Source organism: Budorcas taxicolor, chromosome 6 (genome assembly GCF_023091745.1).
Source record: "Budorcas taxicolor isolate Tak-1 chromosome 6, Takin1.1, whole genome shotgun sequence".
Classification (NCBI taxonomy): Eukaryota; Metazoa; Chordata; class Mammalia; order Artiodactyla; family Bovidae; genus Budorcas; species Budorcas taxicolor.
In genome coordinates, this window is record NC_068915.1 from 37470291 (window position 1) to 37542379 (window position 72089).

At 40.0% G+C, this 72089-nt stretch overlaps 1 protein-coding gene and 1 pseudogene across 1 annotated transcript; both read right to left on the reverse strand.

The window, feature by feature from the left end:
• Positions 1–8897: 8897 nt before the first annotated feature.
• On the reverse strand, positions 8898–19437 carry IBSP (integrin binding sialoprotein). The gene is made up of 6 exons (XM_052642053.1): positions 19384–19437; positions 19239–19289; positions 19066–19143; positions 14948–15013; positions 9952–10125; positions 8898–9383 (listed from the first exon to the last, which is right to left on the reverse strand). The coding sequence occupies exons 1-6, from the start codon at positions 19435–19437 to the stop codon at positions 8898–8900; spliced, it is 909 nt and encodes a 302-aa protein (XP_052498013.1).
• Positions 19438–36730: 17293 nt separating this feature from the next.
• Positions 36731–37507, reverse strand: LOC128049744 (triosephosphate isomerase-like; annotated as a pseudogene).
• Between the last annotated feature and the right edge of the window lie 34582 nt (positions 37508–72089).

A 72089-nucleotide genomic window follows, 5' to 3' on the forward strand; every position in this document is an offset into this window, starting at 1 on the left:
CACAGGGAACTCTATTCAATATTCTGTAATGGCATGTATGTGAAAATAATCTTTTGAAAAAACAGTGGATATATGTACATGTATAGCTGCTTCACTTTGCTGTACACCTGAAACTAATAAAATGTTGTGAATCAACTATACTCCAATAAAAAAATTTTAGAAAGAGAGATAAGACAAATTCTGCACACACTGATGGAGGGCTTATCTTCCTGGATCCTGGGAGTTATAAAATACAGGAAGGAAAGCCTCCTGAAATAAAGCAGAATACAAAAGAATGAAATTTGTATGGAACTTTCATTCTTAGAACAACAAATCAAGTTAATGAGTTTCTAACCCATTGAGTATTTTATTTTTTAATTTTTTTTAATTTTTTTTTTTTTTACTTTATTTTACTTTACAATACTGTATTGGTTTTGCCATACATTGACATGAATCCACCACGGGTGTACATGCGTTCCCAAACATGAACCCCCCTCCCATCTCCCTCCCCATAACATCTCTCTGGGTCATCCCTGTACACCAGCCCCCAGCATGCTGTATCCTGCATTGGACATAGACTGGCAATTCGATTCTTACATGATAGTATACATGTTTCAATGCCATTCTCCCGAATCATCCCACCCTCTCCCTCTCCCTCTGAGTCCAAAAGTCCGCTATACACATCTGTGTCTTTTTTGCTGTCTTGCATACAGGGTCATCATTGCCATCTTTCTAAATTCCAATATATATGTGTTAGTATACTGTATTGGTGTTTTTCTTTCTTTCTCATTGAGTATTTTAAAGATCTAAGGGGAGAAAGTATTTATAAGTACTTGTATTTGGATAAACAAAAGTGATTGTTTCATGGTTTCCTTTTGATCAACGGTGATTCTTTTTTTAAAGTGAAATTCACATTTCTCGACATTAGACTATCCCTTTCAGAAGAGTGTATTTGTATTTTTCTGCTTTTTTATATCTTTGTTATTTCTTCTCTTTATCATTCAGAGAGGTTCACTTTACCTAGAGATGGATTGGGTTTTGTTTTGTTTTGTTTTGTCTTTTTTAATAAGAGGAGTCCAAATGGAAAGAAAGTCAACATTTGGTTTTTCAGTTCTGAAATAGGCTCTTGAAACTTTCAGCAGAAGCAGTCATTTGGAAAGCTAAAGCTATAGTTTTGCAATGTGAAAATCTTTTTAAGAGAGGAAAGGGTGATAGAAAATCAACAGGGCCAACCATGAAATAGGCAGGGTATAGACTTTATGTTTCAATAATAAATTGGAAAGTCCAAGAGGGATATGGGAGAAGGCAGTGGCAACCCACTGCAGTACTCTTGCCTGGAAAATCCCATGGACGGAGGAGCCTGGGCGGCTGCAGTCCATGGGGTTGTGAAGAGTTGGACACAATGGAGCAACTTCACTTTCACTTTTCACTTTCATGCATTGGAGAAGGAAATGGCAACCCATTCCAGTGTTCTTGCCTGGAAAATCCCAGGGACGGCAGAGCCTGATGGGCTGCCGTCTATGGGGCTGCAGAGAGTCAGACACGACTGAAGCGACTTAGCAGCAGCAGCAGCCAAGAGGGATATTCAGTGCTCAGATTAAATATGGCTTGTCTTAGCTGCCAGCTGGGGAGGGTATTGGTTGAGGCATCATGATGGAGGAGGTAAGAGGGATTTGAAGTGAGGAGACAGGCCCTGGAGTGACCACAGAGAGAGGGCCAAAGTCATCTCTCAGAAGCAGTTATCTTGTGGCTATGCTAATATCCAGACCAACCACCCCTGAAGTGTGGCATGTGCTGGGAGGCCAATTAGCATCTCATTGCCTGGTGAGAGCCCACATGTTTCCATGAATTGTCTCGCAGAAGTAGCCCTCTTTCATGCCCTAGGACTTTTCTTAGTCCATCCAGACTCCCTTTGCTTATGTGGCCAGCCTTCTTTAAATGGTCCAGGACACTCCTAAGCCTCCCAAACTTTAGTTTTTAGAAGAAGCGTTTAGAGGAGCAGCTCTCTGACAACTTTGCACATCTCCATGTAAACCATATGGGCAAGAACTGAGTGCAGTCCAGCATTAGTCTGGGCAAAGTGCCTTGTGATTTCTCCTGGAGCAAGAAGGGATGAGCAGCCAGCTGAGGAGATGTTCTAGGCAGACCCCTTCTCTGTCTTACGGGAGATAACCACAGGGTCATTTCTCATCCACATCCCTAGTGTCAGTTGAGTATAGGACTTTCAATTTTATCCCCACCTGCCTCGCCTTAGGGTTTAGTTGCAGACCTCAGCATAAGTCTTTCTGCTTGGCTGGGCTTCCCTGGTGGCTCAATGGTAAAGAACCCACCGGCCAAAGCAGGAGACATGGGTTCAATCCCTGAGGTGGGAGGATCCCCTGGAGAGGGAAATAGCAACCCACTCCAGTATGCTTGCCCATGTACAGAGGAGCCTGGTGGGTTACAGTCCATGGGCTTTTGGGGTCCCAAAAGAGACATGACTTAGAAACTGAATAACAATCTCCTTGGCTAGAGGTGAGAGCTGGTCGGTCATCAGCAGAATGACCCAGGACCTGTGCTGTCTGTCGTCTGGCCTCTCTGGTTCAGGGTCTCCGATGGGACCAGGGATGCAGGGAGAGGACCTCATGCTGACCCTGCTCTTGCTCTTGTGTAAACTGCTTGACTCCACCAGAGCTCAGTCTCCCTACTGGCTGAATCTGTGGAATTTCAGTGACCAAACCCAACAGCTGCAGTTAGGTCTTCAGGGCCCTGTTAGAATCACACTGCCATGTGGGGATGCTTGACTGCTCAAAAGGAACAAGGTATTGCCCTATTTTGGCAACAGCATGAAAGGAAATTTTCCTTGCTTACAAGCAGTTGCTGTTCTCAAAGTGATTTTTTTTTTGATCACCTGAGCACGACATGAAAGCTGTGAAGTTTTATCTTATTAACTCTGAAGAGCAAAGGAGTAAAACATTGTCATGGTTGTTACACATGCTCTTATCGAAAGCTTCCTCTTCTGATTCCCAGATAGATTCCTTATCTTAACAGGGTATCCGTTTTGTATGAAGAAAGAAGCTCTGAGAGGTACCCAGGGCATGAATCCTGGACCAGTCTCCTTTCCTCCACTTACCAGTCCTATTGTCTCAGGCAAGTTACTAAAGATCTCTGTAACTCAGTGTGCTTACCTGTGAAATGGAGTTGACTTCCAGTAACTGTAAGAATTAAGTGAAGTAATATATGTAACATTCATCCTAAAGGAATATATGTAACAGTCCATATATAAAGTAATATATGTAACAGTCCATCCTAAAGGAGATCAGTCCTGGGTGTTCATTGGAAGGACTGATGTTGAAGATGAAACTCCAGTACTTTGGTCACTTGATGCAAAGAGCTGACTCATTTGAAAAGACCCTGATGTTGGGAAAGATTGAAAGCAGGAGGAGAAGGGGATGACAGAGGATGAGATGGTTGGATGGCATCACCAACTCGATAGACATGGGTTTGGTTGGACTCTGGTAGTTGGTGATGGACAGGGAGGCCTGGTGCGCTTCGGTTCATGGGGTTGCAAAGAGTTGAACACGACTGAGTGACTGAACTGAACTGAACTGAATATATGTAACATACTTAGAAACCAACTGACACTTAACAAGTGTCTAATAAACACTACTTATTATATTAATGAAAATTGTGTTTCTTAAACCTTAAGGTGCATGGGAATCACCTGCCCACCTCCACCGCCCCCGTTTCTGATTTAATAGATCTTGAATGGAGTTCCAGACTTTGCACTTCTAACACGGTCTCTGGTGATACTGATACTGCTGTTCTGATGGCTACACTTTGAGAACTACTGGGTTAGGATGTAACTTTCTGAAAAAAAATTATAGAAACCTGTTAGCAAAGTGGCTTAAAAAAAATAGAAGTTAATTTCTAGGGGTTGAGTGTCCAGGACTTGTATCATGCTCCTTAAAGCCAGACCTTTTCTACCTTGTGACCTCATCATCCAAAGACTATCACAGATGGCTCACCACCATGGTTGAATTCCAGCCATAGGAGGGAGAAATGGGAGGAAGAGAAAGAGGATAACATCTGAGGGAGACAACCAAGAGCTTGTGCACATTTAACTGCACCAGAACTTAAATCAAATGGACACATCTAGCTCCAAGGGAAGTGGAAGAGATTAGAATTTATTCTGTAACCACCAGCTTAGCTAAAAATCCCCAGAGTTCAGAGAAATAAGGGTGAACAGACACTGACTGGCACCTAGGATCTCAGTCACAGCTACAGACTGCTTTCTACCATTAAACAAGGATAAAAGAATTTTCTATGTGTAGGAGAGTATAAATATCCAACTTCATTACCACCACCACCCCATATAAGCATAACTTATTTCACTTTTTATTTTTTCTCCATTCAAAGTAGTCATTTGATTCACTCTTGGGGGAAAGATTATCTTTCTCTGGGAAAAATTAAAATGTTCCTCTTCTTTTTTTAATAATTTGGGTCAGGTTTCTTCCAGGTGAGCGTTCAATAGATACTATGAGGAATTACAGAAAATAGGGCTTCTGGTAGGGAAGATCAAAGGGAATTTGGAGCAAGAGGCCAAGGAGGCTTGCTAGCTAGAATGGCAGGAAGAGATTGGAACTCTGACATGGAAGTAGGAAAAGTATTTCAAGAGGGTGCTTCCATGCACAAGATATTACAGGATACAGAGCAGAGAGCAGCTATGAAGGGCATTAGGGTTTGCCATGGTGATCTAGTCACTAAGTCATGTCTGACTCTTTTGACCCCATGGACTGTAGCCCACCAGGCTCCTCTGTCCATGGGATTCCCTAGGCAAGAACATTGGAGTGGGTTGCCATTTCCTTCTCCAGGGGATCTTCCCAACCCAGGGATTGAACCCAGGTCTCCTCCTGCATTGCAGGCAGATTCTTTACTGACTGAGCCACTAGGAAAGCCTACAAGTGTTCAGGGACTGTGTTAAATCATAGCCCTCACCAGCCCACCTCCTAGTCTTCATCCAAGAACTTCATTGTCTCCATGGACCCTGGATAGTTGGTGGTACACAGGCCTTTCTATCTGATTACCCATTTGTGCTAGTTTCTGGATTCAGTTTTAATGTTTCCTCTGCTACGACTGCATACTCCAAGTGAAGGCCTTGCCACAGTGCTCCTTTAAAAATTATGCTGCAAGTCTGAAGGAGATTCCTAGATGCTTGAGCAATGGTGGAGAACAGTCACCATTCTGCACTCAGGACTTGAATCCTTGAGATAGAATAGTGGACACCCATATTACATGTCAAAAGCAAAGCAAACAAACAAACATAAAAGAAAAGATTAACCGATTTTTGTATATAACAATGAACTAGACTGCATGGACAGTGTTAGTCGCTCAGTCATGTCTGACTCTTTGCGACCCCATGGACTATAGCCCGCCAGGCTTCTCTGTCCATGGAATTCTCCAGGCAAGAATACTGGAGTGGATTGTCAGTCCCTTCTCCAGAGGAACTTCGCAACCGAGGGATCAAGCCCTGGTCTCCTGCCTCGCAGGCAGATTCTTTACCATTTGAGCTACAGGGAAGTCTTATATAACAATGAATAACTTCAAAATATGAATAAAGTTCAGAGATTTCAGCAGTCCTTTCCAGATCTAAGGTTTGATGATTCTATGATATATTGATTTGGTTTATGACAATGTCACAAATAAATAGGAAAAATTACCTGTAGTGAAAGTGAAGTCACTCAGTCGTGTCCAACTCTCTGTGACCCATGGACTGTAGCCCACCAAGCTCCTCCGTCCATGGGATTCTCCAGGCAAGAATACTGGAGTGGGTTGCCATTTCCTTCTCCAGGGGATCTTTCCAACCCAGGGATCAAACCCAGGTCTCCCACATTGCAGGCAGATGCTTTAACCTCTGCACCACCAAGGAAGCCCTCAAATGCAAGAATCCAAGTACTAACATCAAAGATCTCAAGGGAGGAAAGGAAGCCAGGTTGAAAGAAGAAGGGGTAGGACGTGGGGGGGGGGGGGCGAAAGGGGTGGCCTTACAGACATCTCCTGCCACCTACAGATGCCCAGGCGTTATGGGACTTTTCCCTGGGCCTCCAGAGAAGGGAGGACTGGAACTCAGCCCTACCAGAAATCAGACCAGACCAGAACCAGAATTCGAGTTCTCTGCCAAGAGGAGGTGAGCAGTCTCCAGTCCTCAGCTCAGGCTGAGGGCCCTTTGACCAGATTCCTGCGTCCAGGACTGGGGGACTAGAAAAACAGGGAAGGAAAGGAAGAGTTAAGGAGAGGAAAGGGAGGGGGGAGGGGAGAGAGGTCAATAAAGTCTCTTGTTCCTTACCAATTGGGGCACTCTGGCCAGTTGTCCACGTCAGGAGGAGACCAGGGACAAAAGGGTCCCAGTTGCAGCCGCTGGGTCTGGTCCATTGGCAGGCAAGCTGGCCCCCGAGTACCCCGAGTGGTCAGGATGTCAGTCTCAGCAAAGAAGAATCCCACCAGAGTCGCCATTTGTTGCAGGAAGAGGGACCCGTTCCAGGGCCTGAAACTGGGCTCTTCTCTAACACTCGGAAATGAATTGTCCAAGGAGACACATGTGCTGACAAAGCAAGAGATTTTATTGGCAGAGGGCACCCGGGTGAAGAGCAGTAGGGTAAGGAAACCCAGGAGAACCGCTCCTATATCACCTAATAAATATTTATCACACTATTCCCAAGGCATCCATCTAATCAAAAGTTTTTGCTTACAAAGATTTATTAGGACAAGAAAAAAAATGTTCTATGAATTCTCAAAAGGCAATTTTTATGGTCAGGTAATTCTATTACAATCAGATACATCTAAGTGTTAAGATACAGAAAAGAAAGGACTGGAGAGGAGAGAGCTTATGATGATCTGGGTATCTCACAATGTATTGGATTCTCAACAGCAATCCAGTGTACACAGGAAACAGTGTACTCGGCAGAGTACACTCCATATGTAGAAGGTGAGGGAACAAAGACTAAGGAAGGAAGCTCTTGATGTCACCATCATTCGAGCCTACCTAACTCCAGGTTTCATGCATTTTGCACAATACCAAACAGCCTATATAGAAAGGCATACCAAAAATATCAGAGGATCTTTGTTTTGGAAATGTTCTTTAGGGCTCAAGTCATAAAATGTAGCTGGTTCTAAAAAATTTGTGATAGAGAACAAGGCTTATTTGTTCAACAAACCCTCATCATTAAAGATTTTCTGCCCACTCATGGCTTAACATCCATTCCTAATGAATACATACTAATGAATATAGCATTCCTGATGAACATAGGCTAACCATTAGGTTAAGAAACAGATCCTAAAGCTAGGCTATCTATGTCTTAACTTCAGTCTTGCCATAATGATCTGGTACTAGCTGCTTAACCTCTTTGTTCCTCAGCCCCTTTGTCAATAATATTGGCAATGACAGTAAAACCTACCTGATTTTGTGAGAATTTACTGAGTTAGCAATAAATGATATTATGGGAATCATTGGGAAAATTTGAATATGGACTGTATATTAGAAAATATTAGCATATCTATGTTGAATTTCTTGAGAATGAGAATGATATGGCAGCTATATAGGAGAATTCCTTGTTCTAATACTAAATGCTAAAGTATTTCAGGGTGAAGCATTATGATTCCATGATGTCTTCAATCACTCTTTAATGGTTTGGCAAAGTATATATGTATGTGTGAAGCCTGACATGCTGCAGTCCATGGGGTCGCAAATAGTCGAACAAAACTGAGTGACTGAACAACAACAAAAATATATACACATGTGAAGATAGGCACACAGAAATAGAGATAAATGTGGCAAAATGTTAACCATTGGTGAATCTAGATGCTCATGTACTAGTTACCCAACCTTTCTGAAGCTTGCTTTTTTTAATAATAAAAAGTTAGGAGATGATGCGTTGATGTATGTGTAAGAGTTTTCTACCTCATCGCACCCCTACCCTACCTAAAAGCAAATCAAATAGGTATGGGGTTGCCAGAATAACACAGGACATTCAATTAAACTTAAATTTCAAATAATAAATCACTCATTTAGTACAAATATGTCCCAAATAGTTCACAAAGGCCAAATATTGCATGGCACATACTTATACTAATGAGTTACTCATTATTTATCTGAAATTCAAATTTAGGTATCCTACATTTTTATTTATAAAATCTGGCAAGTCCAATAAAAGCTGTTTATCTTGATATATATGGCTGACCCTGCCCACAAACATGTCAAAATCTTAGTCAAGTTCATTTATCCATGAGAAAATGTCTATAGTCTTTCTGAGTTTTAAACCATAGCAAAAATAAACTTTTGTCCTTTAGCTGAATTGTCCTCCCTCTGGTCTCACCTTTTTCCATCCTGAATCTCTCATTTTTCTTCATAATTATAACACATCTGAAGGGTTGCATATTTATTTGTGATAAAATCCATAGATACAATATACATACAGGTCACATAAAAATACATGACAGTGATAATTAAACCTAATATACAGTGACAGATAGTGTGATTAAAGAACTGCACATTTATTGTATACAGTGTCACTAATGTTAGTGAATCTAATCTCTTCTAAGAAGCAGCTCTTGCACAGAATATGTTTTAGCAGTTAGTGGAAACACATTAAAATTACTATTTATAGGACTACAACCTCAAAATACTTAGTCACACATTATCTCATGCATTGGTTTACCACTTGATGAATGGCCCTGATTTACGACCTTTCAATAACATAGTAGGGAAAAGCAATAAGAAGCCCATTACTTGCAGAAACAATTATAGAAAACCACTTTGGAACAGTAGCACCATTCCATATTATAAAATGCACATTTGTTATATTGCACCTTCCTGAGTTGAACTTTGAAAACGGTAGCCACACAACATCCCAGAAGGGGTGAACTCATCCCAGTCTGGGCCTTCACTGGTGGCTGTAGTAATCTTGACCATCATAGCTGTCATAGCCACGCCCTTTATAGTAGCTATACTCATCCTCATAGGCTCGATAACTGTCCCCACGAGGATCTCCATTCTCACTTTCATAGATTTCATACCCATTGTCATACTCGTTGGTGCCTGTTTGTTCATACTCCCCAGGGGTGGTGGTTTTCCCAAACGGTGGTGGGGTGGTCCCATAGACCTCCTGGGGTGGGGTTGTAGATTTAAACCCGCCATTTGGAGAAGTAGTGGTCTCCCCAGCCACTGTGATTCCTTCTGTACTTTCTTCTTCGCCTTCTTCCTCTCCGTTATCCCCACCACTGCTGCCATGGCCATTGTCTGCCTCTGTGCTGTTGCTGCTGGTGCCATTTATGCCTTGCTCATTATCATCCACTTCTGCCTCTTCTTCTTCCTCTTCTTCTTCATCACTCTCATCCTCTTTTGTAGCCTTCTTTCCTGTAGCCCCAGCCTATAAGGAAGAGTTCGAAAGAATCCAAATCTAGGTGTGAAAAACATAAAACTTAAGGCCATTGTTTCATCCAACACAAGCTTTCTGTACTGACATCTTTGTACTACATGTAATTTTGAATTGAAAACAGTTTAACTTACAAAAGAACTGGTGGAGGTTTTAAATCCAGAATGAATACCTCTGTCATTGGATGCTGATGGAGAAAAAGCCACTTGATAAGTCTTTTCTGTGGGAGATGCTTCCTATAACTTTGCTGCCCACTTTCTCTGCCTTGGAGACCTCTTCCCAGAAATGCAATGGCATCTCTCAGCACTTTTTATCCATTGCTAAGACGCTTGGCCTTAGTCTTCTGTGACAATGTTGAAAAGTCAGTGTAAGAACATGGGAAGAGATCTTGCCTGGGAAAAGATCTCTCCTTATTTATTTGTAAACAGGGATATTGCACCTGCTCTTACTTTTTCATCAAGTTAATGAGGAAAATATAAAATACTGTAGGTATAGTGTCAGGATAACCTCGGACTTCAGTAAAGAAAGGAAAGCAGACTGAACATTTTGGAGGAATTGTTACCTTCTTGGGAAGCCGGATGGCAGCTAGACCTATGTGTCCAGTTCCAGGTGTAATCTCCTCTCCATAGCCAAGTGTGGTAGTGGAAAGGGTGCTGTTCTCAGCCTCTGATTCTTCGTCTTCATTTTCATCAGAATCTTCATTCCCTCCATTGTTTCCTTCTTCATTTGAAGTCTCCTGTTGAAAATGTCCAGAGCAAGAAAAAATTGTTTTAGCTGAAAGTTGACTCAAGATTTGTTGGAGTCATGAACCATTATTGGGAAAATAACAATGGCTGATGGTTTCCCTCAGCCATCTGGTTGCCCAGTGTTGACACCTCTGCTTCCTCTTATGCCAGTTGCAGTTCTCACTGCTTGGAATTCAAAGTATTTTCACCCTATTTACCTCACAATGGTGTGTTTTAGATATTTCTGTATTCTACTTAATCAATTCAAAATATTTATGTAATAATTACAGCACATCTGACTATATGGTATCATACCATATATAGCTTAGGCTCTTGAAGTCTTATTAATAACTACAATGACATAACAGTACATTAATTATTGTATTTGCTGACAAATAAGCTGAGAAATTTAGACTTATTTTCTTATTCCCTAGAGCAGCTTTGTAAGGTAAGATTATTACTTACACTCTTTAGAAAAGGAAAGTGAGCTGAGATAAATTAAATAATTAACGAAAGTCTTATGGTGAATGATGAAAGTATATCTTTCTAACTAAAAGAAAAATTGAGCCCTTTTGTTGTACCATGATGATTTTTTGATGAGGAGGAGGATTTATGTGAATTGCCCACACTAAATCTAGGATGTTTTTATTTTAAGGAATTTGTTTAAATATAGAACCTCCTCTCTTCAAACAAGTTAATTGCATGTCTTCTGTACTATAAGAAAAAAGAAGTGAATGTATTTCATTTACTTTCAAGAGTATTTAAAGAAAAAGAAATACATTAAATTCAAACTCCATCTGCTAACATATAAGCCAGTTCTGAGCTATGTGCAGTATTCAAAAGATTCCATGATTTTTCTGTGAAATGAAGAAACTGAACACTCCAATGAATTCTTACTGATGTATTATGTTATTGTAGGAAGATGTTTTCTAAAAATCACTACTCCTCCATGAATATTTTTATCATCTTCAGTATTTTACTGTTTTGTCTTTACTCCATGTTGTTAGGCAATAAACTGTTGACTGAGTTAATCTCCCAAAGTAATTCATAGCTAGTATTGAAAGTCAGGAATTCATACACAGAGAATTTATTTAGTTTAAATGAATACTAGAAAAGTGAATTTATTTCAATGCATTTTAAAATAGATTATATGTTAGGATAATTTTAACTAGGCGTCTTATATTTTAAGACTTCAAAACAAACAAACAAAAGCCACATTTAGCTTTTCTTATTACTGAAACAAACTATGTCTGTTTCAAAGATATGTAAATTTTACTGTTTCAGTGAACGCTTGGGACTACTAGAGTCCACCTCAAAACAGTCTCCAAGCTAAGTTTGTCAAATATTCCACAAACATCATACTGTTTATTTACTTTTTCATGTTTATATGCTTTAGTCCAAGAGACTAAACCTTTTAGGGAAGAAAGAGGAAAGCTCTTTTGGGTAGGAAAATATATGATTGGGTCCTTCACGCTTGTTTCACAAATGAAAAAACTGAGGTCCAGTGGGACAAATGACTAGCATGAGGTCAAAGACATGGCAGGTCATTAGCAGCAGGGTTGTGACCACAGACCCAGACTCCCAATTCGCAGGATTCTCTATTTTCTCCTACAACACACTTTCTTTTTCTGGTACTTTATTGAAGGTTGTCCTGCTGCAATGACTTAAAAAGGAAAGTAGGTCAAACTTTTAATGGATGGATGTGTGTTAGTGGCTCTGTTTTCAACTCATGTTCAACTCTTTGCAACCCCATGGACTATAGCCTGCCAGGCTCCTCTGCCCATGGAATTCTCCAGGCAAGAATATTGGAGTAGATAGCCATTCCCTTCTCCAGAGGCTCTTCCTGACCCAGGGATCAAACCCAGGTCTCCTGCATTGCAGATGAATTCTTTGCCATCGGAGCCACCAGGGAAGCCCTAGGCCTCAAATATCTTTTTGAATAGAAAAATTAGCAGTCATTTGTCCTTGAGTGTGTTATTAACCCACCAGAATGACTAAAATGACTGAAAGAAACATGTGCGGATGAGAATGTAGAGTTGATGGGATGCTCCTATATGGATAGTGGGAGTTTATATTAGTATCTCAGCTGTGGGAAGCTATTGGTGACGTCTTCTCAGGGTGAATATATGCAGACCTTTCAACATACACATTTCATGTCTAGGTAAAGTGGCCGCCAGAAATGAATGCATGTGTTCACCAGAAGGAGTACTAGAACATTCACAGCAGCACTCTTTGGTCACAGGCCAAATCTGAAAACTCCTTAACTGCCCATCAACAGGTTAGCACATTGTGATACACAGACATGATGAAATACTGATATTGAGAACAAATGGTTTACGACTACAGAATCATATGAGTCAGTCTCTGAAGCTGAGAGTGAGAGAGACTACATGTAAAAGAGTATATGCTGCATGATTCCATACATATATGTGTGTATATGAATGAAACACAGAGCCAAAAACAATCTTTCTGACAAGAGTCATCCTAGCATTTGCCCTTGGTGGGGGCTGGTTAATGAATGGAATGGAATGCAATGCATGTGCTGCTTTTTCTATAGGTTCTGGGTAATACTTACAGTGTTTGATTTCTGAAATTTCAATCATCTACAAACTTATGATAATTGTGTTATGTATATTGAAAGTGAAAGTCGCTCAGTTGTGTCTGACTCTGTGACACCATGGACTGTATAGTCCATGGAATTCTCCAGGCCAGAATACTGGAGTGGGTAGCCTTTCCCTTCTCCATGGGATCTTCTCAACCCAGGGATCAAACCCAGGTCTCTAACATGGCAGTCCGATTCTTTACCAGCTGAGCCACAACGGAAGCCAATGTGTCAATAAAACTTTTAAATATGAGACTGGATAATTTAGGAGAGGGGGAAAAAATGTATGATCATCAAGTAGAAAATAGGCCCAAGCACCTGTTCCTGGGAATACAATTCCTGGGGACTCTGTATTTAACCTAAATTGCCAATGAAATTTTAGAGAAGAGATGGGGAAAAAAGAAGTTCTAAATTCTCTTCAGGATGAAAGACTAGAAGTTTTATTCACATCGCTTTCCATTATCACTTTGAATGAATGGTCTTTGGAGCATTTATTCCTCTGAAGTTCTAAAACCAAGCCACCAAATATTGACTTGGCACTAAATATGTACAAGAAACTGAGCTGGGCAGCGTGAAGAGATGCAAAAGAGATTACAACACTGTTCATCCTCAAAGCAGGGGCTGTAACCTGTGGTCTCAAGTGTCCTGGATCACGGGGAGTTTGCAGAGAAGTTCTGAGAGGACTAGAAATGTTCACAGACTGTTGGGAAAATTTGAGTAGGTGAGATTTCGTCAGAGTCCTGAAGGACTCTTGATCTTCCTCCATCCCCAAACACCATTACAACAAATGAACAACCATTGCCAAAAGGTATGCAATCCAATTGGGAAATCTAGTTGGTAAGGCAATTTTACAGTCACTGTACCGCAAACAGCTGTAGTTAAATGGATTACCCTAGCTTAGTTCTTGTGTAAGATTAGTATGTGGAACTCCAGGCAATGGGTGGCATTTTTACTGGTAATGGCTTGACATTCTTGTAAGGTCTTCCTTTAAAAGCTATTGGGTTTAAATTATGGTACTGAAAATGTTATTTTATGGTTTAAAAAATTAAACTAATTATTTGTCACTTTTAAAGTTCCCACACCACTTTGTTTTCAGGATAGTAGACATTTATCCATGATCCATTTTGGACTGTCATTGTCCCTTCATAAATAGCACCTAAGAATACCTGAATTTAGAAGGTTCTCATACCGGTGGATAGCTATAATTGACTATCCAGGAAAATGTACCTAAATAGTAGTTTGCATGGGCAAGGATGTCAGCTGTAAACATGTTAGTACAATTTCCAGATTATGTAGATGAATTTTAGCCATGAACTACACTAATTTGTAGTACTGTATAGGAAGATATTTCTACATCTTGAGTATTTGCATTTCTGCAAGGACATGAATTTTATTATTAGACAAAAAGACATATGAAATTCCAATTAAAAAGAACAACCCTACTGTGTGAGTCAAGAAAGGCAGATGAGGCACTTCCCTGGTGGTCCAGTGGTTAAGAATCTGCCTGCCATTTCAGGGGACACAGGTTCCATCCCTGGTCTGGGAGGATTCCACGTGCCACAGGGCAACTAAGCCCATGGGCCACAACCACTGAGCCTGCTCGCCGCAACAAGAGAAGCCACCGCAAGGAGAAACCCGAGCACTGCAACTGGAGTAGCCCCACTCACGACTAGAGAAAGCCTGCACACAGCAACAAAGATTGAGCACAACCATAAATAAATAAACATTAAAAAAAAAAGGCAGATGAATCACAGTAACACCGTAGAGAATCTAACTTTCTTATACTACCCACTCATCAAATTGAATTTTTAAAGTTCGGTCCTTATAAACTTCGTGCAATACATAAAACAAGTATTGCACTAAGTTTAGGATTATTAGGTATTTATCTTTTACCATCACCCTCTGTCCATCTATAAATGTAAATAATGCTTTCTTCCTTTTTTCAGAATCAACATTTCTTCCACTTAAAATGGAGATACTTTTGTATTCATGTACCACTTACAGATAACTTTAACCCCAAACTGTAATAGTGTTTTAAACAGATCGTTTTAGTTCATTTTAATTTGAATAATACCCCCCTTCTCCAAAATAGAAGACTGAGGGCAGTTGGTAAGCTGGCAATGGCTATTTGCTGAGTCTAAGTTACAGGAAACTAGTTTCCTATTTATTTATTTTGTGCTGCCTGGTTTGTTATGGGAAAAAAAAAAAAAAAGACTGCAGAAATTCCTTACCTCTTCTTCCTCCTCCTCTTCTGAGCTATCACCATTTCCATTTTCTTCAGATGAGTCACTACTGCTCTAAAAAATATGTATACATGAATTCATACACATATGAATATATGTACATCTATATTTATTTACTTAGAACAGTTCTCAGCTACTGTGAGAAAGATATGAGGCGACTAGACATATACAAAATGAGGTTAGAGGAAAAGGGGAATTTTACAGCGACCAAGATATGCTTTGAAATACTCCATTTTTAACTTCAAAAGTATTAACAATATGTTGAAACATTTTGTATGTAAAAACTAGAGCAAAGAAGGGCAGAATGACTTAGCTCTGAGAGAATGAGAGGATTATCTAGTCTAATTTTTTTATTTCACAGAGAAGGAATCTGAAGCTCACAATGGCTGAATTCTCCCACCAGTTAAGGCAAATCTTAAGCTATAACATAGATATCGTTGTTTCATTTTCTTTATAGAATATGAATGAAATGATAATTAGACTTATTACAAAATATAAGTTGTTGTGTGCTAAGTCGCTTCAGTCATGTCCGACTCTGTGCGACCCTGTGGACTGTAGCCCGCCAGGTTCCTCTGTCCATGGGATTCTCCAGGCAAGAATACTGGAGCGGGTAGCCACGCCCTCCTTCAGGAGCTCTTCCCAACCTAGGTATCTAACCAGTGTCTCCTTTTCTCCTGCACTGCAGGCAAGTTCTTTATCAGTAGCACCACCTGGATGATTTTCTTAAATGAAGTGCTCTCCTGGTGAATTTAAATTAGACTTTGACTTGAAATTAAATTTGCATATAATTTTAGTACCTTTTAATCTAATTAAAGCCATTCCTAAATTGAAGTGTGTGTGCTATAAAACTTTATGAGAGAAAAATTCATACAAGAGATATAAGTTATATAAGAAGAAAAATTAATTTACCTATTTAGGAAATTTATGAGTACCATTTCTCTAGAATGCTCAATATTGAATGAGAATAAATTAAACCAAGCAATCTATATAAAAATAAAAGTTAATGAGCTTTGCTATGTTTTTAAAAATATTTTTGTATTTATGTATTTATTTATAAACAAATATTTATGTATATTTACAGTTCTTAGTCGTGGCATGTAGGGCCTAGTTCCCTGACCAGGGATTGAACGCAGGCCTCCTGCATTGGGAGTCCAGTCTTAGCCACTAGGCCACCAGAGAAGTCCCAACTTTGCTACTTTTTAAAAGGAAATGCTAATCCCAATTGAATTTTCCTTCTTTTTCCGCAACCACTATTTCTCCTTGGTATAAGTAAAAACCCAACATAAGATTCTATCATCTTCTGCCCTGCAAGTTTATCTTTGATTCTGGTGACTTGTGAAGTACGGTGGGTCTTAGAAAACATAGCTATAGAAGAACCTTAGGGTGAGAGATTAGTTGAGGGAATATTTATGTCCCAGTACTGCTCAGGTCTCTGCCTGTTGGGCTCATTCTTCAGGTGGCCACGCCATACACCCAAGGAAAGGAATGCTTCTCCCCTTGAGCCAAGAATAACCTTGGGTGGAAAAGAGAACAATTAGACTGACTCTTCCACTGCCATGACCTTAATGGCTGTGCTTTCCCCTAGCCCAGAGGTGAAAAAAGCATAAGGTTCTATTGAAACTATTTCTATTTGTTAGTTAAATTATATATAGAGAGAACAGCTTATTTGTGTAGCATATTTTGTCTCAGCAGGAGTGTTTTTTTAATGTAATTAAGATTTATTCAATTTTCATACAACAGCAGGATAAAAATTCTATTCAAGTTCCCATAGACTATAAACCAGGAAACTCTGAAACTTATCCAGGGACATAAAACAAGGTACAAAAATTTCAAGGTACAAAAATTTCAAAGGTGTTGAAATCATACTCAGTGGGAGTGTTTCCATCATTTTACAAGCTTCCTCACCCCTAGCTTCCATTCTACTTCAACTACATCACTCTTCAATTAGTATTTAAGGACAATTTAAAAACTGCTTGAAATGCCTTGAAGCCTCAGCATTTTTTTAATTTTCCTTTCTTTCAGTGAGGCCTTATTACCAAGTTGTACTAAGTCCTACAGATCCTTCTGGAAGTCTTTCATATACTCCTTCCAAACTCTATCCTTACTGGATTTATTCAATGCCAGAAGACACATTCCAGGTGTTGTACTGATAATCAGAATTATAGCAAGAGAAGAAGTTGGAAATAGGGGCAGTTTTTCCACGTCAAGTACTGTGATAACTGAGATGAGTCTGATAAAAGAAATATAAGATAAAGTCCTTGCTGTCTAAGAGTTCACACACTAATCAAACCTTTTAATCATAAAAAAAAGTTTCCTCAATTAAAAATGCTTAGGGTATTAACCTTATTTATACTTCCATTTCTATAGCCAAGCAGATAAACTGCATATTGGTATTTTGAAAATGATTATATATAAACAAAGATTCCACCTGAATAGAACATGAATTTCGAAGTCAATGAAGCTAAATGATTTGGGGGGTGATAATCTGGGTACTAAATACTTAATAGACTTAAGAAAATGAATAATTAAGAGCTATGGAAGCATATAAATAGACATGCAAGGAGAAACATCTTGGAAATCAAACTTTGTAAAGTGGAACAGTAAGTAGATCATCGATACTAGCTCAGACTGTTAGATTGTGAGATATATTTTATTGGATTCTATTTTACTTAATTAATTTAGTTTTTCTTTTTTAAAAAATTTTTGTTGGAGTATAGTTGATTTACAATGTTGTGTTATGAATTCCATTTTAAAACAACTCTCTTATTTACAAATTCTACATTGCTTGAGATAGACCTTACTGCATATAGTCTGTAGCAATTTTGAATATTAAAGATCTGCTTAAAAATCTATGAAGTTTGGGTCTATCAATAAGGAAAAATATAACCTTTCCTAATATCTTTTCAGTGTGGACATTTGAATTGGACCACATGTATATATCTGTAAAAATTTCTAGATAGGAATATCTCTAAGTATATGATATTTTAGAAAAGTTGAGGAAGTGGTCCAAAATTTGAATATATTATCATTTAGTTTAAGAAAGACAACGAAATTTCAAATGAGCACTGTTATTTATGGGCAAACCAAAGAATGGAAGGCAATTCTGAAAACCCACAATGCTTGTATCAACCATGCTCATATTTCTGCGGCTACACACATTCCCCATAATTATTATGGTGCTAGAAATACTTTAAAATGATCATTTCCTATCATTGTATGAGTTAGAAATGGGTTAGCTCAACATATGGCAGGATGTTATGCCAAGCCACTGTGCTGAGGCATAGTTTTCGGTGTCCTGACTGCTTTTAGTGTCTCAGAAGTCCTGGGTCAGATGGTGCATAATTGGTGCCCTGAACCCAAACTGTATAGTAATAAAAATAGCACAATGCTGGTTTGTTGTCTATTTAAAATCAGCACCACACCCTCTAGTTTTCAGAACCCTCTTCACAGGTAGTAACCCAGTATAAACAGACTCTTATTTTTAGTGGTTAGTTATTTTTTGTATGTTTACAAATTTTAAGAATGTTTTGTTTTTCATACAAGTTTTTTAGTTCACTTCATGAATTTCTCTCTTTCCTTTGCATTCTTGAGCCATTCTTATTCTAGTGAATTACACAGGTCAAAGGTTAAGAAAATCTTCAGCAAACCATAGATTATCAGGAATTTTGTAATGGTCTTTGTTGTTTATGAATTCATTTCCCCCTAAATTAAAGGACTACATTATTGGATATGAAACAGCTATATGACAGTATTGAATCTACAATAAAATGGCAGTTCGTGGCTGCATCACTGACTTAAATGTCAACAACTGATAAAATTGTCCACTTTGTCAGTGAATTAGTCAAAACACCTGAACTCGATCTTCCATGGTGTGTGCTTTCATTATATCTTTCTAGACTGGCCCCAAATGAGTTTATTCTGTGTGCGTGTATAGCTCTGCTTTATAAGAAAACTTGGGAATAAACTTTATTATATTAAAAACAGACTGCTTTAGCAAGTGGTCCTTCTGGCTGAATTTCAGTGAGAGTTGAATTTAGGTGTTTTGTAGTTAAATTCAATCCCTTTTCAATTATAAGGAGTGAGAAAAAATTAATTTTTATACTTACTTGAACTGCAAATCGTTTTAGAGCAGGATAAAAGTAGGCATGCTTATAAAGATAGTATCGGGGCCTGTACTTAAATACCTGCATGAACACAATAAATGATATATTCATATTTCATGTACAATAAATCTAGAGTAAGTGTAGTCAAACCAAGGAATTATGCTAAAATTAATTACCCCATTTTCTTCAGAATCCTCTAATTTGGCTCTTCGATGCAAATTTTTCATCTGTTTAAAAGAGCAATCAATTACTATATATTCTCTCTTTAATATCAAAAGACAAAAAATGGAAATAACTATAGGTTTTTAGTAAAGAACTTACGGAAAGAGCACAGGCCATTCCCAAAATGCTGAGCAAAATTAAAACCGTCTTCATTTTGGTGATTGCTTCTGGAATTAATGAAGTGGTTAAGTTAATGAGTAAAACTAAGAATGTACCTTTTCTTCACATACTTCACATACTAGGGGATGTATTTAATTTTCATTTTTTGTCCAATTAAAGTTTTGACTAGGACCAAATTTCTGCTTTTGTTTTAAAATTGTTCCTTCTATGTAAGTGGTAGAAGATAGACTTTATCCATCTATTTGAATAATCATGAGTTCCATATTTGTTTTTAACCTATCTGATCTGACTTGTAAATGAATATCCATTTCATCACTGACAGAGTTTGAGTGTTTAGTGTGTTTCACATTGGGGTGAGGAGGCCTTATAATACCATTAACATGGAACGCCAACTGGTGTAGTTATGTGACCTGTTTGTTTTGTTTATAATTAAAAACTAAGGGAAAATTTGAATACATTTTAATGATTACATTTATGCCAGTTATCCTACAGGCTCTTTCCAGCATCTATATAGTTTTTAAACTAAAAGTTTGTTTGTACTATGAAGACTAAGAGCCATTTTTCCATGGCTATCTTAGAATACTTGAATTTTTATGTGTGTGAAAAATCCATGATATGTGAAATATCATTCTCACAACGTGTAGCACCCTAACATCCATGTTTAAGGAAAAATCTATGAGAAAAGTTATCAGAGTTCATCTTGGGATATCAGAGGCAAATTTCCTCAAATTACATTGTTCTCCAGTTCCATTTAAGCTTATAATCACTGGTGTGATTGTTATGGAATGGACGTGGGCCTTTCCAGGGTCAGGGTGATAGTCATGTCGATTCTATGGAGGAATAGAAGATGCAACTCTCAGAATAGGAGTAGTTTTGTAAGCAGTCATGGGGTTTGCAGCCTTGCAAAGATCTCAGTTCCACACAGATTTCTCACAGGCAAAGGAGAGCAATCATGAAGTCCTATCCTAATTTTATTCTGTTTGATAAAAATCCTAATTTAATAAAAGTTGAACAAACTTTGCTGAAAGCCACCAACACACTTAACTGAGAGAGATCTCCTCCAGAGTGACAGCTTTGGCAATGTTTAAGAGCAGTATGTAATGGTGATCAGAATTTCCCCATAAATACACTGGGATAAGTAATATTTAAAAGGTATGAAATCCATGTCATATACTATATCTGAAAATAGATTCTACATTTTATCATCACTGGTCATGATTTATCACATCCTTATTGAGTATCTGAAGCTAAAATAAACATTACACAGGGGAAGGGTAGAGGCCTGGAAAAGCTGTCTTGCGTCCTCTGTCACCTGTCTTTGTGATGGAGTGGGTCTTTGATTTTGTTGCTTGTTAACTTGCTCACAGTCCTGTCTACTTTAGTTCTTGATGGCCACATGAGAATAAAGAGACTTTCCCCTGAAGGGGACTTGTCTGTTTAAGAAGATTTCATTGCTATTGAGGTTCTCTGAATAAGACTTTGAATTTGGCCATTCTTGATGGAGCCCACCAACAAACAGGAAGATTACTGCTCTGTAGCTTTATGAAAAGAGTTGGAATAATCACAATATCTTAAAGAGCTAAAAATGTAAATACATAGAACTGTAGAAAGATTTTGGAGTATAAAATTTCTCATAACAAACCTTAAAAACAGCTAGATGAAAATACAACAGGAATAATATAAAAAGAACCAAGTGACTCACCTAGGCAGCAATCGGCTGCCTACATAAATCTCATTTTATTTACTTTGTGATTCATCAAGAGCAAAAGACCTCTATAGTGCCCACTACTAACCCAGACAACAATTCAAAAAATTTTAAAGGATTGTTTTGATAATCTAATTGCAAGTTTTTATTGGGAAGAGTATGATAAACTAACAGCATCATCTATTTCCCTAGTACTATGCATTTTTCCATTTGGATTTTAGAGCTATAAGATGTTAACACTTTGAAACCAAATAAATATTTTGGAAAATATTGTTTATAACTGAAGTACAGACTAGGCAACTGATGGAGAAATCAACATACAACGAGGCACATTTATAAATGCAAAATAGAATTCCAGTTAGGTTACCTTGAATGCATTAGAATGAGTAAAAACAGTTATCTGTAAGGTACAGAGATAGAAAGTAGAAAGCATAATTTTCTGGTTAATGTATATAATAGTAAGAGCTTATTTACAAGCATAGGTTAATAAACTTAGCCTTTTCAAAAGAATCTAAAACCTGAGGTACTAGTTTAATGATAAACAAGTGTTAGATTACATAGCAATTCTCTACAATGTGTTAATATCTATATTTAAATAGAATGTTCAAAACCATGCCCAGAGATGTGAAATGCAGAGTGTCTGATTTATAAGACAATGAAGTTGTTATATTAAACCTTACCTTTTGCAGTCCTGGAGTGAGAAGGCAGGCTCCCAGGAGTGAGTAACACAGATTGAATACTCTCTCTGCTCTCTCACTCACTTATTCACTTGCTCTTGTGGGCTATAAACTCTTTTTTGCCTTCCCACAGCCAATCACTGTCATGGCCAAAGTGATGTCAGAATGTGGATTCTCACCAGAAAACTCCCGAAATTCCACACTTTTTCAAGACACAAGCTCAGTTGAATAAACATGAACTGTGGTTCTAGTGCCAAGAGGTTTGCATTGTGGAATTTAATTGAAGGTTAAGATGAAGATGAATAGTTTGAGTTCTGAATATATATAAAAATATACTGGATTTGAATTAAAATAAATAGCAAGAGATTTAACTATTTAAAATTTTCATAATTATACAAATTTTCACTATGTTGAAAGGAAGGAAAACTTACTGTAATCAGATACAATCCTACATGATTAGTTTAGTTAAAAAAAAAGAAAAAGAAACTGAATAATAAAAGATCGGAACTAATAAGCAATTAATACTCTAAAATCAATTATTTTATATATTCAAATAGTGACTCATAAATTTGGTACAATTAAATGTCAGAATTTATAGACTATATTTCCTGAGATATATTGCTGAGTATAAAATTTATACTAAGTTTTTGAGAGTCCTGCTACTGAGAAGCAGGTTGCACTTTTCAGTCTGTAAAATAAACCACTTTAGACTATCTACTTATATGGTCTTTTTCCGTTGTATAAGAATGTCACCTCAGTGTATTTTCCTGGGCTTCTGTATACCTCTTTTCTGTTCATTTTCACATTTAATTTTTTTCCCATGGGTATAGAAAACAATGATTAGAGCTAGCAAGGGTGAGCTGTTGTTATAGAAATGATTCATGGAAACCAAACACACAAGAAACTGATTGATAAACTAAAGTACTGAACTTTTTAATTTGCAAAGAGAAACTTAGCTTAATAGCTTGCATATTCTGCTTGTCCAGTCATTAAACCTTCCTCTGACTGTGAAGTCTACCTGAGAAACCAAAAATCAATAAATACTAGTTTTAAGCATATGTGCCAGTCACCCTGTTAGAGGCTTTGGATAAATTGTCTTTGGTTTTAGAAAAGTTGTTTAAAAGATATAGACTCATAGTAAAGACAATTGGATAAGCTCTAAAAATTCAACTTAACCTCATCTTAGTTCAATTTGCCAAACTTTAAATCACTAAACTGTCCACCGACCCAGGACAATGGAAAGCAAATGTTCCAGGAAAGAGAGCCAAAAACAAGACAGATCCTGTCTTCGTCTTTAAAAATTTTAGAATCTGCCTCCATTGCGGGAGACACAGATTCAATCCCTGGGTCAGGAAGATCCCCTGGAGGAGGAAATGGCAACCCACTCCAGTATTCTTGCTTGGAAAATCCCATGGACATAGGAGCCTGGTGGGCTACAGTCCACGGGGTCACAGAGTCGGACATGACTGAGCAACTGAGCATGCATGCTCGTGTAGATGGATCTGGGGCAGAGCAGTCAAAATATATACAAGGTTTAGAGGTGCTATGAATGTATGGTGTTTTAATTCTAAATGACAAATGAGCAATGGAGCCAGGCTGTGACATCAGAATAGGAATTTACTATACATAGATAAGATGTTATCAAGAAGGAAGAGAAAAAACATTCTTGGGAATGAGTTTAAAGGATATGGAAACATACGGAAAACATACCAACAGCATCTAGTATTCACTGAGTTCTCTCATGCTAGTTCTTCATTTGTGCAATTTTGCTTATCCTTCTCACACAGAAAACAATTCTATAAGATTATTCCCATCTACAGGTGAGGCAAATGAGGCCCAGGGATGGTAAGTATGCCTGGGGTAGATGGCTAATAAATGGGGGAATCTGGAAAAGGTTAGTTTTCATTCCAATCCCAAAGAAAGGCAATGCCAAAGAATGCTCAAACTACCACACAGTTGCACTCATCTCACATGCTAGTAAAGTAATGCTCAAAATTCTCCAAGCCAGGCTTCAGCAATACGTGAACTGTGAACTTCCTGATGTTCAAGCTGGTTTTAGAAAAGGCAGAGGAACCAGAGATCAAATTGCCAACATCTGCTGGATCATGGAAAAAGCAAGAGAGTTCCAGAAAAACATCTATTTCTACTTCATTGACTATGCCAAAGCCTTTGACTGTGTGGATCACAATAAACTGTGGAAAATTCTGAAAGAGATGGGAATACCAGACCACCTGACCTGCCTCTTGAGAAATCTGTATGCAGGCCAGGAAGCAACAATTAGAACTGGACATGAAACAACAGACTGGTTTCAAATAGGAAAAGGAGTACGTCAAGGCTATATATTGTCACCCTGCTTATTTAACTTCTATGCAGAGTACATCATGAGAAACGCTGGGCTAGAAGAAAGACAAGCTGGAATCAAGATTGCCGGGAGAAATATCAGTAACCTCAGATATGCAGATGACACTACCCTTATGGCAGAAAGTGAAGAGGAATTAAAAAGCCTCTTGATGAAAGTGAAAGAGGAGAGTGAAAAAGTTGGCTTAAAGCTCAACATTCAGAAAACGAAGATCATGGCATCTGGTCCCATCACTTCATGGGAAATAGATGGGGAAACAGTGGAAACAGTGTCAGACTTTATTTTTGGGGGGGCTCCAAAATCACTGCAGATGGTGATTGCAGCCATAAAATTAAAAGACGCTTACTCCTTGGAAGAAAAGTTATGACCAACCTAGAGAGCATATTGAAAAACAGAGACATTACTTGCCGACTAAGGTCCGTCTAGTCAAGGCTATGGTTTTTCCTGTGGTCATGTATGGATGTGAGAGTTGGACTGTGAAGAAGGCTGAGTGCCAAAGAATTGATGCTTTTGAACTGTGGTGTTGGAGAAGACTCTTGAGAATCCCTTGGACTGCAAGGAGATCCAACCAGTCCATTCTGCAGGAGATCAACCCTGGGATTTCTTTGGAAGGAATGATGCTAAAGCTGAAACTCCAGTACTTTGGCCACCTCATGCAAAGAGTTGACTCATCGGAAAAGACTCTGATGTTGGGAGGGATTGGGGGCAGGGGAAGGGGACGACAGAGGATGAGATGGCTGGATGGCATCACAGACTCGATGGATGTGAGTCTGAGTGAACTCTGGGAGATAGTGATGGACAGGGAGGCCTGGCATGCTGTGATTCATGGGGTTGTAAAGAGTCGGACATGACAGCGACTGAACTGAAGGACCAAAGTTAAGTCCAGTTCTAGAGTCTACTTTTAATCGCTATGTATTCTTGCTGGCACGTTGAAAAAACTTCAGTGATTCAATAGATTGCAATATAGTGAGTGGATGTAGGGACAGATGAGTTTGGTCAGATAGGCAAAGGCCAGATGAGGGAAGGGGCTTAGGCTGCACTAAGGGGTACAGACTCCACTGTGGAAATGAGAGAATCCCAAAAGATTAAAGTAGAAAAACAATATATTTAGAATTGAAGTTTGGAAAAATCTTTTGTTGATAAGGCAGAGGTGGATTGAGGGAAGCGAGATTGTTGTGGAGGGGGGTACCTTCAAGAAGATATTTTAGTGGTCCATAAAAGCAACAGTAAAGGTCTAAACTAAAGCAGTAGCTGTGGGGAATGGAAAGAATGGAGCAAAGAAAAGTGATGTTAAATAGATAAAAGTAATAGGACTCAGTAGAAGTAAGAGAAGTGGAGAAGATTAGGATGATTTCTGGATTTAGGGCTTGGGTAACTTTGAGAATTGGTACAGCCACATCTCATGCAATTCCTAGCAGAGTTAATTGGTACAATATAATCACTCAGTAAGTTGTTAATAGTATCAGTTCCGTTCAGTTCAGTCGCTCAGTCATGTCCGACTCTTTGCAACCCCATGAATCGCAGCATGCCAGGCCTCCCTGTCCATCACCAACTCCTGGAGTTCACTCAGACTCACGTCCATCGAGTCAGTGATGCCATCTGGCCATCTCATCCTCTGTCGTCCCCTTCTCCTCCTGCTCCCAGTCCCTCCCAGCATCAGAGTCTTTTCCAATGAGTCAACTCTTCGCATGAGGTGGCCAAAGTACTGGAGTTTCAGCTTTAGCATCATTCCTTCCAAAGAAATCCCAGGGCCGATCTCCTTCAGAATGGACTGGTTGGATCTCCTTGCAGTCCAAGGGACTCTCAAGAGTCTTCTCCAACACCAAAGTTCAAAAGCATCAATTCTTCGGTGCTCAGCCTTCTTCACAGTCCAACTCTCAACATCCATACATGACTACTGGAAAAACCATAGCCTTGACTAGACAGACCTTAGTCGGCAAAGTAATGTCTCTGCTTTTCAATATGCTATCTAGGTTGATCATAGCTTTCCTTCCAAGGAGTAAGTGTCTTTTAATTTCATGGCTGCAGTCACCATCTGCAGTGATTTTGGAGCCCCCAAAAATAAAGTCTGACACTGTTTCCACTGTTTCCTCATCTATTTCCTATGAAGTGATGGGACCAGATGCCATGATCTTCATTTTCTGAATGTTGAGCTTATAAGATACAATAAAAGGGGTTGAGAACTGAGAATCAAAAGACTGAAAGTTTCTTCTACCAACATGTGTACCACTTAACCTCAAGAAGACTTCAATTTAAGCCATCTTTTAAAAATAAGGGAATTTTCACACCGAAAAAGAACTAACCATCAATCAGTTGGACCATCATTCCTCCGTCACCTGTGGAGGATTCTTCCCCATTAGTAGGACTTGAACCTGATGAGATCTCCGTATCTAGAGAAATTATAGGAAACAGATGACTATTTAAAATGACATCATTGGGATGCATTCAGCAAAGTTCAGAAAGTGGGAAAGGTTATCAAACATATTACCTGGCTTCTGTCTTATTAGCAGGAGAAGCTGAAAAAAAGAGAGAAGGGAAACTATAGATTAAAAAGATTTCAGAGACATTTCTAGAGAAATTATGAAACAGAGAAATGTTGACAGCTAATTGACCCGGCGCACTAAGCGCTGGCGGCTGCGACCTGGCGCACTAAGCGCCGCCGAGAGGAGTTACCCCACGTCCGAGATCAGGGGCAGCGGCTGAGAGTGCCAGGCTGCAACCGCGCAGGAATGGCGAGAGGAGCTACCCAAGTCCGAAGTCAGGGGCGGCAGCCGGGAGGAGCTACCCTGCATCCGAAGTCAGGGGCGGCGGCCGAGAGGAGCTACTCCAAGTCCAAGTTCAGTGGCGGCCGGGAGGAGACATCCCGCGTCGGAGGTCAGGGGCAGCCAGGAGAAGCCACCTTGCGCCCGAGGCCAGGGGCGGTGGCCCTGAGGAGCCACCCCTCGCCCGAGGCCAGGGGCGGTGGCCGGAAGGAGCAACCCGAGGAGCAGTGCCTGTGTGGGCAGAGGAGGGCCTAAAGGAGCCATCCCACATTGAAGGTCAGGAGGGGCAGTGGTAAGGAGATACCCCTCATCAAAGGTAAGGAGCAAAGGCTATGCTTTGCTGGAGCAGCCATGAAGAGATACCCCACGCCCAAGGTAAAAGAAACCCAAGTAAGATGGTAGGTGTTGCAAGAGGGCATCAGAGGGCAGACACACTGAAACCATACTCACAGAAAACTAGTCAATCAAATCACACTAGGACCACAGCCTTATCTAACTCAATGAAACCAAGCCATGCCCATGGGGCAACCCAAGGGGCAGCTCATGATGGAGAGGTCTGACAGAATGTGGTCCACTGGAGAAGGGCATGGCAAACCACTTCAGTATTCTTGCCTCGAGAACCCCATGAACAGTATGAAAAGGCAAAATGATAGGATACTGAAAGAGGAACTCCCCACGTCAGTAGGTGCCCAATATGCTACTGGAGATCAGTGGAGAAATAACTCCAGAAAGAATGAAGGGATGGAGCCAAAGCAAAAACAATACCCAGCTGTGGATGTGACTGGTGATAGAAGCAAGATCCAATGCTGTAAAGAGCAATATTGCATAGGAACCTGGAAGGTCAGGTCCATGAATCAAGGCAAATTGAAAGTGGTCAAACAGGAGATGGCAAGAGTGAACATCGACATTCTAGGAATCAGCAAACTAAAATGGACTGGAATGGATGAATTTAACTCAGATGACCATTATATCTACTACTGCGGGCAGAAATCCCTCAGAAGAAATGGAGTAGCCATCATGGTCAACAAAAGAGTCCGAAATGCAGTACTTGGATGCAATCTCAAAAACAACAGAATGATCTCTGTTCGTCTCCAAGACAAACCATTCACTATCACAGTTATCCAAGTCTGTGCCCCAACCAGTAATGCTGAAGAAGCTGAGTTGAACGATTCTATGAAGACCTACAAGACCTTTTAGAACTAACACCCAAAAGAGATGTCCTTTTCATTATAGGGGACTGGAATGCAAAAGTAGAAAGTCAAGAACACCTGGAGTAACAGGCAAATTTGGCCTTGGAATGCAGAATGAAGCAGGGAAGAGACTAATATAGTTTTGCCAAGAAATTGCACTGGCCATAGCAAACACCCTCTTCCAATAACACAAGAGAAGACTACACATGGACATCACCAGATGGTCAACACCGAAATCAGATTGATTATATTCTTTGCAGCCAAAGATGGAGAAACTCTATACAGTCAACAAAAACAAGACCAGGAGCTGACTGTGGCTCAGAACATGAACTCCTTATTACCAAATTCAGGCTTAAATTGAAGAAAGTAGGGAAAACCGCTAAACCATTCAGGTATGACCTAAATCAAATCCCTTATGATTATACAGTGGAAGTGAGAAATAGATTTAAGGGCCTAAATCTGATAGATAGAGTGCCTGATGAACTATGGAATGAGGTTTGTGACATTGTACAGGAGACAGGGATCAAGACCATCCCCATGGAAAAGAAATGCAAAAAAGCAAAATGGCTGTCTGGGGAGGCCTTACAAATAGCTGTGAAAAGAAGAGAGGTGAAAAGCAAAGGAGAAAAGGAAAGATATAAGCATCTGAATGCAGAGTTCCAGAGAATAGCAAGAAGAGATAAGAAAGCCTTCTTCAGAGATCAATGTAAAGAAATAGAGGAAAACAACAGAATGGGAAAGACTAGAGATCTCTTCAAGAAAATTAGAGATACCAAGAGAACATTTCATGCAAAGATGGGCTCGATAAAGGACAGAAATGGTCTGGACCTAACACAAGCAGAAGATATTAAGAAGAGGTGGCAAGAATACACGGAAGAACTGTACAAAAAAGATCTTCATGACCCAGATAATCACGATGGTGTGTTCACTAATCTAGAGCCAGACATCTTGGAATGTGAAGTCAAGTGGGCCTTAGAAAGCATCGCTACAAACAAAGCTAGTGGAGGTGATGGAATTCCAGTTGAGCTATTTCAAATCCTGAAAGATGATGCTGTGAAAGTGCTGCACTCAATATGCCAGCAAATTTGGAAAACTCAGCAGTGGCCACAGGACTGGAAAAGGTCAGTTTTCATTCCAATCCCAAAGAAAGGCAATGCCAAAGAATGCTCAAACTACCGCACAATTGCACTCATCTCACATGCTAGTAAAGTAATGCTCAAAATTCTTCAAGCCAGGCTTCAGCAATACATGAGCTGTGAACTTCCTGATGTTCAAGCTGATTTTAGAAAAGGCAGAGGAACCAGAGATCAAATTGCCAACATCCGCTGGATCATGGAAAAAGCAAGAGAGTTCCAGAAAAACATCTATTTCTACTTTATTGACTATGCCAAAGCCTTTGACTGTGTGGATCACAATAAACTGTGAAAAATTCTGAAAGAGATGGGAAAACCAGACCACCTGACCTGCCTCTTGAGAAATCTGTATGCAGGTCAGGAAGCAGCAGTTAGAACTGGACATGGAACAACAGACTGGTTCCAAATAGGAAAAGGAGAATGTCAATGCTGTATATCATCACCCTGCTTATTTAACTTCTATGCAGAGTACATCATGAGAAACTCTGGGCTAGAAGAAAGACAAGCTGGAATAAAGATTGCCGGGAGAAATATCAATAACCTCAGATATGCAGATGACACCACCCTTATGGCAGAAAATGAAGAGGAGCTAAAAAGCCTCTTGATGAAAGTGGAGAGTGGAAAAGTTGGCTTAAAGCTCAACATTCAGAAAATGAAGATCTTGGCATCCAGTCCCATCACTTCATGGGAAATAGATGGGGAAACAGTGGAAACAGTGTGAGACTTTATTTTTGGGGGCTCCAAAATCACTGCAGATGGTGACTGCAGCCATGAAATTAAAAGACGCGTACCTCTTGGAAGAAAAATTATGACCAGCCTAGATAGTATATTAAAAAGCAGAGACATTACTTTACCAACAAAGGTCCATCTGGTCAAGGCTATGGTTTTTCCTGTGGTCATGTATGGATGTCAGAATTGGACTGTGAAGAAGGCTGAGTGCCGAAGAATTGATGCTTTTGAACTGTGGTGTTGGAGAAGACCCTTGAGAATCCCTTGGACTGCAAGGAGATCCAACCAGTCCATTCTGAAGGAGATCAGCCCTGGGATTTCTTTGGAAGGAATGATGCTAAAGCTGAAACTCCAGTACTTTGGCCACCTCATGCGAAGAGTCGACTCATCGGAAAAGACTCTGATGCTGGGAGGGATTGGGCGCAGGAGGAGAAGGGGACGACTGAGGATGAGATGGCCAGATGGCATCACTGACTCGATGGACGTGAGTCTGAGTGAACTCCGGGAGTTGGTGATGGACAGGGAGGCCTGGCGTGCTGCAGTTCATAGGGTCGCAAAGAGTTGGACACGACTGAGCAACTGAACTGAATTGAACTGAATTGCATATTTTATGGTAATAAAAAATTATTGTTAAGTTTTATGTATAATGATATTATTAACATGACTGAGCGACTGAACTGAACTGAATTATGTTTTTAAAAGAAGTCTCATCTTTTAGAGATTCAATCTTAAAATATTCATGGATGAAACAGATATCATGAGGTGGGGAAATAAGATGAAACAAGCTTTGCCATAAATTTATAATCATCAAATTGGTGATAAGTCAGTGGAGATTCATTATCCTATGCTCTTCACTTTTGTATATGTTTGTAGAGGTCTGTACATAGTTATTTTTTAATGAAAATGATTGAACTAAGTGATCTTTAAGACTTTTCCTGTTTCCAATATTCTGTAATCTCTTATTTTCCACAAATTATTTAAGCTTGATATATCCTTTCCAGGAAGCCTCTAATCTAAATTGGCTGCATTTTTCGTGCATGCTAGCTGGAACATTCTGAGGAGTGGTGCTAGAAAAAAAATCACAGATCCTTACTGCTTTTTTTTTTTTTTTTAATCATGGCTGATGCAACAAAACTTTTTGTTGAAATCTCACTATCATAATGCTCTTCTTTATTTAAACAGGTTGTTATGAACTGATTCTCTTATGCCATATGAATATACATTCATCTCATTGATGCCACAGCTGAGTTGCACTGTGTGATGAGTCGTTTCTGGAAAAACCCCCACATTTTTTGTGATGTACACTTCTTTCTTACCTGCCGTGTTTACTCAGGTATCAGATCTTATTAATATTTCCTCCACAGTTTCTTTGAAATCCATCTTCCCTCTTTTCTTATCGCTTCTGCCTTTCTTCAAGTTCTCATTACTTCTCTCCAGGTTATAGTAGTAATATTAGAGGAGAATATTACTGTGGCCTATTTCCCTGTCCCCAGACTTCTGTGACCACAAGATTTAGAATCAGAGATTGAGCTGAAGTCCTGGTGTTTCTTGCTAGTTTTTTACCTTGGATTAAACTCTCTCAGTCTAAAAACTCTCCCCCCACAACTTTTCTTTCCAACGTTGTTTATTACTTCTTGCCTGCTAGAATATAGAGTTCAAGATGCTCTATATTGACTTATAAATAGCCAAGTCTAAGAAGTAGATGGCCACCTGATGCAGAGCTTACTCGTTGGAAAAGTCCGTAATGCTGGAGAAGACTGAGGACAGGAGGAGAAGAGGGCAACAGAGGATGAGATGGTTGGATGGCATCACTGACTCAATGGCCATGAGTTTGAACAAGCTCCAGGAGATAATGAGGGACAGGGAAGCCTGGGGTGCTGCAGTTCATGGGGTCACAAAGAGTCGGATACAACATAGTGACTGAACAACAGCAACAACAAAGAAGAAGATAGATATTCTAAAACATAGTTTCATGTGAAGTCTCTTTGCAGCTCTTGATTGAATTCTTAATAACCTAGAATTTTCTTGAAGAAATGTCAAAGTTTTGTCTTCTCTATCAGAAAAATGCTAAAAATTCTGGGTGTGCCAACATTCTGGTTATTACTAAACCCTTCAACTGTTCCTTCCATATCTCCCTCATCCACTCTTTCTCTCTGAAACCAAAAGTAGTATGTAGTTTGGACATCATCCCTCACATCTACAGTGTTCTTCTATGAGCCATCTCCCCATCAGCCTGGCTGCTCTTTGATACTTCATCATTAGACCCTTTTCTACCCAATCTAAGGTGTCATACCCCTTTAACCTTTTTATTGCCAGTATGCAATAAAATTTTTGCCCTCCAACCAGGCTTACCTGTTCAACTTTTGCCTAATTTTTCCATCAGTATCTCTCTGAACTTTTATGTAATCAATCAATTGCTATCACTTATTGAATTATAAGCTTGGGTGGTGGGAGCCACTAGAGATACATTTATTTCGATTAACGTTTATAATCCAATCAAGTTCTCCCTCCCCTCTTCCCTTCCAGGCCTCTCCTGTTTATGTGAAAGTCAAGTAATACTTTTCCTAACCACACTCAATTTCCCAGAAAACTTCCACATATTCCACAGCCAGGAAAAACAAAGACCAAACTGTACCTAATATAAATTCCTACTTAAGAGCCATCATATTCTCTTGTGTGGTACTGGTGGTGGTGATGTGTATCCGTGTCATCTGTTTTTTATTGTGAGATTCTAGAGGGCAAGGACTATATCTATTTAAACTGCTGTTTACAGAGTCAGGAAAACCACATCTATGGTTATTTACATGAGACTGGACGTTTTCATATCTTCTGACATCAGGTGAACAATAATAAGATGTATCAATGAATTCCTTGTCTTTTCTAAAGGAGAAGGCAAATATGTTAGCACACAGTGCTATTAGCAGACAGTAAACTAAGTAAACTAAGAATACTTATAGATTGTTTTCTGTGTTGTGGTTCCCGTCTCCAAGGGAAAGTTTCTGAATTTATCTCCTTCCAAATTTTGAATAAAAAAGATTTGGAAAGAGATAAAGGAATGAAAGTTAAATCTGGTTGGATCTCTCTACAGCCTTCCCTGGGAGTTTATCTCTCTGGTTTACCACTTACTTCTGCCTATTGGCTGTCTTTCACTGGAATTTAATTTTTGAGTTTCTTTCATAAAACAAAGAAACAAAACCCCCCTTCATCCATAATATTCCCACCTAGCTAGCTACTCATATATTTTTCTCTTCCTCTTCACAGACAAGTTTCTTAAGAGATACCAGTATTTAAGGATATAACTGCTTCACCTTCAGCTCATTTCTCAGCCCATAGCAGTGTGGCCTCTGTCCCCATAATTCTGTAGAAACTTAGCTCATAAATATTACCAATGACTTCATTCTGGTTAACCAATGAGTTCTTGCTGGTTAATTGTAGTGAGCACTTTTCAGTCACTTTCCTAGGTAGCATCTGTAGCGGCTGATGCTGCTGACTGTTTCCTCCTCTTTCAAAAGTTCTACGTCTCTCCCGCATACATGGTACTGCATTTCCGGTTTCCTCTTTCCTCCCCACCTGCTATTTGACAACTGCTCTCACGCGCTCCTCTTTTCTAGCTGTCTTTTAAATGTTGATATTACCAGGGTTCTCTTCTTGTCCATCTCTTCACATTCTCCAGAGTCTTTCTGGATGCGCTTTTTCATTCCTGTTGTTTCACTTATCCACCTGCTGGGTTTTTTTTTTTTAATTCAAATTTTCCTCTTGCCTTCAGGGTCATACATATCAAACTTATAATGGAAATATCCCCTTGGAAGTTCCCAGATTATCTCAAATTCCCAGATGCCCTTCTGGATTTTTTTCCAATTGCTCATACTAGAAATTTGATATCATCCTTGTAGTGTCTGTCCTTTACCCCTCCTACCCCACTGTGGTCCTGTTAATTCCACACCCCTTAAATCTTACTTCCATTCACCTTCACTACAACTGTCATCTTACTTGACCACTGTTGTCTCACATGGGCTACTATAAGAATCTCTTTATTTTTCAAACCATGGCCAAAATAAACTATCTAAAGTGATTTTCAGTAATATATTTTCAACATCTGCTTAAAATCCTCCATGACTCTAGGATCCTCAGGATAAACTTTAAACTTCTCAGAGTCGCATAGAAAACACTTTGTGATTGATTTTTACAAATGACTCCAGTCCTGCTCCTTTAATTTCCTGTCTCACACTAAGCTCAAGCCATGCTATGGTATTTCATTTCCTTCCTTTTTACCATGTCTCTTTCTCTAGGCTCTGACACATGCTGTCTTTGTCTGTCTAACTCTGACCGGTCATTCAGGGCTCAGTTCTGAAGTCACATCCTTTAGGAAACCTGTCCTGGTTCCTAGCCTCACTTTGGTTAGGTTGGCATCCCTTCTATGTTTCCAAAGCATTCCTGTGATAGTAATGACCCTTCTCTATCAGGGCTGATTGCTTATCTCTCATGACCTCTGAATAGGTTAGGCGTTTTTGAGAACAGGATCAAGGTCTTATTTACCATTCATTATATCTCCAACCAGTCATCACAGTGCCTGATGCAGGACATTTATTTAATAAATATTCTTGAAATAATGGCTGACTGACTAAGAATGAAGACTGAAAGGCCATCTATCACAGTGTTTCTCAACTTATTTTTTCCATTATTGTCCAATAAGAAGAAAAAATTAATCTAATATAATATCTCCCTGATTGTGTGTGCTCAGTCGCTTCAGCAAAGACTCACCCAGGCATCAAACCCAGGTCTCCTGCATCTCCTTCACTGCAGGCAGATTCCTTACCACTGAGCCACCAGGGAAGCCCATCTTCCTAAAGAGAGAAATTAAATACTAAGGAATCATAGAATTGAACTTTGAAAGGCTGTGGACCATTGTAATATCTAAGAGAATGGGGAAGGGAACCGATAATGATTTCCAGAGTGCTGTCATGTCTATACCTATTTATATCAGCCATAGTAAGGAAAGAACACTCTTTTCTATATGTGGACAGACTGAAGGATTATTTTGATCTCACTTTTTAGTTAATAATTTTCTTATACCTTCTTTGTGTTTTGAGCTGGAGGCAAATTTTTACTTACCAATGATAAGGTTTTGTGCTATTACTTGACTATTCAATTACTCCGTGAAAAACCTGAATGTTTACTTTGTGAAATTAAAACACCTAGTATATTTATCAAACCAGCACATTCTTCAGTGAAAATACCAAAATACTAGAAATACCAAATATGAAAACACCAAAATACGAGAAATGTGTTCTCAGAAATCATTTCAGGGATTGCACAATTGACAAATATAGTCTTAGTTACTAGCTAGGGTTATATTTTTGGTATTCCTTAGGTTTTCCACTGACTTGGACCTTCTGAAATGACCTGCAATAATGACAGTTTGTGATTCCACATAAAACAAATCACTGCCAGTCTTTAGTTGTGGTCTTGTGTTGTAATTTTGTATGATATGGCTCATTCTGTTGCATCAGCCGTAAAAGTTACAACACTGCTGAGGCCAGCTGTTCACATAGTGGACATTTACTGGATTTAGTTTGGTATGTTCTGCTTGAATGTGTCCAGTGTAGATTCCTCGGGATACCCATGGTCCAATGCATTCCAAGCAAGTTTCTCCATTTTGGAAGAGTAATCTTTATGTGTATGTCTCATTTTCTTCCAGCTGATTTTTTATCCTTGTATCTGGGCTTTCATCTAGATCCTCTGCCCTAAAAATTTTTAGTTTTAGGGTTTTTTCTTTTCCTTTTGCTATTTTCTAGTTAATTCACTGTTTTTCTCTGCTCCCAAATAACTCTCTGTGTTGCTGTCATGGTACTACACCTATAGAAAGAGCTTATTAGATATAGGGTGACAAACTGAATGACTGATTTTCTCATACTCATTACTATGGACAAAGTCTTCCTACTATAACAGAATTTGGTATGCAAGTTCTTAATCCTATACACTACTCTAAGGAATAGATTAGCAGTTATTTTAATTAATTTTATTCCTTTATTATTACTATTATTTTGCTGCATCAGGTCTTAATTGCAGCATGTGGGCTCTTCTCTGTAGCACGTGGGCTTCTCTCTAGTTGTGGCCTACGGGCTTAGTTGCCCAGTGGCATGTGGGATCTTAGTTCTCTGATCAGGGTTTGAACCATTTCCTGCATTAAAAGGCAGATTCTTAACCACTGGACTGCCAGGGAAGTCCCACAAAATATTAGTTATCTAGATTCAAAATTTTAATGCTTAAGAAAAACATTTCTTAAAGACATTTTATTTATTTATTTTTTCAGTGCCAGGCATTTATTCCCCCACACGCAGGACTGCTCAGACCACAGGCATTGGCACCGTGGGAGGGAGCAGCACCCTGGCCTGAGCTGAGGACAAGGCTTTCTCTCAGCCCTTGGCCTCATGGCGGGAGACGGGACAGGACCGGTTCTCTCCTGTCTTCACTGGGGACTAAGGGGACCCACGAGCAAACCACCCTCCCACCTCTCAACCAAGAAGGAGCCACCTTGGTGACAGGTTTAGTTCCAACGGGTACAGTAAGTGGAGGCGGGATGGTTCTGGTCCTAACCACGACAAGGTAGGGTGTAGACGGTAAAAGAAGAGGTGCTTTGGATTCGGCCACGAGAGGGGTCAGACGACGCCACGAGAAGCGTGTGTGGAGGTCGAGGGGCAGTACAGTTACTGGGCTTCTGAGCTACCTAGTCCCTGGCTCGGTAGGAAGGGTAGCGGAGATGGACAGGGTTTATTGTTTGGCATTGATGATGTCAAGGAACTCAGGCTTGAGGGAAGTACTGCCCACAAGGAAGCCATCCACATCAGGCTGGCTTGCCAGCTCCTTGCAGGTTGCCCCCGTCACAGAACCCCCATAAGTGATGTGAGCGCTCTGAGCCACTGCATCAGAGACGTTGGACTTAAGCCATCCCCGGAGCTTTTCGTGTACTTCCTGGGCCTGTTGGGGTGTTGCCATCTTGTCAGTACCAAGGCCCACACAGGCTCATAGGCCAAGACAACCTTGCTCCAATCCTTCGTGTTATCTGTGATGACCTTGGTTTGCTCGAAAATGACCTTCTCAGTGATGCCAGCTTCCCTCTCATCTAACTTGTCCCCAGTGGAGGCAATCACTCCAAGTCCCTCTGCCAGGGGCCACTTTCTTCCCAATCAGCTCATCTGACTCCCCAAAGACATGCCTTCTCTCAGAGTGCCCCAGGACTACCCACGTGGCTCCAAGGTCTTTGATCATGCCAGGGCTGATCTCCCCCGTAAAGGCCCCATTGACCACTTTGTAACAGTTCTGTGCAGCCATGGCAATCTTGGGATCTAGCTTCTGCTGGGCGAAGTCAGTGTAGGTGGTGAGGGGTGCGCAAACCACCGCGGTGTTGGCTGGCACCTTGGCCGCATTCAGAGTGTTGATGAGTTCCCCCAGATTGTTCTTTCTCCCCTTCATCTTCCAGTTCCCTCCAACGAAGAACTTCCTGGAGGGCACCATGGCTGAGGAGTAGGCATGCTGAAGGTCAGGATCAGCCTGTTAAAGACATTTTAAACTCAAGATATATATCTATATCTTGTATTCTCCAGGCACAGCCATGCTCAGAGGCAAAGGATAAGATGACAGGTCTCTCCTCAACTTTTAAAATCTAAAAAAATTAAACAACTTATAATAAAATCAGATGGAATAAAGTAATGACAAGTTAACTAATAATAGGCCAAGTCAGAAATAAAATCAATCAGATTAAGCAAGAAATTCAACAACTCTGGAAAACATGATCTTCTGTCACTGACATCACTGTCACCATCAAAAATGTTGAAATGCCTCTTCCACCTGATATGTGACAAAGTCTCTCTTTTGAAAGAATAACTTTTATATGCAAAAATGTGAGGGTTTTGGCATTTTTACATACAGGTATCTAAAAGCCTAGAAATAATTATTCTTTGATAGAAATATAAAATTAAACAACATCTCCAAAAGGCTAAGTTCAGTATTCCCAATAAAAAGGAAAATAGTATGGGATGGTGGACTGGAGATCCCATTAAATTCAAGTTTTTGTGATATAAATCCACCAAGTTAGAAAATCTTTTAAAATACATGGAACTTATTTTTCTTGAAATCTGATGAGCTGGCATCAGGAGATGATGTCCTCCCTTAGTCTTGTGGCTTTACATGTAGGGTGGGGGTCAAGGGATTTGCCTACAATTTCAGGCTGATTCAAAACCAGAGTCAAGTCCTCCTTGTAATTATGTTTTCCTGTAATAGCTCAAGAGCTCCTACTCCACATTCAAGTTCATATTTTATTAAGGTAAATTGGCAGAGCCTTTCCTTCTGTTGGTGTTACTGTGTCAGTGAGAAGCCACCACCCATGAGAGACCAGGAATGGTCTCTGTGGTAGAAGAAGTGTTGGCCACCATGAGAGAAAGAAGTTCCCCAGGGGTTTGGATATTTTAAGTTTGGTGGTAGATTTTGTTCAGGAATGGATGGGGTTGGGGGGGTGGGGAATGCCTCACGAAAGAACATGTTATTTGAGAACAACCAAATCTAAAGGGCTGCAAAGAAGGAAGCAGAGTGTATCAAATGAAGCATTGGATTGTAAAGGACCTCTGTCCAGTTCAGGGGCCCATGGAGAAGATACAAGCATAATACCAATGAGAGCTGGAGTAGCAGGAGTGGGGGTGGGAGGTGGGAACAAAGATAGTGGCAGAAAAAGATAGATCTAATAGAGAAACTAAACACTTTACTGTGCCTAATCATAAGAAAGGCACAGAAATTCAGAACTTCACAAAGCTCTTTCATGACACTGGTGGGAAAATCTTTTTTGTTTTATTTGTTTCCTAGAATAAAATTCATATTTCAAGAGATAATTTGATTAACATAATCTGGACACTTGTCCTGGAGAAGGCAATGGCACCCCAAGCCAGTACTCTTGCCTGGAAAATCCCATGGATCAGGGAGCCTGGTAGGCTGCAGTCCATGGGGTCGCTAGGAGTCGGACACGACTGAGCGACTTCACTTTCACACATTGGAGAAGGAAATGGCAACCCACTCCAGTGTTCTTGCTTGGAGAATCCCAGGGATGGGGGAGCCTGGTGGGCTGCTGTTTATGGGGTCATACAGAGTCGGACACGACTGAAGTGACTTAGCAGCAGCAGCAGACACTTGTCCAAAAATTTGAAGAAAGATTATAATTTTCTAAAACACACTGTTGCTAAGCAATGATATTCCATACACTCAAAGTCTATAGACTATTTGTCCACTTAATGACCACCAAGGTACCCATGGAGGGAGGAGCCTCTTAATTTCAGTTTTTTCATGAGGTCCAAATTGATATAGATAAGTCAGTAGTAATAGAAGCCATTTTTTTCTCTTGGTAAGTCTGTGATGTTGTAAGCCATAGACTCTCCACAATTCTTATCCATCCATCCATCAGTTCATCTATCCATCATTTTCAATACCTGCTAGGTACTAGGCGCAATGACAAATGAATACTAGGGATACAAAAATATCCCAATAAGAAGATACAAAATTATCCCAATAAAATTAAAATTGTCCATAATTTCTTTGTGAAGAGTCTAAGGTAAGCTCACTAGTGGCATTTTGATATCTGTCTTCTAAGATGACAAAAGAAGCCATCAGACAAAGCCTTTTATGTTTTTGCATTTGACTTTTTTTTTCTTTCTCAAAGAACAGATAGCAAACTTAACAAAACTAAAGAAAAAAAAAACCCACATTCTCAGGAAACTTTTTAAAGATTCCCATGTGGGTAAGTGTAAACTTAGTTGAAGTGAGAGATTTTTTTCATTGTTTTAAATATATGAAAAATACTTAATCAGCTCCAAAATACATGAATTAATTTCATCTCCAGAGGATTGGAAATCAATTTGCCTGCCTCTTACTACAAGGTTTCTTCTATTTCATTTTCACATTCACATTATTCTTTAGAACCATAGCAAAGTTATAGGCTCTACAAATGGAATTACATTTTTAGCATGCACACTAAGGAAGAAACTTGAGGACCCACTTGAAACTTGCAAACACCTTTATGTATATGGAGAACAGTAGTTACTGTAGTATCCAACTGTAAAAACAACCATGGTGCTATTTTCAGCTTAACTCTTTAGACGATCTAACTCAGAATGCCTTTTCATTTTCCTTGTTAATTGCACCATGCTTTGGCCAGTGGTCCTGTGATTGTGTCCATGTAAGGCAGAGTTGATGCAGTAAGTTAAGCATACTTGCTAGAATAAACCTAATATTTGTTTCAAAGCTGTTAAGGCTTAAAATAGATTCAGACTCCAGTTCAACCTTGGGGCCTTTAACAAATTTGGTATTTTAAAAAATTGAAGTATAAATACAAATAGTAAACTACATAGATCTTAAGTGAACAGTTCATTAGGTTTTGATAATTGTTTATACCCAGGTCAACACAGAGCATTTGCCTTACTCTAAAAGTTCTCTCATATCCTTTCCTACTCTGTTCCCTTTGTCTGACAGTCAACCACAAGTCTGCTTTTCATCCCATAGATAAGTTTTGTTATCTCTCTTTTTAAAAAATGTTTATTTATTTGTCTGCACCAGGACTTAGCTGTGGCATGTAGGATCTTTAGTTGTGGCCTGTAGGTTTTTTTAGTTGTGGCCTATGGGATCTAGTTCCCTGACCAGGGATTGAGCCCGAGTCTCCTGCATTGGGATCGTGGAGTCTTAGCCATTGGACCACCAGGGAAGTCCCTGCTATCTCTTGAAGTTTATAGAAATGAATTGTACAGTAAGTCTTCTTTCATGTCTGACTTCTTCCATTGAGCATCATACTTTTTATATCCATTCAGTTTGATCATGTATCAGTAGTTCACTGTTTTTATTGATGAGTAATATTGCATTATATAAATACACCACAATTTGATTATTCATACTCTAGTTAATAGAGTATGAAATGTTTCCAATTTTCCATTTTTTTCTGGCATGAAAAAAGCTACAGTAAACATTAATGTACCTATCTTTCTATGGATATATGACATACTTAGTTATAAATTTAAGCTATAATGACATCAGAGCATTGATACTTAAGCTTTAATTAAGTGGCTACCTTGAGTGTTCATTGGAAGGACTGATGTTGAAGCTGAAACTCAAATACTTTGGCCACCTGATGTGAAGAGCTGACTCATTGGAAAAGACCCTGATGCTGGGAGGGATTGAGGGCAGGAAGAGAAGGGGATGACAGAGGATAAGATGGCTGGATGGCATCACGGACTCGATGGACATGAGTTTGAGTGAACTCCAGGTGTTGGTGATGGACAGGGAGGCCTGCTGTGCTGCGATTCATGGGGTCGCAAAGAGTTGGACATGACTGAGTGACTGAACTGAACTGAACCTTGAGAAAATCAGAGTATAAAAGAGATGGACAAGGGCCAGCACAATGCATTTAGTAGGTCTATAACCAGGGACAGGGAGGGGAACACCAGGACACACCAAGGCCTCCACACTGCACTGCTCTCACATCAGCTCTGAGCACTTCACCCCCACTGCCCTGGGAGCTGCATGGGAAAGTAGACATTGGTTAGAGTTATACATGAAAAGACAAACTTAGAGACAAATATACTTGGGTTAAGTTCTGGCTCTGTAACTTAAGACAAACTGATTGACCACTTTGAGTCTCAGTCATTCTCATCTTTAAGATAAAAAAATTCCTAGTGTGATAGGTAAAAAACTAGTTAAAGTCACAGCAAATTTAATTTGTACAAAATATAATCAGATAGCATAATTTATGTATCATAATGAGACAAGATTCTTCACCATCTGAGCCACCGGGGAAGCCCCTATGAGACAAAATCTGTTAAGACTGTAATTTGAATTCCAGCTCATACACTGGAATGATTTAAATTAAAACATTTTTGGGGAATTCCCTGGTAGTCCAGTGGTTAGGACTCTATACTTACACTGCAAGGGGCACTGATTCTGTCCCTGGTCAGGGAACTAGGATTGCTCAAGCTGTGTGGCAAGGCCAAAAATATTTTTAGTTCTTGAATGTTGACTAGGCTTGTTGTGGTGATCATTTCACAATATATATAAATATCAAATCATTATGTTGTACACATGAAACTAATATAATGTTTGTATATAAATTATACCTCAATACAAAAAGAGAAAGTTTTGTTTTCATCAGGTGATTCTCTGGTTGAACTTACATAGGGCAAATTGATGCAATAAATTCCACATACTTTGGTGGATAAACCCCCTAATGTTGGCAGCTTAATAAATAAAATGCCATTTAGGGATCCTTCCCTTAAACTTTGCAAAATGTTCACTGTTGGTATTCTCTATCATTAAAATTAATTGCAAAGGGATATCTGTTAATGAAATTTCACATACTTCATCTTTGAAAATGTCTTTCCATGCAGATAGATCCAGCCAAATACTGATATCAGTCCATAAACATGTGATTTTAGTTGAGCATATTCATTACCAGGAAGACATGGATAGAATTCTGTTAAGTTTGTCTCTTGATATTTGCCTTTTATCCTGTCATTACATTGCAAATTAATCACCTTCAATTGAAGTTAAATGGCAACTCCTCAATGTTATTAGTTAAATGAATTTCTGTTGTTAAATAAGTTTTAAAATATGAAAATTTTGTTCATGCCTCCATGTAAGCCTGAAAATGCTGCTGGAACTACAGTTTGAACTTGGAAAAATATATCTGCTGCAAATTTTTGTAAGAATGGAGAACTCAGTTCTTGTTTGAATGTTTGACAGCCTAGGAAATATAAAAAGCGTTGCAGATATAACCAAGAATTTCTAACCCCTATTATAGTGATTATTTTATAATATATGCAAATGTCAAATCATTGTGTAATATAACAACTGTATTTCAATTAAAAAATACTTATTGGTCCCTAATAACTTACATTTTCATTTACTTAGGTGATGATTGGAATTTTGTATTGAATGTAGTAAAATACAATACTATTCTCAGCTTAAACTAATATTTGCATTTCATTATTTTAATCTGCAACACAATTTAATGCATGACTCCCTGAAATATTTTCTCATATATTATCTTGTTGTAATAATTCTTTATTATGTTCTATAGTCTGGTGGAATTCATTGCTTTTTCTATTGTTTTCCTGACTCCTGTACCTTTTTTTTCAGTATCCATTACCTCCTGATTTGGGCTTTTCTATTAAGTGTTTTGGAAACCAAAATGGGCTAGAGAGCATTAGTTTTGTCATTAAAATATTGTGTCACCAATTTTTACTATATTGTCATTTTTAAATAATGTTGTAAAAATCAATAGCAAATTTATATTGTTGACATTTGGCCACCTCATGCGAAGAGTTGACTCATTGGAAAAGACTCTGATGCTGGGAGGGATTGGGGGTAGGAGGAGAAGGGGATGACAGAGGATGAGATGGTTGGATCGCATCACTGACTCGATGGATGTGAGTCTGAGTGAACTCCAGAAGATGTTAATGGACAGGGAGGCCTGGCATGCTGCGATTCATGGGGTCGCAAAGAGTTGGACACGACTGAGCGACTGAACTGAACTGAACTGAACTGAACTAACATAACTGTTCATCTTTTATTAGAATTAAGAGTCATTTTAGCTTCTCAGCCTCAGTTTCTATATTTTTAAATTAAATTATTCATTTATTTATTTTTTGGTTGCGCTGTGCCTTCATTGCTGCACACAGGCTTTCTCCAGTTACAGTGAGTGGGAGCTATTCCTCTTTGTTGGGTGCTTGGGCTTCTGTTTGTGGTGGTTTCTCTTGTTGTGGAGCACAACCTCCAGGTGCATGGGCTGCAGAAGTTGTGGCTGGAGGACTCAGAAGTTGCAGCTTGTGGGATCAAGAGCGCTGGTTCAGTAGTTGTGGCTCACGAGTCGAGTTGCTCCATGTCATGTGGGATCTTCCTGGACCAGGGATCAAATCCTTGTCCCCTGCATTGGCAGGCTGATTCTTATCCACTCCTACCAGGGAATTCCTTCAGTTTCCATATTTTTAATACGAGGATCATAATACCTATTTTTAAGTCTTTATGAGTAATAAGATAGTGCATATGGAATGTCTGCTATTGTGAGTCTTCAATATAGTTCATGTATTGGATGGTTAGGATTAAAGTTAGGGATCGAGTTAGGATTCAGTTCAGTTCAGTTCAGTTCATTCACTCAGTCGTGTCCGGCTCTTTGCGACCCTATGAGTCACAGCACGCCAGGCCTCCCTGTCCATCACCAACTCCTGGAGTTCACTCAGATTAACGTCCATCGAGTCAGTGATGCCATCCAGCCATCTCATCCTCTGTCGTCCCCTTCTCCTCCTGCCCCCAATCCCTCCCAGCATCAGAGTCTTTTCCAATGAGTCAGCTCTTCGCATGAGGTGGCCAAAGTACTGGAATTTCAGCTTTACCATCATTCTTTCCAAAGAACACCCAGCACCGATCTTCTTTAGAATGGACTGGTTGGATCTCCTTGCAGTCCAAGGGACTCTCAAGAGTCTTCTTCAACACCACAGTTCAAAAGCATCAATTCTTAGGCACTCAGCCCTCGTCACAATCCAACTCTCACATCCATACATGACCACTGGAAAAACCATAGCCTTGACTAGACAGACCTTTGTTGGCAAAGTAATGTCTCTGCTTTTCAATATGCTATCTAGGTTGGTCATAACTTTCTGTGAAAAGAAGAAAACCAAAAAGCAAAGGAGAAAAGGAAAGATATAAGCATCTGAATGCAGAGTTCCAAAGGATAGCAAGAAGAGATAAGAAAGCCTTCCTCAGCGATCAATGCAAAGAAATAGAGGCAAACAACAGAATGGGAAAGACTAGAGATCTCCTCAAGAAAATTAGAGATACCAAGGGAACATTTCATGCAGACGGGCTCGATAAAGGACAGAAATTGTATGGACCTAACAGAAGCAGAAGACATTAAGAAGAGGTGGCAAGAATACACAGAAGAACTGTACAAAAAAGATCTTCATGACCAAGATAATCACGATGGTGTGACCACTCACCTAAAGTCAGACATCCTGTAATGTGAAGTCAAGTGGGCCTTAGAAAGCATCACTACGAACAAAGCTAGTGGAGGTGATGGAATTCCAGTTGAACTATTTCAAATCCTAAAAGATGATGCTGGCACTCAATATGTCAGCAAATTTGGAAAACTCAGCAGTGGCCACAGGACTGGAAAAGGTCAGTTTTCATTCCAATCCCAAAGAAAGGCAATGCCAAAGAATGCTCAAACTCCCGCACAATTGCACTCATCTCACATGCTAGTAAAGTAATGCTCAAAATTCTCCAAGCCAAGCTTCAGCAATACATGAACCGTGAACTTCCTGATGTTCAAGCTGGTTTTAGAAAAGTCAGAGGAACCAGAGATCAAATTGCCAACATCTGCTGGATCATCAAAAAAGCAAGAGAGTTAGGATTACATAAACGTAATATTAAACATTCCTTTTATAATTTTCACATACATATATTCTTTTTATCTTGAAACATCTCAAAAAATTTATTGTTCATATGATAGTTCACTTTCATCATACTCTAGAGAAACACAGATGTATAGTTTCCTAAAACTCATATGTATGAATGTAAAGTGTCCTTAATATATCTAATTATAAGATGTTGTACATATATTTAAAACAACTTATCCTCTACTGTTTTATTATATCTATAAATATGTTGCCTTTTCACTAATTAAACATTTTAGTGAGAAAATTAGGGAGGAAAATGAAAAAATATCAGCCACTATTCCTTGAGGCATATCATTCACAGACCATAGAAAAAGAACAAACAATTTGTGGACCACTGTAGCCAGAAACCAACCATTAGCAAACCAATGCATTTCAAATGCAGAGGGTCACAGGATGACCTGCTGACTCCAAGGATCTCAAGAGTGACACCCCATACAGCAATGTTTTTTTGGGTGGCATCTTGTTAACTCATGAACCACAAAGTTTCATGCTTAAAATGTGGTTGAAAATTTAAGCAGAAACCTGTAAATGAGTAGCTTAGTGTCTTAAAACCATATCTTTAGCCAAATGAAGGTGTGGCCCCATGATGTTTCTCTTTAGACGCCTGAACTTTGAAGAGCAAAGAGTTAGATCATTTTTAGGCATTTCTTACATGTATGTAGAGGCTTCTTTCTGCATATTTTATCCCCCAAATATTATTTTCATAGCTTGGTGAAAAGAGAGTCACCTTTTATATTTGCCACGTTTGAACTGAAGACTGTGGTGGTGGTTTTAATAACTTAAGAGTATTCACATGTTTCCACCCTGGAGTTATTCTAAAGAGAAACCACAGTTCCAGAAATAAGCAAAGCAAACAAAACAGAAAACTAATGTGATGTCTTTTAGATTGCAGGTAGTAAGGTTACTGGTAAAACAATGTTTGGCTCTGCAAATATATTTTCCCCTGCTTTTAAGACGAAAATATAATTAGATATTTCTGCTCAGCTTTATTTTGGGGTCCTCTGAATGTCAGTGGCAGGTCAGAAGGGTCTTGAATAGAATGATTCTTGGAGAGCTGGAAGAGTCTTGCCTGCTTGCCTGCTGTCCTGGTCTCAGGAGTGACATTCTGTTGGCCTTTTCTCCTGGTCCTCCTTTGAATCTTGGCGAAAACAAGATTTCCTTCTCTGGGGCTTCCCCCTTTCTGATTTCTTGTCCTTTCTGAAGACCAAAGAGCTTCTTGCTGTTACCACACCTTTCTGAAGACTAATAAAGAATGAGTTGTTTATTCATTAGTTTATTCATTCACCAAGTATCTAGAGATCATCTACTATGAATGTGGTCATAGGATGCTAGGCTAGGCATTCAAGAGTATAAAAAGAAATGAAGAATACAATCTGCAGTCCAGTGAAAAATACTAAATAGAAAATTTATGTTACAATGCAAATCCATAAGTTAGCTGAGAACGTGATGGTCAACGGAAGCCATATTGTCCAGCAAGGTGAACTTGGGCATGGTCTGTGTGACAGGTGTAAAAACCAAAGTGTCTGGAAAGATTGGTGCTTATTTTGTGAGGCATCATTTGTTTTCAAGAGCCAGTTTTCTCACACTACCTCCAAAGGGGAGTTGTAGAGTTACTCAGCAAAACTGGAATGTGAGGGTCAGCCTTTCTTCTCCCTAACTTGGTCCATGTCTTCCTTTCTATGTGATCTCTCCTCTCCTGTCTGTTCTGCATGATTCTTGGTTTCTGCTCTTCCTTAATCTCAGCTTGGATGTGCTTTGAAAGAACTCAACTCCAATTTCAGCATTGGAAATATGCCTAACATAGACTTAAGAGTTGTAATGACACCAATTCTATTGTATGACTTTGTGTAACTTCCAGAAGCACCCAAAACCCAGATGTAGGAATGGAGAATCTCGGCAGTAAACTGGAAGTAGCACTGGCAGGATATACGATGAATGTGGTAAAAGCAAATGGATGCAAGGACATTACAACTATGGAAAGAAAGAATTTTAACTAATGAAATCAAAACTGTATTAGGAAGTGGAAAGGGACAAAAACTTCAGGAAAAAGAGGGAAGTTCAAGGACCTGGATTGGAGATGTCAACTACAAATTGGTGCTTGCCAAGGGTATTTGCCAGCGACTGAACAACAACAAGAAGGACATTTATTTGCCATCACCTCTACAGAGGTTGGGAGAAGGCAATGGCACCCCACTCCAGTACTCTTGCCTGGAAAATCCCATGAACGGAGGGGACGCGAAGAGTCGGACTTGACTGAGCGACTTTACTTTCACTTTTCACTTTCATGCACTGGAGAAGGAAATGGCAACCCACTCCAGTGTTCTTGCCTGGAGAATCCCAGGGACGGAGGAGCCTGGTGGGCTGCCATCTATGGGGTTGCACAGAGTCGGACACGACTGAAGCGACTTAGCAGCTACAGAGGTTGAATCCTATGCTGCTGCAGCTGTTGACCTTTGACATGCCCCGAAGGGAGTTCAGGGTGGAGAATGAGGCACCTTCTGCTCCAGGAAAACTGGTACAACAGGTCTTTAGATAGTTAGATATTTTCAGGAACTAATTGCATGATCCCAATCCTTACATCTCCTCATATCCAGAAAAGCACTTAATCCCTTCATGATGACATCTCCTCATGACCAGGAGAAAACCTTTTTTAAAACAAGTGCGTGATTGCATTGAACTTCCCCTTCACCAAAATCACACCACTTTGGAGAAGTTTCTCAGAGCTATCTGAGGTGCTGCTTTCTGGGCTGCAGTCCTCATTTTGTCCAAATAAAACTTAACTCACAATTCTCACACTGTGCAGCTTTTTTAGTTGACAGAGATATTGGATTAATAAATGGTATTTAGTTTTTCATTTGCAGTAGATCTCCCCTCGTGATTAATTTACACAAGTTACCTTTTCTTGCAGAAAGAGTTACTGTAGTAAGCGGATGTGTACCAAAGACTATTCCAGGGAAATCATCTGTATTTGAGACAATAGAGTAGAGTGGGAGTTAGGAAGTGTTACAATAGCTATTGCAGTGCCTGTGTGGGAGCAGATGATTTTATTTTAAGTTAATGCAGTGGTGGGAGGGAAAAATATCCAGTTGGCTTAGAGGTGAGTACCACTGAAGGTACTATTCTAAGAGGAGATTTTCCCTTTTCTTGGGCTATTTAAGAATGGTGAACTAGGACTTTGAGTTTTAACCTAGTGGGTAGAAAAGAGCTTGTAAATTAAAATATGGATTCTAGTCTGATATAAGATAGCCGAGGAGCCTATATAGCAGGAAGATGTCGATTCTGAGCATACATTTCCACAGCTGCTGAGGGGAGTTTATTCCTTAGTAGAGTAAGAATGTGGTAAGTTTTGTTTATTTGTTTGTTTATTTGGCCACACCACACAGCATGTAGGATTTTAATTTTCCAACCAGGGATTGAATCCGCAGCCCCTGCAGTGGAAGTACAGAGTCTAAACCACTGAACTTCCAGGGAAGTCCCAGAATGTGGTCATTTTTGAGCAAGCGTCATTGGCTGTGGGTATGAGTTCTTTTTCTGACACACAAGTGTGCTTGCGCATGTGCACACACACACACACACCCCTCTGAACCCTGTACTTGCGCATGTGCACACACACACACACACACACACACACACACACACACACACCCCCTCTGAAGTCTGTACTTATTCCCATAGGTCTTTTTAGATATATGATCATCAGATGTGCTCAGTTGCTTCAGTCATGCCCAACTCTTTGCAACCCCATGGACTGAAGCCCACCAGACTCATCTGTCCATGGAATCTTCCAGGCAAGAGTGCTGGAGTGCATTGCCATTTCCTCCTCGAGGTGATCTTCCTGACCCAGGAATTGAACCTGTGTCTCTTGCGTCTCTTGCACTGACAGGCAGTATCATCAGGAGTGCCAGGATATAAGTCTTGAACTAGAGTATTCAAGGGCCAGGAGGCCTGCTCCTGGGTTTGGGGAAATTTGATACAGCATGGATTTTCAGAAAAAGATGGTTGAGGAGTTTATATCTCAGAAGGACACAGTCTCCTGGAACACTGAGGACCTACCAGCTGAATACATAAACATTGCAGACATGACTGCATCTCTTTTAGCCTACAGTTTGTGTCAATGAGGGTAGGCTGTATCTTTGGAAAATTCAAAAATTGGATTTCAAAGGTAACCTAGGAATATAATTAAAGCAGATGATCTCACACCTATCTCCACGTGTTTAGAATAAGCTTCAAAGTGGCTGTGACTCTTGAGCTAAGCTCAGAAATAGCATGTAGAATATATTTGTCCGTAACATTCTTTATGCTTTTTTAAAGTTAAGGTGAAGTTTACAATACATAAAACTAACCATTAAAATTTGACAATTCAATAGCATCTCATGTATTCACAATATTGTGTACCCATCACCTTTATGTATTTCCAAAATATTTTCATCACCACTGAAGAAAACCTGACACCATTAAGCACTTCATGGCTTTTCTGCATTCATACTATTTTCACCTTTCTAAAGGTGTTCCCATCTCCTGGTCCTGTGTGGAAATTCAAACCAGTTTATGCTGGAAATGAAAAATCTGAAAAAGGAAATGACACTGAAGGAAGGCGAGGGCTGGGCCCAGGAGCTGGATTTAATTCCATGCTCTGCCTTCAGTTAGAATTTTTCTTGGAAAACCTGCATGCTGGCCATAGGCTCTGGTCCTCTGTTTTAAAAAATTTTTATTTTCTGTATGTGGGAATAATTTTACATGAATGCATAATGCAGATTGTATTATAAGTGCTGGTTATTTTAAGTTCAGTCTTGTTTTTTGCATTTTTGGTTCTCATTTTTCTCTTCTATCATACTAACCTGCTCCTCTCCCACATAAACCATGTTCCCATTCATAACAACTTAGTGTGTATCCTTATACTTCTTCATCATGCTTATAGAATCCTGTGGTTGTGGTTTAGTCACTAAGGTATGTCTGACTCTTGCGACCCCATGGACTGTGGCCTACCAGGTTCTGTCCGTGGGATTTCCCAGGCAAGAATACCAGAGTGAGTTGCCTTCTCCAGGGGATCCTCCCAACCCAGGGATTGAACCTGGATCTATTAATTGCAGGCAGTCTCCTGCATTTCAGGTGGATTCTTTACCAAGTGAGCCACCAGGGAAGCCCATAGCATCCTATGTATGTTATTTGCTCAGTTGTGTCTGACTCTTTGTGACCCCTTATACTGTAGCCCACCAGGCTTCTCTGTCCATGGGATTTCCCAGGCAAGAATACTGGAGTGGATTCCAATTTTCAATATAGATTTTCAATTTTCTTGCTATGAACAACTTAATCTTTCCTGTATCTGTGGCTATGAGTGATTTCTCATTCTTAATGTCATGTCTATTTTACCCTCAATTTTTCTAAATTATGCTCATCTGAGAGTGGGTTAGCTATCTCATTTGTTTTAAAAAACCAATACTTTGCATGTATACTTCTTGTTTCTATTTAGTATTTTATTATGCTTTATTTGGGCTTCCCCTGTGGCTCAGCCGGTAAAGAATTCGCCTGTAATGAGGGAGACCTAGGTTTGATCCCTGGGTTGGGAAGATCCCCTGGAGAAGGGAAAGGCTACCCAGTTCAGTATTCTGGACTGGAGAATTCCAGGGACTGTATAGTCCACGGGGTCACAAAGAGTCGGACATGACTGAGCAACTTTCACTATGCTTTATCTGTTTCATCTTTTTATTTAAATAATTCCATCTGCCCAATAACTTTGGATTATTTTATGCTTCTTTTTCTAATTTCTTAACATGGGTACTTTGCTCCTTTTTTTGGTTTTTCATCTTTAAAAATGAAGTCAATCGCAGCTATGGATTTTCATCTTAGTTCCATTGGTTTTCAGAATAAGAATTCCTCTTCATTGCTTTCTTGATATAACTTCAGTTTGCTTTCCTGTTTAGTTGAAGAATTTCCCAAGGTAATGATTCTTTATATTCACATCATTAAATTTTTGGTAATTTTTTTCATTATTTCTTTCTAATTTTATTAGATTATGCTAATCAACTGTATTTCTTTTTCTTTGGCATGGTTTTGGTCACTGACTCCTGTGCTATGTTATGAACCTCCACTGATGGTTCTTCAGGCACTCTGTCTACCAGATCTTATCCCTTCAATCTATTTGGCACCTCCACTGTATAATCATAGATTTGATTTAGGTCATACCTAACTGGCCTAGTGGTTTTCCTACCTTGTTCAATTTAAGCCTGAATTTTGCAATATGAAGTTCATGATCTGAACCACAGTCAGCTCAGGTCTAGTTTTTACTGATCATATAGAGCTTCTACACTTTTGGCTGCAAAGAATATAATCAATCTGAAATCAGTGTTGACCATTTGGTGATGTCCATGTGTAAAATCATCTCTTGTGTTGTTGAAAAAGGGTGTTTCCTATGACCAGTATGTTCTCTTGACAAAACTCTATTAGCCTTTACCCTGCTTCATTTTGTGCTCCAATACTAAACTTGCCTGTTACTCCAGGTATCTCTTGGCTTCCTACTGTTGTATTCCAATCCCCTATGATGAAAAGGATGCCTTTTGGGGTATTAGTTCTAGAAGGTGCTACAGGTCTACATAGAACCAGTCAACTTCAGCGTCTTCAGCATTACTGGTTGGGGCATACACTTGGATTACTGTGATGTTGAATGGTTTGCTTGGAAATGAACAGACCATTTTGTGTTTTTGAGATTGCACCCAAGAGAGTCCCTTGGACTGCAAGGAGGTCCAACTCCAGTCCATCCTAAAGGAGATCAGTCCAGGGTGTTCATTGGAAGGACTGATGCTAAAGCTGAAACTCCAATATTTTGGCCACCTCATGCAAAGAGTTGACTCATTGGAAAATACCCTGATGCTGGGAGGGATTGGGGGCAGGAGGAGAAGGGGACAATAGAGGATGAGATGGCTGGATGGCATCACCGACTCAATGGACGTGAGTCTGAGTAAACTCCCGGCGTTGGTGATGGACAGGGAGGCCTGGTGTGCTGCAATTCATGGGATCACAAGGAGTCGGACACGACTGAGCGACTGAACTGAACTGAACTGCATTTTGGACTCTTTTGTTGACATGAGGGCTACTCCATTTCTTCTAAGGGATTTTTGCCCACAGTAGTAGGCATAATGATCATCTGAATTAAATCCATACATTCTCATGCATTTTAGTTCACTGATTCATAAAATGTCAGTGCTCACTCTTGTCATCTCCTGCTTGACCATGTCCAATTTACCTTGATTCATGGACCTAACATTCCAGGTTCCTATGCAATATTGTTCTTTACAGCATTGGACTTTACTTTTACTACCAGACATAGTCACAACTGAGTGTCATTTTCATTTTGGTCCAGGCACTTCATTCTTTCTGGAGTTGTTATTATATCATAATTGTCCTCTGCTTTTCCCCAGTAGCAAATTGGACATTTTCTGACCTGGGAGGGTTCATCTTCCAGTGTCATATCTTTTCACCTTTTCATACTGTTCATGGAGTTCTCACAGCAAGAATACTGGAGTGATTTGCCATTTGCTGCCCCAGCAGACCATATTTTGTCAGAACTCTTCACTATGACCCATCCATCTTGGGTGGTCATACATGGCATGGATCACAGCTTTTCTGAGTTATGCAAGCCCCTTTGGCACAACAAGGCTGTGATCCATGAAGGGGCAAGAAGGTAAATTGGTTGTCAGAGAAGCCCTTACAAATAGCTGAGGAAAGACGAGACGTGAAAGGCAAGGGAGAAAGGGAAAGATATACACAACTGAATGCAGAGTTTCAGAGAATAGCAAGGAGAAATAAGAAGGCCTTCTTAAAGGAACAATACAAAAAAATAGAGAAAAACAATAGAATCGGAAAGACTAGAGATCTCTTCAAGAAAATTGGGAATATTTTTCCAATGCAATGGAATATTACAAGCAAAGATGGGCATTATAAAGGTCAGAAACAGTAAGGACCTAACAGAAGCAGAAGAGATTAAGAGGTAGCAAGAATACACAGGAGAACTATACAAAAAAGGTCTTAATGACCCAGATAACCACAATGCTATGGTCACTCACCTAAAGCCAGACATCCTGGAGTATGAAGTCAAGTGGGCCTTAGGAAGCATTACTGCAAACAAAGTTAGTAGAAGTGATGGAATTCCAGCTGAGCTATTTCAAATTCTAAAAGATGATGTTGTCAAAGTGCTGCACTCAACATGTCACCAATTTAGAAAATCAGTAATGGCCCAAGGACTGGAAAAGGTCATTTTTAATTCCAATCCCAAAGAAGGCCAATGCCAAAGAAGGTTCATAATTGTACTACAGTACATTTATGCTCATTTCACATGCTAATAAGGTTATACTTAAAATCCTTCAAGCTAGGTAGGCTGCAGCAGTATGAACCCAAAACTTCAGGATTACAAATTGGGTTTAGAAAAGGCAGAGGAATTGGGAATCAAATTAACATCTGTTGGATCATAGAGAAAGCAAGGGAACTCCAGAAAAACATCTACTTCTGCTTTGACTACACTAAAGCCTTTGACTGTGTAGATCACAACAAACTGTGGAAAATTCTTACAGAGATGGGAATAGCAGACAACCTTAGCTTTCTCCCAAGAAACCATTTGTATTCAGGTCAAGAAGCAACAGTTAGAATGATACATGGAACAATGGGCTGACTCCAAATTGGGAAATGAGTGCAACAAAGCTGTGTATCATCACCCTGCTTATTTAACTTATATACAGAACACCATGTGAAATGCTAGGCTGGATGAATCACAAATTGGAATTAAGATTGCTGGGAGAAATATCAACAACCTCAGATATGCAGATGATACCACTCTAATGGCAGAGAGTGTAGGGGAACTGAAGAGCCTCTTGATGATGGTGAAAAGGGAGAGTGAAAAGCTGGCTTAAAACTCAAAATTCAAAAAACAAAGATAATGGCATCCAGTCCTATCACTTCATGGCAAATAGAAGGGGAAAAAGTGAAAGCAGTGACAGGTTTTATTTTCTTGGGCTCCAAAATAACTGCAGATAGTGACTGCAGTCATGAAATTAAAAGACGCTTGCTCCTTGGAAAAAGAGCTATGATAAACCTAAACAGTATTAAAAAGCAAAGACATCACTTTGATGACAAAGGTCTGTATAGTCAAAGCTATGATTTTTCCAGTAGTCATGTATGGATGTGAGAGTTGGACCATAAAGAAGGCTGAGTGCTGAAGAATTGATGCTTTCAAATTGTGGTGCTGGAGAAGACTCTTGAGAGTCCCTTGGGCAGCAAGGAGATCAAACCAGTCAATTCTAAAGGAAATCAACCCTGAATATTCATGGGAAGTACTGTTGCCGAAGTTGAAACTCCAATACTTTGGTCACCTGATGTGACGGGCCAGCTCATTGGAAAAGACCCTGCTGCTGGGAAGGATTGAAGGCAAATGGAGAAGAGGGCAGCAGAGGATGAGATGGTTAGGTAGCATCACAAATTCAATGAACATGAATTTGAGGAAACTCTGTTAGATAGTGAAGAACAGGGAAGCCTGGCATGCTGTAGTCCATGGGGTCACAAAGAGTTGGACATGACTTAGCAACTGAAAACAACAACCAATCAAATGTAAGGTATAAAATCCCTAAGTTTTAATTTTTTGAAGTTTCTTTGAGTAAGCACACCATTAATTTTTGTAAATGTTTCATAGACAAAGAGAAAAATGTGAATCTCTACTATAGGGATACTCAATTTCTCCACATCTTAATATTTTCGACTATACTGCCATCCTATTTCAGAGACGTATAATTAAAGTCTTTAACTATAATCATATTTTTATCACATTTTCCTTGTCTTTTAATACTTGAATATATACATTTTATTTCTATAGTGCATGGTATAATCATGCAATTCCCTAAATTATGCTTTTAATTGTTAAATAATCTCCCTCTTTATATGATTTGATGTATTGGGATTGGGGGAGCTGCTCAATAAATAGCATCCCTCTTCTTCACCTAAGCATAACAAAGTAACAAACAAAAATTAATGGATGGTATATGCAAAATACCTTCCTCATTTGAGGGCTTAGTACAAAATGAAAGTATGAATCTCTTTGTTTAATACTAATTTGAATTTCAAGACAGGGATAGCAGAGCATAAACCAACCCCAGGGACCTGTAAGCATAGAGACCTTCTAAGTGTGCAACTGTTCAGGAGGCAGGCCATATATATGCAATCAGCCTTGGGTATATGGGAGTCTAAGTACCAATGTGGTCACAGTGGAGCCAGTGTAGGAGAATGTGTGAGAGTAAAATGAGCCTGGTAACTCAGACTTATTCCGCTGGTGACCAGTAACACATTTTGCTATCAATAGTCCAATTCTGTCAATGTTCAAAAAGTTGATAACTTACAAATCTGGTAGTATGTAAAACTATGTTGCTGCTGCTATTGCTAAGTCGCTTCAGTCGTGTCCGACTCTGTGCGACCCCATAGACGGCAGCCCACCAGGCTCCCCCGTCCCTGGGATTCTCCAAGCAAGAACACTGGAGTGGGTTGCTATTTCCTTCTCCAATGCATGAAAGTGAACAGTGAAAGTGAAGTCATTCAGTCGTGTCCAGCTCTTCACAACCCCATGGACTGCAGTCTACCAGGCTCCTTCGTCCATAGGATTTTCCAGGCAAGAGTACTGGAGTGGGGTGCCATTAAGTGATGGCATATCATAGATAATTATGTATCATAAAAGAAAGTTCTGAGTAATGACATTTAGTCTCCTCTCACCTATTTTCTGGATATTCTACTTCCTCTTAACTTTTGCAAAAAGATATGCTGCTGAGTCATGGAAGCTAGATGTCCCAGGATATAATCTTGCCTTCCTTCTCCACACACTATGAATAGAACAGGCATTGGCCATGTGCACTGAGCTCACAGCAAGCGAGAGCTGGGCTTCAACCCTGTAGTAAAGAGGCCACCCCCAGCGATGAGAAGGAGCTTGTCCTTCACAGCAATTGCATTCTTGGCTTTTCTTCTGAGAAGATACAAGTGAAGGACACAATTAGTGTCAGCAATGGTGGGGCGTGTTTATTTTTCATGGTGTGGACACCCAACTTCTGGGACTAGTTCTGAGGTCAGTGCACAAGCAGCCACCCAATGGTTTCTTTCTTTATGGTCTTTGTTGTCCTGGAGGAGTTAGGACTAAAAAAGTAAGGGTCATGAATTGCTGGAAATATGGCATGTTACCAAGGGATTTAAATGCACTTATGTGATATACCAATTGTGCACATGAATTCCAAGTTCTCATATTGAGCCAACTGCTAGTAGCAGTTATGCTGTGAATAGGTTCAGACACAGCTTTGAGATTTGCAGTGTCTTCTGAGACATTCTAATATTATTGAGTTGTATGCTCTAGTAAGTCAGGAGAAAAGGAGAGAAGAATGAGTTCTGTCAGTGATTTTTAGCCAGTGGATAGGAAGACATTTTGGAGAAGGAAATGACAACCCGCTCCAGTATCCTTGCCTGGAAAATCCCAGGGACAGAGGAGCCTGGTGGGTGCAGTCCATGGGGTCACAAAGAGTCAGGCATGACTGGGAGACCAACACTTCACTTCAGGAAGATATTTACATAACTCAAGAGCCAATGAATTACAAGCTTCAGTTAAATGTGAGCTGCTAAATGAGGATTACAAACTAGCTTTACTTGAAAATTGGGAATAAAATAATTCAAATCCAAGAGAATAAGTATGTACCCAACTTTTCCTTTATGTTCAGAGTCATTGATAGAGCAACTATAAAACAGTTCACTATGTGCCATCACTGTCTTAAACAGGGATCTAGAGGCACCCTGATTGATACCACTGGTGCTTAAAAACAGACTACAAATCAGCATGCTGAGAAAGAAGCCTAACAATATATTAACTCTTCAAGAACACTTTAAAGCCTTTACCTTGAAGAATGTGCTTCCTGAATTTTTGTATTTTCAAAATAGATTACCTCTTTTCTTTATACATGAAATATAGTTTGGCTTTGTAGGAAATCTTTGGGTCGTATTTTCTTTCTTTAAGAATCTTATAGATTTTGCTACATTACCTTTTGATGTGCAATTTTGTTGTCAAGAAGTCTGAGAGCATTCTGACATTTTTTTTCCCTTGTAAGTTAACTTGGGAACTTACGATCTGATTTGCCTGGATACCCAAAGGATTCTCTATTTTTGAAGCCCAATAAACTTAACATTCTTCAGGGTTGACTGTTTTTTATCAACTTGATAAAGTTCATGGGAGGTGGCAGCTGTGTTTTCATACACCCTCATCTTTTTAAAATTAAACTTTTATTTTATATGATTGGTTTACAGTGTTGTGTTAGTTTCATGTGTATAGCAAAGTGATTCAGTTATACATATATCCATTCTTTTTCAGATTCTTTTCCCATATAAGTTATTATAGAATATTGAGTAGAGTTCCCCGTGCTATACTGTAGATCCTTGTTGATTATCTATTTTATGTGTAGTAGTGTGTATATGTTAGGAGAAGGCAATGGCACCCCACTCCAGTACTCTTGCCTGGAAAATCCCATGGACAGAGGAGCCTGGTAGGCTGCAGTCCGTGGGGTCACTAAGAGTTGGCACAACTGAGAGCCTTCACTTTCACGTTTTACTGTCATGCATTGGAGAAGAATATGGCAACCGACCCCAGTGTTCTTGCCTGGAGAATCCCAGGGACAGGGGAGCCTGGTGGGCTGCCATCTCTGGGGTCGCAAAGAGTCAGATGTGACTAAAGAGACTTAGCAGCAGTAGCAGCAGCAGCAGCAGTGTGTATATGTTAACCCAAACACCTAATTTATTCCTCCCCCCTCACCCTTCCCCTTTGATAACCATAGGTTTGTCAGTTCTCTCACTTTCTGCACCCCAACCACACTGACTTCCTTTCTCTTTCTTAAACCCCCAAAGCCCTTACTGCCTCAGGGCCTTTGGACAGCCACTCTTTCTGTCTGGAATACTGTCCTTCACATCTTCACCAGCCAACTTCCACGAACATCTCAGATCTCAGTTCCTTATGCCTGACTTTGCCAGCCAGTTAAATCTTCCATTGTTGGTCTCAAAGTACCAGGCATTACCTTCACAGAAATGATCACAATTGAATTGTTTATTTTGTAATTATTTTATTACCTCTGCCTTTCCCATTAGGCTCTCAGGTCAATGAGCAGTGAGAACAAATCTGTACCTTCATTTTATCCACAGTGATTCAGGCACATAGTGAGCCATCCAATACATTATTAAGTGCCTTAGAATTCTTCTCAAGTGAGTCTTCCCTCCAGTAATAATGATTGGCACTCTTTGAGCACGTACCCCATGCCAGGCACTATTAGAAACATTTCTGACATGTGTTAGCCTATTTAACTCTCCCAACAACCCTGTGAGGTAGGCAGTGCTATTATCATCTCTGGTTTTCAGATTGGAAAATAGGCATACATCTCACACAGCATCAAAATCCTCAGAGCCTGTGTGTTCACAGCCAGCCTGCATGCCTGGGAAGTCTGTTCCAGGTAAGCTGCTGTGCCCACTGAAGAAAAGCAGTGCTGACTTGTTTCATGACAAACTAGATTTAATTCATATTGAATATTAATTATAAGAAAATGGAAAGCTTGCATACATACATTAAATTCTCATTGAATGATGCACATTCTCCATTCATTTTTGTATAATATATCTATTCATTTATCTAATGAGTGTGTATTGAGCACTTATCATGTGCCAGAATATGTGCTAGAAATTAAGAAATATAAAGGGGAATGAGAGAGTCTTTGCTTTTGAGATGCTCCCAGCCTGGTGGGATTAGCAGAGACATAAATCATTCAGGATAATTTTATAGGAACAATGATGAATGTTTACAGAGTGCTGGGAGCAAGGAGGGAAGACCAAAACTCAGCAAGGGGTGTGAATGGTCAAGAAAATAACTGGTCACCTCTTGGAGACTCTATATAAAAATGACTAAGGTAAGGTGTGTGCTCAGTCCTGTCCGACTCTTTGCAACCCTATGGGCTGACTATAGCCCACCAGGCTCTTCTGTCCGTGGGATTTCTCAGGCAAGAATACTGGAGTGGGTTGCCATTTCCTTCTCCAGGGGAACTTCCTGATCCAGGGATTGGAACTGCATCTCTTGTGTCTCCTTCATTGGCCTGTGGATTCTTTACCACTGAGCCACCAGGGAAGCTGTGTATGAAGTAGGCCCCTGTTGAGGATTCCTAATACCCTTTACTGTCTGTTTTTTTCATAGCCTCTGTATATTTGCAGGGATGCCAAAACAAAATACTTTAAACTGTGTGACTTAACATGAAATTTTTCTTTCACCATGCTAGAGGCTGAAAGCCCAAGATCAAGATGTCCAGGGGTTGGTTCCTTCTGAGGAAAATGAAGAAGAATCTGTTCCATGCCTTTCTGCTTGATTTGTATGGTTTGCTGGCAAACTTAAACTCTGCAAAGAATCAAAACCATCATTCTACTCCCTTCAAACCTGTCTTGTTTCAGTGGTTACATTGTATTAAGCATAAATTTATTCATTCTCATTATAGTATTTCCATAATAATTGCTCCTCAGTGATAAATATGAATATGATTCAGTTCAGTTCAGTTCAATTGCTCAGTCATGTCCGACTCTTTGCTACCCCATGAATCGCAGCATGCGAGGCCTCCCTGTCCATCACCAACCCCCGGAGTTCACTAGACTCATGTCCATCGAGTCCGTGATGCCATCCAGCCATCTCATCCTGTCATCCCCTTCTCCTCCTGCCCCCAATCCCTCCCAGCATCAGAGTCTTTTCCAATGAGTCAACTCTTCACATGAGGTGGCCAAAGTACTGGAGTTTCAGCTTTAGCATCATTCCTTCCAAAGAAATCCCAGGGTTGATCTCCTGCAGAATGGACTGGTTGGATCTCCTTGCAGTCCAAGGGGCTCTCAAGAGTCTTCTCCAACACCACAGTTCAAAAGCATCAAGTCTTTGGCACTCAGCCTTCTTCACAATCCAGCTCTCACATCCATACATGGCTACAGGAAAAACCATAGCCTTGACTAGACAGACCTTAGTCAGCAAAGTAATGTCTCTGCTTTTGAATATACTATCTAGGTTGGTCATAACTTTTCTTCCAAGTGGTAAGCATCTTTTAATTTCATGGTTGCAGTCACCATCTGCAGTGATTTTGGAGCCCCCCCAAATTAAGTCTGCCACTGTTTCCACTGTTTCCCCATCTATTTCCCATGAAGTGATGGGACCGGATGCCATGATCTTCATTTTCTGAATGTTGAGCTTTAAGCCAACTTTTTCACTCTCCTCTTTTACTTTCATCAAGAGGCTTTTTAGTTCCTCTTCACTTTCTGCCATAAGGGTGGTGTCATCTGCATATCTGAGGTTATTGATATTTCTCCCGGCAATCTTGATTCCAGCTTGTGTTTCTTCCAGCCCAGTGTTTCTCATGATGTACTCTGCATAGAAGTTAAATAAGCAGGGTGACAATATACAGCCTTGACATACTCCTTTTCCTATTTGGAACCAGTCTGTTGTTCCATGTCCAGTTCTAACTGTTGCTTCCTGGCTTGCATACAGATTTCTCAAGAGGCAGGTCAGGTGGTCTGGTATTCCCATCTCATTCAGAATTTTCCACAGTTTATTGTGATCCACACAGTCAAAGACTTTGGCATAGTCAATAAAGTAGAAATAGATGTTTTTCCTGAACTCTCTTGCTTTTTCCATGATCCAGCAGATGTTGGCAACTTGATCTCTGGTTTCTCTGCCTTTTCTAAAACCAGCTTGAACATCTGGAAGTTCACGGTTCACATACTGCTGAAGCCTGGCTTGGAGAATTTTGAGCATTACTTTACTAGTGTGTGAGATGAGTGCAATTGTGTGGTAGTTTGAGCATTCTCTGGTCATAGCAAACACCCTCTTCCAACAACACAAGAGAAGACTCTACACATGAACATTACCAGATGGTCAACACCAAAATCAGATTGATTATATTCTTTGCAGCCAAAGATGGAGAAGCTCTATACAGTCAACAAAAACAAGACCAGGAGCTGACTGTGGCTCAGATCATGAACTCCTTATTACCAAATTCAGACTCAAATTGAAGAAAGTAGGGAAAACCGCTAGACCATTCAGGTATGACCTAAATCAAATCCCTTATGATTATACAGTGGAAGTGAGAAATAGATTTAAGGGCCTAGATCTGATAGATAGAGTGCCTGATGAACTATGGAATGAGGTTTGTGACATTGTACAGGAGACAGGGATCAAGACCATCCCCATGGAAAAGAAATGTGAAAAAGCAAAATGGCTGTCTGGGGAGGCCTTACAAATAGCTGTGAAAATAAGAGAGGCGAAAAGCCAAGGAGGAAAGGAAAAATATAAGCATCTGAATGCAGAGTTCCAAAGAATAGCAAGAAGAGATGAGAAAGCCAGTGATCAATGTAAAGAAATAGAGGAAAACAACAGAATGGGGAAGACTAGAGATCTCTTCAAGAAAATTAGAGATACCAAGGGAACATTTCATGCAAAGATGGGCTCGATAAAGGACAGAAATGGTATGGACCTAACAGAAGCAGAAGATATTAAGAAGAGGTGGCAAGAATACACAGAAGAACTGTACAAAAAAGATCTTCACGACCCAGATACTCACTATGGTGTGATCAGTCATCTAGAGCCAGATATCCCGGAATGTGAAGTCAAGTGGGCCTTAGAAAGCATCACTACGAGCAAAGCTAGTGGAGGTGATGGAATTCCAGTAGAGCTGTTTCAAATCCTGAAAGATGATGCTGTGAAAGTGCTGCACTCAATATGCCAGCAAATCTGGAAAACTCAGCAGTGGCCACAGGACTGGAAAAGGTCAGTTTTCATTCCAATCCCAAAGAAAGGCAATGCCAAAGAGTGAATATGATTAAATATATCTAAATACATATAATTCTGCTTTATGGAATCCCTCCCAGAAATACAGGCATTCTTGTCTAATTTCAAACACCTGGTTATGGTACACCAGAAAACACAACAGCAACAATAATTTTTAAATAGACAAAACCTTCTGTGCTCTGTAGGGCTTCCCAAGTGGCTCAGTGGTAAAGAATCTGCCTGCCAAATGCAGGAGACAGAGGAGATGTGGGTTTGATCCCTGGGTCAAGAAAGATCCCCCTGGAGAAGGAAATGATACCCCACTCCAGTATCCATACATAGAAAATTCCATGGGCAGAGGAGCCTGGCAGGCTTCAGTACATGGAGCTGCAAAGAGTCAGAGACAACTTAGTGCATGTGCACAGCAAAGCACAACTGTGCTTTGTATCCAGAGCATCACTGACCCTCTGGAAGCAAATAGCCAAACCTTCCTGGTCTTTGGGAACAGTCTACACAGTGTTTCTTTCCTGCTGCCTATGTCCTTCTTTAGTTAACTGATACCCTTATTCTCGAATTTACTTTCTTGGATTTTTCGGATATAAGTGTGTCAAAGAATCTTTTCCTTATACCCTCTCTTTCTCTGTGTCTCATTTCTTCCTCTTTTCAGTTCAGTTCAGTTCAGTGGCTCAGTCGTGTCCGACTCTTTGCGACCCCACGAATCGCAGCACGCCAGGCCTCCCTGTTCATCACCAACTCCCAGAGTTCACTCAAACTCATGTCCATCGAGTCAGTGATGCCATCTAGCCATCTCAATCTCTGTCGTCCCCTTCTCCTCCTGCCCCCAATCCCTCCCAGCATCAGAGTCTTTTTCAATGAGTCAACTCTTCACATGAGGTGGCCAAAGTACTGGAGTTTCAGCTTTAGCATCATTCCTTCCAAAGAAATCCCAGGGCTGATCTCCTTCGAAATGGATTGATTGGATCTCCTTGCAGTCCAAGGGACTCTCAAGAGTCTTCTCCAACACCATACTTCAAAAGGATTAATTCTTCGGCACTCAGCCTTCTTCACAATCCAACTCTCACATCCATACATGACTACAGGAAAAACCATAGCCTTGACTAGACGGGCCTAAACCCATCCATAAACCCAAAACCCACCAAAATATGGCTGATCTGTTTCAACACACTGCTATGTAATATCTGTAAACAGCGTGAAGGAGGTTGCCCAAGCATGTGGATTCTTAGCTCTGCGAAGCATGAGTATCCACGGTCCTATGGGGCCTGGACTCTCCACCTCACTGGGGCAGGCTCATGCCTACGGTCCCCACCAGCAGAATCTTGGCATTAGGATCCAAGCTGCCGGGTCTTAGATCCTAGGCTTGAGCAGTCAGCCTGGTCGTCTACACTCCACATTATGATTTTGAGCAGCCCTATATTCTTGTGCTTCAGTTGCCTCTCCTGCTCAACAGGCCCTGTTCAGGTGCATCAACTCCTGTACTTGGAGCTTCTTAAAATGTCAGGCTTTTTAAGATGCAACTTACATAAAATAACGTACAACTGGATGAGTTTTGACAAATGCATACAGTCCTGGAACCATCACAATTGATTAATAGATATGATATTTTCATGACCATGAGGTTTTATCAAGCCCCTCTGCACTCAATACCCTTTCCCATCCCCAGGCATATAGTAAGAAATGAATATTTGATGAACAAATTTTAGTTACCTAGTACACACAGTGAGTTCTAACATCCAATAACTGGAACTCAGTCCCAGTATCACAACAACAAAGAAACCCATCATTTAATCCAGGAAACACAAAATACATTGGGAAAAAAACAACAAAAAAGGAAGCAAAATTCTCTGAGGAAACTTCAGTATATAATACATGATCAGATAAGAGAAATCCATAAAGAGAGAGAGGAAAAAAGTCAAAGATTTTTGGAATATCATTATATTCTCAAAAGAAAAACAATTTAAAACATTTGGAGTAAATCTGACTCAAATGCCACATAAACCTGAGTGTGAAGGAGGTCATAGGACAAGCTTTAACAAATCTCCACTGCACACTACAAACTGTCAGTCTGCCAGCCAATGGCACCATCATCGACTGGGAAGTTTTTAAGATAAACATTCCAAGCCCCTTGCCTGTGTATTTTTATTTAGGGGGTCTTGCATGAGGTTCAGGGCTCAGTATTTTTAAAAGTTTTCTCAGTCCATGATTCTACCAGCTATGGAAATTTCTTCCTAACCTTCACCCCTCACCACCTCAGTGCACACTATTTTTTTTCTTACAGAAGAAAATAAAGCTTGGTGTATTTCTTGAACTTGGAGATGCATGGCTGAAGACAGAAAGTACCTTCCATTTTCTTAGTTGTCACGACCTTTTGTGACTAAGAGAAATGGATAATTGCCAAGCTCAGAAACACCTGGAAATAAAAGAGGTGGTTACTATAAAAATAAGCACCTGCAGACAGCATTTATTATATTGAAAAAATAGTGGTTTAAAGGAAAAATCTAAGCTATAATAAAATTAATTACTGTTCTACAAACCATCCTATAGGAGGATTTTCCATGAGAGAGGGATTCATTGTCACCATTCAGCTGTGTGCATGGCAGAAAGCTAACAGCTGTGGCTGTTCTTAGAACCTGCATTATGTGGTCCAAAAAGGTTTACCCACTCAGGAGTCACAGAACACTGATCTTCCTCAAATGGTTACTAGGTGGTCCACAAAGTAAATATTTATCATGTAATTTTTAAAACGTCTATTTTCTCCATCCTGTTTTGGTGTTTCACAAGAAATATTAGCAAACGAAAGACCCTGAATGCTCCTGCAATCAAGAGCCCATTAATTTTGTCCATTCTACTGGTTCCCAAATTTGTTTGACACAGTTTGCTTTTTATATAAGATGCAATCTTGGAAATGGTGCTTCAGACATTATTATGGCAAATTTTGTAATTCTAGTAAGATTAAGAAAAAGTAAATTGGTGATCATCTATGAACAAAGATGAGCAAAGTCTTAGGATAATTTGGAATAATAAAATTTGATTGTTAACATTGATGATAATACAGTTTCTGGGTCAAGATAGCATATTAGTAATGTAAGTGACACAAGTAACATAAGTGAAAATTCAAAGAAATATTTTAGAAATTTAAGACAATCTACTAGTTTAAAATGGTTTAGTAATATTTGTCCTTAAAGTTATCAGGATAATTTAAAATATTTTTATCTACTTATTGAAGTAATTCCTAGTGTAACTGAAAGTAGAGTCTGGCTGCTGGCCTCTCAAAAGCTAATAAAGAAGCAAAGTTTGTGGAAAGGAAAGTTTGTCTTATTTTGGATGCCAGCAATTGGGAGGGGGTGCTGTAGGCCACACTCCTGTCCAAGGCTGATTGTCCCTACTGACAATCTGTGGGCCAAGCTATAGGCTGAGGGAGGGATCTACATGCAGAAATAGCAGTCAGCTCTAAGCATCTTGAAATTGATCATCATCTGATCAGTATCACCTTGATTTAAGTACAGTCCTACAGTCAGTTTGTTCCCATTTCCTTGAGGCCAGTTCTTGGGATTGTGGCAGCGTTTGTCATGGCTACAGTCCGGTCACCATGTAGTTAACTTTTTCCACCTGGTAGAGGTTTCAGTATCGATAAGACAGCTCACAGGATATGGCTCAGAATATTATCTATAGCCCTTGAGAAGGAACTAAAGGTCCTTGACTCTGCTTAATGACTAAACCATTATTATGTGGTCTCCTTTGACTGTTTACCTTTGTTTCTGTATTTGCTCACTTCTCTGACTAAAATTATTCTTTGGCTAAAGTTTTTCCACAGATAAAAGGCAGGTGGAAGACATGGAGGGCATGAAGGCCCAGTGTGTTTCACTAGTGGCTTTTTCTCGCTAATGCTAGTAGCGTATGTGCACTTAAAAGCCTGAAGTTCATGTTGTTCAACATCCAGTTTACCTTTCCGGATGCATCTCCCACTGCTTGTGTCTTGCTGTAGCTTGCTACACAATACACCACAGCACTGTTAAATATATGCTGCTGCTGCTGCGAAGTCACTTCAGTCATGTCCGACTCTGTGCAACCCCATAGACAGCAGCCTACCAGGCTCCCCCGCACCTGGGATTCTCCAGGCAACAACACTGGAGTGGGTTGCCATTGCCTTCTCTCTTAAATATATAATGAAGTTTTAAAAAGTCTACGTGACTTCTCACACTGTCATCTTGGCCTGGAATGTCCTCATCACTCATCTCTCAAATCTCCCCGCAATACATCTTTCCTTCTGATCTCCTTTGTAAACCACTATTGGCCCTTGTCACATCATATTAAGCTTTGATCTGTCTCTTCCACTAAATTGTCAATTCCAATAGGATAAGAACTAAGTCATGTTTACTTGGATAACATATAGGATTTTAGTGAGTTTTCTACTGTATTTAAATTTAGAATACTCTATAACATAGTTCTTTCCCTAATTGAAACACATCCTCCAGGGGTCTGAATTAATGATATTTGGTGTGTTGTGTGCTCAGTCGTGTCTGACTCTTCGCAATGCTATAGACTGTAGCCCACCACGCTCCTCTGTTCATGGGATTTTTCAAGCAAGAATACTGGAGTGGGTTCCCATTTCCTTCTCCAGTGGATCTTCCCAGTCTAAGGATCGAACCCACATCTTCTGCATCTCCTGCATTGGCAGGCAGGTTCTTTACCACTTAGCCACCTGGGAAGCCCCCTGATGAGATTTGGTAGAAGATATCAAACAAGTCTAGACCTCACAGTGTTTCTTCATCTAATGTTTCAAACCATTTGGAGATATAATTGATCACAGTTCGTCAAAACCTAGTCATGAAACATTGAGGAGGCTTCTTTAGACACAAGTCAGTATTGTTATCCTCACTTAAAGGAGGGGAAACTTAGATACAGAAACGTTAAGCAGTTTATCCAGTGTTACACAGCTTTCGAGTGGCAGAACCAGAATTCATCTTCTAGATTCATCCTGATGGGCAAAACAGAACCAGTAAATGCCATGGGTGTGGGTTTTCTAAAACTAGTCTACCTGTGTTCATAGCCCAATTCTAATAGCTTTGTGACCTTGGGTAAGAAATTAACTTTGGTGATCTCATCTATAAAAATACCTTGTAGCAGTTTTAATCAGAGTGAGTTCTTTGCTGTGCCAGTCTGACTGCCTTAAGTTTTACCTGCTAGGGTGAGTTCCCTTGTCCAGTCTTCCAGGGCTATTTATTTTCTTTTTTAAATTTTTATTTATTTTTAGCTGCTCTGGGTCTTTGTGGCTGCAAGTGAGCTTTCTCTAGTTGCAGTGATCAGGGGCTACTCTGTTGCTGTGCAAGGACTTCTCATTGTGGTGGCTTCTCTTATTGTGGAGCATAAGCTCTAGAGCTCTGGCTCAGTTGCTGTGATGCACGGGCTTAGTTGCTCTGCAGCATGTGGAATCTTCCTGGACCAGGGATCGAACCCACGTGCCCTGCATTGGCAGGCAGATTCTTAGCCACTGGACCACGAGGGAAGTCCCAAGAGTCATTTCTGAAAATAGAGAAGGATTTTTGGTGGGAGGATCATACCACCTTAACAGTCCATGACCTATTGGCTCTTGAGATTGTTTGGGGTTGAAAAAGCCCAGTGTCCTACGAGCAAGGCATGTGTTTTTTTTTTGCAACACAGTTCCCTTAACACTTGGAGAAGGGAATGGCAACCCACCCCAGTATTCTTGCCTGGAGAATTTCATGGACAGAGAAGTCGGATGGGCTGCAGTCTGTTGGGTTGCAAAGAGTCAGACACGACTGAGTGACTTTCACACTTCGCTTAAAAATTTAGTCAGCTGATCGTTTATATTGTTTTCAAAACTTGTATCAATGACAGAAGGGTTTTCTATCATACTCTGAATCTCAGGTTGAAACCGGGCCCCATACTCTTGACTTCTTTACAATGTAAGTGAAAATTCTGTCCTTTCTCCTAGTTTTGAGTTTTACACAATCAGCCTCAGGTTCTGTGATAGGCCAGGCAGTGGTGGTAAAGTGGAGCAGATTTGTCCTGGATCTGGCCTCTCCTGGGCTGTATTCCCACCCATATACTGGTCAGTGAGAAGCACTGAGTCTTTGGACTGACCAGGGCTTTGCAGCAAAGGGTTTTTATTTATTTATTTTTTGAAAGAGGATCAGTGCTTCCTAACTCTTCTGCTGTCCCCCAGATAGCTCCATTTCAAATACCCCACATCCCTCATTTTCTTCAACAATGCACTTATTTTTTGTAAGTCTCAGGGAATTTGGCAGTTGCCATTCAGCTAGGCTTTGGTCATTATGAATTTCCTTAGCTAGCATCAGGTGCAAAATGGCTTTTCTTCATGAGACTATGTACTTAACTGGTGTCCCTTATCTGCTTTTCCAATAGGCCTACCTGAAGGGAGCTCCTGTCTCTGTAGCCCTTGCTGGAGGCAATATTGCCTACAGCTTCTAAATATACAAGCATCCCACCAAGTTGCCAACAAGTCTCAATGCTTCAGCATCAGTGGGCATGAAGTCTGAGTTCCTAGAGGCATCAGAATGGTTTAGCTGCCTGCTTTGCAATAGCACAATACCTGTGGTTCCCCATTGTCCTACATGAAGGGCAATGGAATCCTCAATTCTTCTCATCTGAATTCATCAAGCTCCACATGTTGGGGTCTGTTTTTTGCAGCACCCCATTTCTTTTATATCAATTTCTAATTAGTACTTTTCCCTTACAAGGAAGTGAATCCTTGTAGCTAGCCTAAGAAAATAAGAAATTTATTAGAAGGATATCAGGTTAGTGGATAAAACTCAAAGACAGAAATGCAGCCAGGCTTTAGGAACAGACCAAAATCAGGAACTCAAAACTGTTAAAATTCTCTCCATCTCTCTTTTCTATCCATCTCTGCAGGTCAACTTCATCGGTCTTTTTCTCTGCATCCCAGCTCTCTGTTTCCTGATCTACATTTCAAAGGAGGGGAAAAACATGTAGCCAGTTATGGCTTTGAATTTTTTAAGTTTTAGGTCTAATCACCTTTTACTCTTTCAGCTGTTGATGAAGAATTTACTGCTGCTGATACAGAGACAGAAAAGATGAACTCAATAAACCAATCAGCTGTGACAAAAGAGTCACAGTGCAGGGTCACAGTGCAGGAATGGGACAGTAATCGTGTGACTGCAGAGAGGGATGTACAGGATGATTCTTAGAAAAAAGATGCTGACTAGACAATGTAATACGGAGAAGGCAATGGCACCCCACTCTAGTACTCTTGCCTGGAAAATCCCATGGGCGGAGGAGCCTGGTAGCCTGCAGTCTGTGGGGTCACTAAGAGTTGGCACGACTGAGCGGCTTCACTTTCACTTTTCACTTTCATGCATTGGAGAAGGATATGGCAACCCACTCCAGTGTTCTTGCCTGGAGACTCCCAGGGACGGGGGAGCCTGGTGGACTTCCATCTATGGGGTCGCACAGAGTTGGACACGACCGAAGTGACTTAGCAGCAGCCGCAGACAAAGTAATATGTATCCTGTTGTTAATTGTTGTAGTAATGTTGTAGGTAATGTCAGAACAGGCAGAGGAATCTTAGATGGATTCACCCTCTGTTTAAGTGGTCCATTCAATAGTGGTATAACTTGTTATAATGTACTTAGAAAGTGGTAGTAGGCAGACATGGCAACTCACAAATTCTTATCTAATGAATTGAAAAATTAACAAACAGAGGTCTCTATCAATTCAGTAGGAGAAGGTTTTCCATATTTGCAACAAATTTGTGATCTGACAATTTGGTTATTACTCAGTCATTCTTTAAGACTTTGCTTTTTCTCTATCTAAATGAAAGGGTACCTCCATGTGATATAAATCTCCTCACCCAAGTGTAGAGTCAAAGAGATGAATAGGAGAAACCAGCTATATTAAAATGTTCCCTGACCCTGCCGAAAATCAGGCCAACCTGTGGTAACACTGTTGAAACAAGGTACATCCTTGTCATCTGGTCAATCAGTTCCTTTAAGTCAGAGTGTTATGCTTTCTTGTTCTTTTATGTTTCCATGGTAACTTATAGTTAGTCCCTGAATCTGACCAAATCATCTTTTTCCCATCCGCCACAGCATACTTTTACCAGGAATTATCATTTTTACTTCATAAAAGTAAATACATACGGTTCATGGCATTTTTTGAAGAGAGGGCTGAAAATAATAATAATGTGCCTGTACTTGCTATTCTTAACCACCTCTCCCTAAAAAACCACTCAGTACAAACAACTGCTAGACCAACTCCGTCTGGGAAGAGCAGATTTAGAAAGAAGGGAGACATTATAGACAGTACCACATATGAGAAAGAAAATATAACGTCTCAGCCTGATACACTGTGGGATGCTGCAGGATGTTGACTCACTTTGCAACTATAGTCCTTTGTGAATGTAGAAAGAAAACTAAATAGTCTTTTGCGCAATGAGTTCAGTTCAAACAAATTTCTCCTAACCCTGCATTGCTTCAGGACTAGATGTCGCCAATGTTAATATCTGTATTGGACACTCTGTGTAATTATTTTTCCAAAAGAGCAGACCAAACAATTTCTCAAGTAGAGAAAACTCTATACACACAGTCCTCTCCTGTGCAAGCAATAGGAATAGTTGGACAAACGAAAAAAGCAAGAAATATTGATGACATTTTAAGAATAAACACGTAGTTCCTCTCTAAGAAAGAAGATATTTGCAAACAGCACAACCTGCTCAACTGGCAGACCAATAGGCTAGATCCAAATATCCTGTCCATCTCTCCTGAGGGAACTTTGAGTTTTCCTGAAGAAAATTTCCAGTTATAAATAAATGTTCCAAACATCTCTATAATTACTTGTTACTTTTAAAGTATTATCCGGGTGAAAATTCATTTTACCTAAAGCATATTTTACAAGTGACCAGTAGTAACAAATTTGGTCCAAGAAAAGTATGTTTTTATTTTAGGTAGGAAAAGTTATATAAACATGTCTCCCCTTCTACAATGTGGGGTCATTTTCCTAAGTTCATTCTCTCACCAGAGCGATCAGAGGCTGACACATAGGAACAGAGATCAGGAAATGACCTCTACATCATTCACTTCACCATAAAGTCTAAAAGGAAAGGACCCTTTCCACTCAAAGAAAAGTGCTTTTCACAGAGAAACTTGTTTGAAGGAACTAATGCCCAACTCTTTTCTGTCTTTCAGCTCCTGATTTTTGGCCTCTCGAGGATGCACATAGGTCCAATGAGGGAATCCTTGGAGAAGAGAGAAGAGGCACTTTTTATTTGTTTATTTATGGTCTTTGAACAGCCTGGATGCTTCTACAGTCATTTGCTCAGGAGTTCAGAGTGTGAATCATGGGTTTTCCTGGACTTTCTGGTCCTGTACAAACTGCCAGTTCTGATGATAAGGGCTTCATGAAAACATTCTCTCCCACTGATATCTTATTTCATAACATTAAAAAGGAGTATGTGAAGTGATTAAATATCTTTTAGAGAAAAAATAGATAAATGGCTTTTTAAGATAACATAGTCTTGCCTGGAAAATCCCATGGATGGAGGAGCCTGGTAGGCTGCAATCCACACTAAGGGTTGGACACGACTGAGCAACTTCACTTTCACTTTTCACTTTCATGCATTGGAGAAGGAAATGGCAACCCACTCCAGTGTTCTTTCCTGGAGAATTCCAGGGATGGGGGAGCCTGGTGGGCTGCCGTCTGTGGGGTCGCACAGAGTCGGACACGACTGAAGTGACCTAGTAGCAGCAGCAGTCAGAGTGGCTAACATCAAAAAAGGACACAAATAACAAATGTTATTTTGCAC

What these genes read in the sequence shown, in the direction of transcription:
- IBSP (XM_052642053.1), bottom strand. Translation starts at nt 19,437, where the DNA reads ATGAAGACGGTTTTAATTTTGCTCAGCATTTTGGGAATGGCCTGTGCT. An exon ending in GAATGGCCTGTGCTCTTTCC is followed by an intron (nt 19,290 to 19,383) that starts GTAAGTTCTTTA and finishes TCTTTTAAACAG; the next exon opens with ATGAAAAATTTGCATCGAAG. An exon ending in CCATCCGGCTTCCCAAGAAG is followed by an intron (nt 9,384 to 9,951) that starts GTAACAATTCCT and finishes TCTTCCTTATAG; the next exon opens with GCTGGGGCTACAGGAAAGAA.